We start from the raw sequence: 68,559 nt of genomic DNA on the forward strand, positions 1-68,559 counted from the left end.
CGAAAACTCACCTTAAGTCCTAATATTTTCATTTGGCATCTTGGTTTATGATACTCTAGATCTTACACACGTAATTTTATATAAGTAGACTCAAGCATACCGTTAAGTTTAACTATTAACGCTTATATCTTTTTAATCTATTGGCGATTCCTCAATCTGGGTATTCTTCCATTTTCAGGCTTTTTTTTCTCCTCGGTATGGTTTTCATCCACTAGTATAAGAAGTAGAAATCTCCACTCATCTACTCCAATAACGTCCACAACATCTAAATTGACATTCACTGTTAAACCGATCCACCCAGGTCCTTCATCTCAATCATGCAGCCCTCTTGGAGCCAGGTTTGATCAATGTTTGTGATGTATAGTGAACCATGCAGTCAGTAAACTACCTAACCAGTAAACCAAAGTCCTATCAATATTTATTAGCTTTACTGTACTATATTATACTAAAGACTAACCTCAAAATTACATTGTTATCACTCTCATTATTTGATTTCACTACTACACTATTGTTTTGAATAGTTTCATAATAACTAGGTGTATATTAGTTATTTCATTGAAATAGACCGTATAGATCTCCTTGTAAACTGGATAAATAGGCCTATTTCGAAAGTACTCACGCGAACTCTAGCCCCAAACAACAGAATATTAGATTTTACCCTTTATATAGACACTATATTCAGGAAGGACAACATAACTTGTTTTTAAAGTAATAAGTTTGATTATTAACTTTTCTTTTAATATAGATTCACTTGAATGTATCTCAGAACTAAAGCTTTTCTTTTATGTTAATTTTGATTTTTGAAAGATTTCCTAACTTTCTAAGTTAGACAAGGGACTTTTGGTGTGAGCCCATGAGTTTTAAGGTGCTTTCACACTAAAGCTGTAATTTAATAGCATATAATTTAATAGCCAAAGTAAAGGCTTAATAAATATTTTATTGTTAATTTATCTCTTTCAAGTACAGTATTAATTACACCATAACACTTTTATTTAATCTCCTTGTCTGTTCTTCCTTGTGAGATTTTCTTTCAGTTTTATAGGTATAGCCTATAAAACTGAAAGAAAATCGCCACTCTACCAAAGTGGTTAGTGCTAGTCGGCTTCCCTTTGAGAAGATCCCCTGAGCCGTCACCACTATAGTAAGTCTCCCTCCTCTCTCCCTCCTACCCTTGGTTCCCTTGTACCCATTTTGTAACCCTCACTTCAGTCACTTCCCATCATTTTACCCTCCTTTTCCCCCTTTTCCTTCCTGTTATTACCCGTCCGTCCATTAAAATTTCGCTTAATCCAAGCAAATAAGATAAATTATTATTAATTTATTATTTTTTTTATAAATATAACACTCTATCATCTGCTTTTATACATTAACTTTTATTTGCCTTAATAGTTAACATCGCATGTAAATTTTATACAGAGATTGTCTTATATTCCTAATACTAAACGTTATTTTATTGTTCAATAGTACTAGGAATCTATGCTGTACTGTACTGCACGGCTTTCATTACAAAGTTGCGGTTCAATAGTTCCTTTCAAATGATTCAAATCCAATTAAAAAGCAACTTCGATCATCAAAAAGTATTCGGTAGAGAAACCGAAGGATTTTTAATTCACCATAAGATACTGTCCAGTTGTTGGGGCACTATTAAAGATTTAAGTTCATATTTCTTTTAACTATTAACAATATTCGCACAACCTACCTCAGCTGTTCAATCATAATGCTCCAGTTGATCCTTATTTAAATGCAGATACAGCTCAAGGCTCTTTTACTTTTAAGCCCACTTACTTGGCTGAACAGAATAAAATAATGTTTTTAGTTCAAAAATAGTAATTCAGCAGATGCGGATGGTCTGCTAAAAAGCGTGATACTTTAAATTAGATTGAAGACTATTAAAAGCTTTTAATAGATCTAAAATAAATGAATTATAAAAACACACGGGCCAGGATCATTTTGGTCTACTATATTGTGGGTTTTAGCATTTAATAGCATCATGTGTATTTTTTCCATCTTAAAATATAATCTGCCCTGCTAAGATCTAAAATATTTTTTTTATAATTACTTGCTCTACCATTTACATAGATTAATAGTAAATAAATAGTTTTGACTTTATTTAGTTTTAAAATAATGTTATATAAGATATAATATTTAAATAAAAAGCTAGAAGCTTTGTTATTTTCTATACATTAATAGTATTGTAATTACCAGTAAGAAGCTTTATTAGAAAATTAGGCCTACTATTGAAAAAACTTAAGCTGCATTACTATTATTAATTTTTTTAAATAATTTATCACATAAAAATTAACTTAAGCCGTTATTTATAGGATTCTGGACTATTTATGTAGAAAAGTATTTGTTCTATAAATATCAGCTCTTGTAATAATTAATAAAATATATATGTTTATTTTTTTCGTTCCTATGTGTTCGTGTTTAACTCACAAAATTCTCACTATACTCTTTAAAGCCCCTTCTACCTTCATAATACATCCGTATTGTGTCATAAACACGACATTCAACGTCGTTATTATTACGTTAATAACTTCTTTGTTTTGAAACCTTATAGCGGTTCAACGTCGCACATTTCGCAAATTTTCACCAGCATGCAAATAAGCTATGATTGTTCGATAGTTTATAAGATTTCCTCAGACAATAGGGGGCGCAAACGGGAAAGTTGAGACCCTGTAATAGGGACAATGATGGAAACCTCTTCGAGTACAAACAAGTTGGCAACTTCTAAATTGTAGCATTTAGTCAAACAAAAGCGACTTTACAGAAGTTAGGTTCACGGTTTTATGATCGGGAACCGAAGGGAAGAGACGAAGTAGCGGGGATTTCGGGAAGGGCTGGGAAGGGACTAAAGCGCAAAGGGAGATAAAGGAAACTTATATGACAGGGTTAAGGGTGATGAAAACGATAGCGTTTAGCCGAGACTTAGTTTTGTGGCGGCTACGATAATAAAGTAATCGAGATATATTTAGTTGCGGATATGCTTTCGCAGATATATTTTTATTAATGTACTCAAGGTCGCATTTCAAATTCGTAAAACCGTATTGGTCCAGACTGATTTTAAAAACTGTGATGTAGAAATTATTGAAAATTAAATAACAAAATGGCGAATTTAATAAAAAGCTTCCTAATCAGAAGACTTTTTCCTGGAACAATAGCAAAAATTGCAAAAATTTGCATCTTGTAGAGCATATTCTGAATCACTAGAATTTTCTTTTTCTTTTGATCATCTAAAAATTTCAGAGCAATTTTACTTTTATCTTTCTTATGCAAGACTTGTGAAGCCTCTTATTTTATATTTTTTTAAATAAAATAATGTACTTTGTATTGCATTCAAATTGAACATGGGTAAAAATGATTAATGTTTTGTATATCTCAACATTATGGAGAAGTATACACTTTTTTATGACGATATTACTGCAAATTGAGATAACCTAAATCCAATAACTACACTTGAATTAAATAGAATATCTGAGGAACTTCAGGTTTATTCCAACTTTCTCTTATTTAATTATGAAAAACTGGGATTAAAATATTGAGGATGAGTCTTAGTAACCTGGCACCTTAGTAACTGAAAAAAGAATTAATTATTTAATTAATTAGGCATATTCTGGGACGCGAATGGAGATTTATTAAAATACTATGTTGACGCAAAATTTAATGAAAAATTAATTAATTAATTAAATAAAATTAATTTAACAAAAATCACGAAACATACATAGTTATCTCAGTCATATTACATATATTCGACCCGATTGGACTTATTGGTCTAGCTATAATTATCGCAAAATTACTGATGCAGAAGTTACAGCAGCTCCTTGGAATGAGAATTTACCGCTTAACTTAAAAGAATAATGGTTAAATTTTATTTTACAAATTGCTCTCTTAAATAAAATCCAGATAGATCGACACGTAATATCAAATTCCGAAAGTATTGAGTTATATGGATTTTCAGATAGGTCTGAAAAGGCATACGGTGCATGCGTATACTTGCCTTTTATAGGTAAAAACGGCTAAAGGAAAATACGTCTTTTAACCGCCGAATCTAAAGTAGTCCATCTAAAATGTAGCCATATTGGGTTTAGTAGCAGCGCATTTTCTCTCAAAATTAATTTATAAAGAAATATTTTAGATATTAATATTTTTAATGTTATTTACGTCACGAATTTGACCATAGTTTTGGCTTGGTTAAAAATTGAGCCATGTAATCTCAAAACTTTGGTAGCCAACAGCATGGCACAAATCTTGAAGATATCCAATGTAGAAAGCTGGAAACACGTAAAAACTAAAGAAAATACAGCAGACGTTATTTCGCGCGGACTGGATACAAAGGATTTAGTTGAAAACCAAATATGCATCTAGGGTATGGAATTTTTAAAGGAAAATCTAGAAATATATGTATATCCAAGAAAAACACCAAGGTGAAGAACATTATGACACGTTACCGGAAAAAAAGACAAATAATATTTCAGAATAATTTAAAGCTTTTGACAAATTTTCAACTATAAATGAATTGCGAAAAGTTATTGCATAAATTTGTAGATCTGAACATCGGACTGTTGAGGAGTTAAAGAAAGAGTTTTATTACAATCAACAGCATCCAATTATTTTACTCGATAAGCACAAGCTAACTTATATTAGTTATAATAGTTTTAGAATTATTATTTTTTATTATTATTAGTATTATTTCATAGTAATAATTTTAGAACAATACCTAAAGAACTTGCACGTGAGAATTTTAAATTTATTAGAAGTTCTTCGATTAAACTCTGTGTAAATAGAAAAAACGTTGTCAAAATAATACGCTCGCAGAAGCAAGTCAATCAAAACGATATCGGTGTATTTACATATTTCTTTCGGAACTTAAGCCGTTCACATAGAGTTGGTAATAGATTCAACAACTGTTTTCTAAGTGCCTTGAAACGATTTTGTTCTAGACGTGGTAAACCAAACCATCCTTAATAATGAAACACTTAATAATAATATTTTTTTGAACACGGGATAAGAGAAAGAAGCTTTCACACCGGGCGTTCGCCTTACGTTAGAGGCTTATGGGAGACTTCTGTAAAATCAGTTAAGTTTTATATAAAAAGCGTATTAGAACATGTAGATTGAGTCATGCTTGAACTTATGCCATCTTATACCAATATCTAATATCATTATTAACTACCTTCCTGTGACAATTTTCCAATTCATCATAGGCGATTCACTTTCCAGTTCTCCCGAATCAGAAGTACGAGATGTTCATAATTATCTCGATACAAGTGCTTACAGCAGTTACACCAGCAAGTTTGGAACCAATAGTCAAGAAGTTATTTGGCTAGTCTTCAAGCCCGAGCAAAGTGAAAGAAGGCGTTTGAGAATACCGCTAAAGTAGAAACTTTGGTTGTTCTATTTGAGGACAATAATATGCCTCAGTTAGGACATTGACGGTCCTTAGCACGTATTAAAGATTTGCATTGCGATGCAGATGGTTTGGTTAGAGTTGTCTCAGTTTGCCAAGGGCACTATTTTAAGACGTACCATGAGTATAATTTGCATAGCTTTCTTAGAGAACAATAAGCGGACGAAGAAACCTTGATTTTTAAGGCGGGCGGTATGTTTGGACATTAAAATTAATAACTTATGTACACGTGGCAATGTACGAGCGCTGGTAAGGCGAGTGGTGGAAGCGAGTCGTGGAAAAAGCACTCATTGGGACAAGAAATCGACATAGCATAGGTAAGTTGCGCTTTTATAAAGTTTTAAATTAAACGAATTACAAAACAATACCGTTCAATTTTATTTAAGTTGGTAGTTCTTGGACACAACAACCACAAAATAGCTTGATACCTAATTACGACACGCCCTTCCCTGACCGCCATTACATTCTCATAGTGAACGGTTTTTCTGACCTTATGTTAAGTAAATTTTTTAACTGGAAGAAAAAAGTATATTTTCTATAGACAATAAGCAATGGCCCTAGCCGATATACACTATAGCTCAAATCTATATAACGTAAAACTACTGTGGTCTTGAATTGAATAGTGTATATAATCGCATGTTTCAGTTTTTTTCTGTCTTTATCCTTATCTTTATTCTAATAACCTTAGTATAATATGTAGCTATGCCACAATGTCGGTTTTTAAAGCCTTAGAATTCTTCGGTAATTTTAGAATACTTGATGCTGACTTGATGATTTATATGAAGATTTAATTTAGATAATATTTTTTTTACAAAAAAAAATTTAATCTTTTTTTTCCATTATTAATTGTAATTATTTTAAAATTAATAAATATGTTGGTCTAAGTTCATTTTTAACAAAATAAATATTTAATTTGAACAACTGAGTCAAATATAGTATGTATTTATAATAAATAATAAATAAATATTTTATGTTATTAATTATAATCTACGACAAAATCTAAACTAATTAATCTAATACCGAAATATCCCAAACTAAATAGAATAATTAATATTCTAAATTTAAATATAATGACAATTTGTAGTGTGCTGACCATACTAGGACCAACCAGAATAGATGCATATAATTTAACTAACACCTCGGAGCTATCGTATCGTCATATTGTTTCGAATTTCGCTAATCCGCCAGCTCAAAATGTTTAATTAACATTCATTATGTTATTTTGCATAATGAGGCAAATATCAAATAATTCAGGGTATTAGTCACAGCGCGCGTATTGCAACATAGATCAAATTAATTGGCCTATTAATTATAGTTAATTTGAAACGCAAATACCAAATTACAACAAATCCAGTATAGGGTAACGAGCAAAACGCAAACATTAGAATGGACGGGGTTCGATTGTGTGCAAGCCTAATATGCATTGCAAAAATCTCATGAAATTAGCTAACCACATCGCATTTATAACATTACCGATCTATGATATTAGTTTAGTATATATACCTATATACTAAATATAAATTCTTAATAATTTGAATTGCAATATGTAGTATGCATAACTATTCTATATGCAATAGATTTTATCAGGGTGGTGTGCTTCCAACAGGCTCGTGTTTAATGTAAGAAAGACGTCTATTATGGGGTTTAAGTGCGATGTTCTGGGTCTGATGTTTGACGAAAATTCCCTCTTGCAGAATAAAGAGTGCTACACCATTGATGGTCGCCTTCGGTTTGAAGATCATATTTTACATTTAGCTGGGAAATTATCTTCTGGATGTTTTGCAGTAAGAATGGCAAAACGAGAGCTGGGAGGGGTGGTTGCACGTTCAGTGTACTTTTCACTTATTGAATCTCATATTCGGTATGGCTTGCCTTTTTGGGGTTTAACCAATAAGGGGCTACTTAACATTGTCTTTGTTATTCAAAAAAAAGCAGTTAGATACCTGTGTTCTGCTAAGTTAAGAGATTCTTGCAAACCCCTCTTCATTTCTGAAAAAATCCTAATTTTTTTTCACTCTTTATCTTAGAAACAGCTGCTCTTATTCACAAAATTCCCAAACTACCCTCTGACACTGGCCATTTGACTCGTCGTGTAAATGATGTTCCCCTACCTATTCCTACGTCTTCCCTTACCAAAAACTCATTAATTTATATAATTAAACAAATTTACAATCATGTTCCTCTATGTGTTAGACATATATCGGACGTTAAGAAATTTAAAAGAGAATTAAAGACGCTTTTATTGGCTAAGGCATATTATAACCTGGATGACTTTTTTAATGATAGGTTTTAAATTAAAAAACTTAGTTTATAGAGGTTTGTAACCACCATAAATCGATTTAGTTATTCATTGTTAATATCTGGACAAAAGATTTTTCCTTGGGAATTCCAGGAGATACGGGCATTACAATGATTAAAAAGACATTAAACAGACCATTAAAAAGCATCACCGGTAACCACTAATGATATGTATGACATTTGAAGTGTCATTTATCGTATATCCCTGCCGGCACCCTCCGCTATTTACGGACGATAGACATAGCCATAAATATAGCGAGGCGCATGCGCATTAATGTTGTTTACATTATTGTCAAATAATAATAATTAGTAATTCAAGTTTATTTCGATTCAACTTCTCATAAACAGTATAAGAATTTTCTTTTTTATTTTGTATAACAATGACCACGACCAACCAAAATCTAAATTCCAGTGTTTTGACAAAATTTACGAGAAGTAGGGTCCGATTTAATAATTAATATGACCAAATACTTCTAATGACCATCCTAGCAAATAATCCTTATGTTGTAACTTTAGTACTTACCAATTTAATAACGCTACTTACGTAATAAATAACGCTACTTAATCAAATAATAATTAAATATAATATTGAAGACCAAAATATTAAATGAAATATCTGCAAATTATTATTACCATAAAGTAGTAGTACTTTGTGACATTGCCACTTTTAACTAAAATTATTTTTTTTACCAGGTCGCTAAAAACGATAGAACGATTTAAATTTCATATAACAATAGTGTACCGGGTGCGCCATCTAGGTCAATATGACGAAAGCCGGTAGCAAAACATCGCTCCTCATACTAGAGCAGAGTTGAAAATTAGGCAAACAGGTGTTTTTCGATTTGTGTGTAAACTTTCTATTGAGCGCAAAAAACCGTGAAAGATTTTTTAACTAAGGTAAGTTTATATTAAAGTATAATATGTTTGCTTGCTTTACTGTAAAAATTGTATACTTTCGAGTTTTTTTTTAATTTGTTTTTTTCTATTTTTACGAAAAAAGTACAAAACGAGGAGCGACTTTGTCACAAAAAAAAGTCCCAAAGTAGCCCCTTACCTGTTAAACAAAGACCAAAAAAATTGTTTTCTTTTAGATACAATGCCAAGGGCGTACAAAAAAAAATTGGCTGCCGCAGCTACAAAAACTATACAGAAGAAACGTTAGCTGAAGCTCTTAATGATAAAAATAAACGAATATCATAACGCGGTGCTGCGGAAAAATATGGTATACATCGAAATACTTTATGGCTGAAAATTAAAGAACGGCACAAAAACAGGCCTGGACAACAAAAACTATTTATCGACCAAGAAGAAGATGCCTTTGCCGCCCATATTATCACTGTGTCAACTTTTGGTTTTCCCGTAAGCACATTTGATCTAAGATGTATAGTTAAATCGTATAATATAGAACGTCAAGGCAAAAAAGTTAAGCCTTTTAAAAACAATATGCCAGGACCTGATTGGGTCAAGTCCTTTTTGAAGCGACAACCGCAGATTTCAAAGAGAATCGCGCAAAATATTACACATGCTAGGGCTGCCACTGATGAAAATACTGTAAAAATTTTCTTTGATAATTTGGAGGCTGAGTTAGAAGGAATTCCTGCAGAAAATATATGGAATTATGACGAAACAAACCTTGTTGACGACCCAGGCAGACAAAAATAATAACCAAAGGGGCACAAAGTACCCTGAGCGAATCAGAAACTCTTCCAAAGCCTGTACTTCTCTAATGGTATGCGGAAATGCCGAGGGGTCAATTAGCTCCACTTTATATTAATTATAAATCTCAAAAATTATGGAATACATGGATTGAAAATGGACCCCCAAACGCGCGATATAATAGAACGGCTTCGAGATGGTTTGACTACCAAGTTTTTGAGGATTGGTTTTCAAATCTTGTGCTGCCAATATTAAAACGGCAAGAAGGGCGAAAGGCCCTTATAGGAGATAATCTTAGCTCGCATTTAAATGAGCAGGTCATTCAAGCATGTGAAGCTAATAATATTCGCTTTATACCTTTACCTCCTAATACAACGCATCTACTCCAACCACTTGACGTGGCCTTTTTCCGCCCATTGAAGGAAAAATAGCGCAAAATTTTAAACGAGTGGAAGGCAAGCAACTACGGCAGCAGAGTCTCTTCCATACCAAAGAATGAATTTCCAAGCCTTTTAAAAAAGCTGATGAGTCAGTTAGAAGAAAGATGACCTGATAGCCTAAAATCTGGTTTTATAAAGACAGGCATTTATCCTTTAGATCGAAACGAGGTTATGGACCGTTTATGCACTCGTATTGTAACAGTAGATACCGAAATAACTGAGGTTGTGGGTAATAGTTTTATTCAACACCTTACCAATGTAAGGACTGACGCAACCAAAGGGAGGCAGATCAAAAGAAGAAAGCGCCTAAACGTTCCACCAGGTAAAAGCATAAGTAGTAGTGATTTTAACATCCTATCTGCTCCCATTTCTGCTGAGAATACGCAAAACAACGATGACCCTCAACCTGGACCCTCCGGCATCCTACAAAAGAAACGCCTAAAAAGCGGTCGAGATAATGGATCAACATCAGATAGTTCCAGTGAAAATCAGGACAAAATTAAATACATGGAAAGTGATGACAGTCCATGGGATGAACATTTTTCCAGTGATGAAGATAAACGGGTACTTGAAGAAAGAACTGTAGCCCAAAAAGCAGAAAAGTCAGAGGGAAAGTACGTCGTTGTTAAATTTGAAGGAAAGTATGTTCCAGGTCAAGCTACGACCGTATAAAGCATAGGAGCGACAGTAAATGTGATGGAACGTGTTGGAAAGCAGTGGAAGTGGCCTCAAAAGAAAGACAAGATATTTTATACAAATGAGGAAATTATTATGGGCATAAATGCCCCAATTCAACGTGGAAGAAGAGCGTTATTTGACATTCCAGAGTTAAGTGATTTTGTTGTGTAATCACAGGTGTATCATATATTATTTACCACCAGTTTTATTACTTAGTTTTGTTTTGTTTAAAGTTACCTACACATATAAAACATTTTGTTAATATTTTGCATAGGAGCATTTAGACATGTAAAATAAAAGTTATTTTGTAATTATTTATGTGTTTTTATCTATCAAATATCCTTATTTAAAATTTTAATATTATACAGTGCTTTTCTTTGAAGTCTCCCTCCCCCATTTATTTTTTGAACGGGTCAAAAAAATTTTTTGAAACTTGGCATAAGTAAATTGGTCTATAGATACTATTTTTCACTATAAACTAGGTAGTTGTAAATTCCAAGATAACGGCTGGGCGACATCTCGAGAAAAAATTTTAAATTGAAAGGGGGGTCGTGTGGTACCTCATTTTAAAGGTCTCAATGAGTACTTTATAACCCTGAAATATTAGACCCATATCTTAACTCGTTTCAAAATGGCGGCCTAATAAAAAAGTATTTTTTTTTATTTTAACGTTTAACATTTTTATGATTTTTGAATAGGTAAAAATCAGTGTACGAAAATAAATGCGTCACTATTTTGTTTTGACATAAAAACGACAGTTCTAAATGTCAAAATAACACATAAGCGCCATCTTGAATAAATGCATTAAATAGAAATCTTGTGTTACCTCATTTAAAAGGTTTTATTGAGTACTTTTAATATTTATTACATGGACTCGGTGGACTGCGTTTTGACCTGACTAAAAGTAACAGCCAAAAAAATACACTGTTGCGATTTTATTAACGTTTTTAATAGAATACAATGAAATACTAATTTACAATTAGCAAATAAACAATTTATCAAAAGAAAAACAATATTTAATTTAAAAGATGCTGGAAATGATTTCCTTGTACCTCTTGACACATAAATAACCTATCTGAAAATTCACGTCGAACATTTTTAAATACATCTGCCTCAAAATTTTGACAAATATTAGTGATTCTTTGTCGTAGCTCAAAAATTGAGGCAGGTTCTGTTTCGTATACCTTTTGCTTTAGGTATCCCCACAAAAAAAAGTCTAGCGGCGTTAAATCTGGTGACCGAGCTGGCCATTCAATAGGACCCCGACGACCTATCCAATGACCAAAATAATTATCATTTAAATAATTTCTCACATTCCTGGCAAAATGCGGAGGAGCACCATCTTGTTGAAATGTAATTTCCATGTCAAATTCATGTACATTAGCATCAACAATTTCTGTTATGAGAGGATCGATAGCATTTTCCAACATATTTAAGTACAATTCACCTGTTAAATTTTCTTCTAAAAACAGCGGCCCTACGATATGATTCCCTAATATTCCTGCCCATACATTGATTTTTTGCGGATACTGAGATCGGATTTCACGAAAAATGTGTGGATTGGTATCACTCCAATATCGACAATTTTGTCTGTGGACATTACCATTTAAAAAAAAAGTACATTCGTCGCTAAAACAAATGTTGCGCACGTACGTAGGTTGCCTTTCTACTCTCTCTGCCATAATTTCACAGAATTGCACTCTTCGGTCAGGATCATCTTCAGTCAGTTGATGGACCATTTGGATCTTATATGGGTGAAACTTACTTTTTTTTTAAACTCTCCATGCCGCCGAAGTTGAAACTTCACAGATATCAGTAACAGTTGGAGTAGAATGTTGGGGATTTTCTATTATTTCGCCAATTATTTGGACTTGCTTTTCTTCTGAAATAGACATATGGCCTGGGCGTTTTTTATCCTGGACAGTACCAGTAGTTGTAAATTTATTTACAAGTTCCCTTAAATATTTACGGCAAATAGGACGATCAAGAAAACGTTGAAAACCCTTTCAGTCTCATGAAAATTACGCGTTGCTCCATAAATAAAAATAGCTTCTACTTTTTCCTCCAATGAACGAGAATTAACCATTTTGAAAAAAACAATAAATTCAAACTGCCAAACACACTAAACAATATCTAACAATGACCGATACAAGAGTAATTTACCGGTTAAGGAAAAATATCCTAAAATTTTTTTCCAGTTTTTTTAATAGCTATTTGGTTTTTGGAATGTCTAAATAATGTTCAATAACCTTTAACGTGAAATGTGACATACGAGGGCGGTTCAGTAAGTCTTTAGAAACCAAAAAGTTAATCTTTAAATCCAAAATTCAAAAATTATAAATTATTTGTATATTATTATTAAAAACGTTAATAAAATCGCAACAGTGTATTTTTTTGGCTGTTACTTTTAGACAGGTCAAAACGGAGTCCACCGAGTCCATGTAATAAATATTAAAAGTACTCAATAAAACCTTTTAAATGAGGTAACACAAGATTTCTATTTAATGCATTTATTCAAGATGGCGCTTATGTGTTATTTTGACATTTAGAACTGTCGTTTTTATGTCAAAATAAAATAGTGACGCATTTATTTTCGTACACTGATTTTTACCTATTCAAAAATCATAAAAATGTAAAACGTTAAAATAAAAAAAAATACTTTTTTATTAGGCCGCCATTTTGAAACGAGTTAAGATATGGGTCTAATATTTCAGGATTATAAAGTACTCATTGAGACCTTTAAAATAAGGTACCACACGACCCCCCTTTCTATTTAAAATTTTTTCTCAAGATGTCGCCCAGCCGCCATCTTGGAATTTACAACTACCTAGTTTACAGTGAAAAATAAAATAGTATCTATAGACCAATTTACTTATGCCAAGTTTCAAAAATTTTTTTTTAACCCGTTCAAAAAATAAATGGGGGGGGGGGACTTCAAAGAAAAGCACTGTATATTTTTTGTATATAAATAGAGCATGGGTGTTACTTTGTGCCAACATTGTATTTCACGTTAAATATCAAACAAAATGATCCCTGTCACAAAGTAACCCCGACCCATGGGATGACTTTGTGACACTTTATTTTGTTTTTTTCTCAAATTCTACTTCACATGTCGAGTTATCGATTTGAATCAAGAAAGAACAAATATGAAACGATAAGTTGGTATATCTAAAATAATATTATTTGCAAGTTTACATGATTTATCATCAAAAAACCTAAAAAATTGTCACAAAGTAGCCCCGCTTTACGGTAGTTATAGTATAATTATTAGTTTAGCTATAATTAGTTTAATATTAAATAAAAATGAGGTTAGAAAATTTAAAGAGTAATAATCACAAAGAAAACAATGAAAACGAATTTCTTCAAAATAAAGCTTTTTGCTATCGTTATTCAAAAACACTTTTGGGGGAGTTGTCAAACAGCAGCTAAGATAACGTTTATGTCTATGTTTAGCGTAAAGACATATGCATCTTCGAAAACTGTCTAACAACAATGGACGCGAACTATAAATAAGTTGCTGGCAAACGACATATGCTGCGTTCTCGATTTTTGTTGTTGAATATGGGCCGGACACTAGCTTCACACAAATTTTTCCGGCATTTACTCGTTCGAATAAGCGACATATAAGTCTGATTATAACAATATACTAAATTACAAATTTTTATTAATATTTTCCTAAAAAAATTAATCTAGTAGATCTCTTCTGCTTCTTTACTTATAGAACTAGAGATGTCCAAAAAATCTGGGATGTTTCAATTTCTCTTTATGTGTTCTCATTTTTTAAAACATTGAAAAAACTTTACCTTGTTTAGCTATCTGAATTCTTTTAAGTGCCTGTTTTATCAGAGTTATATCTAATGTCATTATTCTCAATGTTGATTCTGCACCAAATTACTACCCAGATCATTATCTAAAAATAAGAAAAGTAGATTTTCTTAAATAAGACTCAATTTAATAATCTGATCCAAAGGAAAAAGTAGAAAATTGACTGGCTTAAGGATTAAATTTGGTGGTGGTGAAATTCAGCTTCGAGCTATGATGTTCGGCTTTATGATGATATGACTTACTTACTATTCACCCTCACATTGACGGTCGCATATTTTTCTCGGTATTACCAAGCTCTCTCCAGGACAGTCGGTTTATTGTTATACGTGTGGCATGGTAGCACCCAGCCAGCTTATGCCTCATAAATCTGACTAGTAGTTTTCATGGCTCGTCGGATGATTAGCGTTTAAGGTGCTCCTTACTTTAATCGACTTAGCAGCGGAATGGTGTTTTAGGTTTACTAGCCAAAAATTACTTACATAGTTCTGAATTGTCTTATCCAGGTGTACCTTCTAATTTCTAGCTGACCGTTCAACACTATCCAGTATTACATCTTAGGCTGCCTCTGATGCAAGCATGAAAGAAACATTTGTTTCTCCATACATCCTGTTGTTCTCAGTTGATTAAACATTTTTCCAAATACTCATCTCTCAGGTATTCTTCGAATTGGATGCCGACGGCGGTATTCGACCACTGCTGCTTTACCACTTCCGTTACAATATCCGGATGTAAGCAGTATGTTTTCTTATTCTTCATTTATAAGAACAAACATAACAATAACTATTACTTGATTGTTTTACTGGTACAACTACTGTAATACAATAAACAACAAATAAAGAAAAAGAAGTATCTATGGCACTTGGTCTACTTGGTGGTGATAGAATGTTATTCTAATAATAATATTACTATAGCGTTGTAGTTTTCGGTGCAGTAATATTATTGAATTAAAAAAATCATATCTTGGGAAGGAAACATTTTCGAACCCATGTTTATAGGAGATTTTTGACCCGAATTTACTTGAAGTAAAATATTGTCCCTCTCCTTTAAGTTAATAAATATACATAAGAATTATCTAGTCTTAGATATTGGTTCTTATTATCTTTTTACTAAAGTTTTATATTTAATACGAATGTATTCAATTAAAGAGATGCTATAGTATATCTAGTTATAGCATCTTCAAATTGGCAGGGACCTTATAAAGATTTCCAATCTAACTGAAGGCTGCTAAAGAAAGAATAGTTAACTAGAAAACTAGAGTTTTTTGCAGTGGGCTTGCAAGTAACTCTTTAATTATTATATTCGAAATAATTGTAAAATTTAAAATTAATGTATACTTTTATTATATATAGACAATTAAATTAATTTATTGTTTCAAAAAGTTAGAAAAAAAATTAGCTAGTTTTATCTTAAAATTCATCATAAGTCGTCATTTTAAAGGGTTGAAAGCACAGCATTGCTTTTTAATTTACCTTACATTTTCCTGGGATGCGGAAGTAATATACGCAAAAAGCGCTAAAATAGCCAAATACCTGTTAAAATACATAATTTAAGAGAGTTATAAAATGCTGTCTTGATCTACGCAAGCAGTTTAAATATGGATAAAAAATCAAAAGATAACAATAATATTAAACCTAAGTATTTTAAATCTCAAAAATAAATATATTAATACAATACAGGCAAATACAAATATGAAATGGCATAAGATTTCTGATATGTAAATGCAACTGTTACTAACAGCATCAAATGAGAATACCGGCAAAACTAAAAAAGCACAATTGCTTCTGTCAGGAATTTAATTGATTTCTACATTTCATCGGTCATTTATGAAAGGTTTTTTAATGACTTTGTTTCCCCGGACTATTTGATGTGTTTATTAAATTGGACGTATATTTTTTTGACATTTTACCTTCATACTTTCCAAAATTTATTTTAAAAACCAACTCAAAACAATTATAATTTAATATTACTTAGTCTAAATATTTTAAAATAGACTTTAGTAATTTTAGTAGTTAAAAGAGACTTGATAAAGCAATTCTCACTTCATACTATCTTATGTTTTTGTTTATCAGTGACATGGTTTCTAGGATAAGAACATCAAGGAAATATTCATAATAATTATTATATAATAATAATATAATCGTTGGATAATATGCTTGTTTTGTGCCTCTTTCGTTTTATAGAAACTCTTTTGGGCGTTTTTTTATTCCAGTTTTTCGTTCCTAATATATGGCTATTTCCAGTTTTTAAATTGTCACCCTGTATGTGATACTTTATTATATTTTATTGAGAAAGGGAACTTGCTTTTTTGTTAAAATCACTATTTAATAGTTTGTGTCGATCTACTGTGTATCGCAATTAGGTGGTTCGCCCTTGTACATTTTTTATTTTTTGTTTCTTTTTTTGTGACAATGGTTCGAAAATTGCTTTAAATGATACCACTAACAATACTTTTCTACTTATTTTGGTAGAAATTAATATTTGAAGAACAACATTCTTGCGTGTTCTTGATATCTATATTCTTACAAAATTAATACCCACATCATGCTTTTTTAAAATATTTGACTTTTAATCTAGGTAAAAAAATAAAAACCAGAAGTTTATATAGGCATACAATGTTATCTTTGACTGTTCACAATTTTTTTTTTCATACTTACCTACCTACTTGCTTGACTCCATTGCTATACTTTCTTCTTATTTAAATATCCAATTCAGATAGATACTTTGAATAAGAGTTTTTATGGTAAATTTTTTCGATTTGGTATAATTGTAAAATGCGATGATAATAAAAATAAAGACTAATAACATATAAATCAAACAAAACAAGACATTTATTACAAAATATACATATAAAAAAAACTTCTAATATGCATATTTCTATTTTTACGAGGATCTACAAGCTCAGGTAAATAACATATCGAATAGAATATAGTTAATTTCTTTTTCATGTTTTCGCAGAATACATCGTTTTTTAAAATAATTTCCTTCTTAATGCTCATAGGCATCCAAACTGCAAAGCAGCAGTAGGATCTCCCAGTTGCCAACAATTGGCCTTGTATTTGGTAAAACCATTTGTGGTTTTTATTAATTTCTCCGTTTTTCTTCCAAAATGATATTTTTCTTTGCATTATCGCATCTTCAGGGGTGAGATTTTTAGCACTAAAGGGGCATTTGATTTCAGCAATCCCCTTCTTCCCAATAAGGCCATCGGGAGTCGCTGCCAAGAATGAAATATTTTCGCTTACAAATAAGCCACATGGTAATATCTTCTCATCAATTAATGTTTCTAAAACATTGATTCCCGTTTTTCATTTTGTTTGCCCCACTCAATGCTAGCAGAATGAATTGTTTTTGGGTACAGAAGTTGTTCCACGAGCTTTTTTGTATCGCCGTTGCTTATGGCACTAAATTTAGAGCAAATTGCGTAGTAATTTGATGCGGTAAGACGCTTTCTTCGCTCTAAGTGCCACAAATCAGATTGGCTCTGTTCCTTTGTGAGCTCTTCAATTAATTTGATTTCTTCTGCATTTTTTTTAATACTAGCTAGAAAATCTTTTCTTTTTGCAACTCCTCAGTCCAGACTTCTCTTTGGTTTGGAGTAATCTTTTCCGTTTAATATATTTTTTCTTTAATTCCCTGTTTTTAACTAAGCCAATCGGGCTTTTTTTATGATTAAGGAATTTTTTAATCGTGTATATAGGCTTTTTAGTATTATGAGAAATTACAGAAGCTAAACAGCGAGCCTGATATGATCCTCGTTGGCAATAATTAATGCGTTTTCCGCCAATAAATTTTGCAATGATTGAGTTAAATTGCTCCGATACATTATTGTCAACATTTTGTATTAAACTTACGCTATTTCTTGAAAGATAGCTGAAAAAGCTATATAATTTGTCGTATATGTCTGAAACAACAAAAAATTATAAATATTTATAAGGCAGTCATAAACCGTAATTCTTTACACTTTGGGCGTTTAGAACCTACCTGTCATTTTTAAGTCTGATAATATGCTACTACTGGGTTTATATTGCTCATGACAGAAATATCCCAATTCTGCACAAAGTTTGTGTTCTCCAAAAACGTGGCTAATAGAATTGTCTATGTCTTGTTTTAGCAACTTTATTTTTTCTAACATCGGAACACCCTCATTTTTTCTATGTTCTAGCTTTTGTAACTGCATATCGTAATCTTAGCTGTTCTTTCTACAAAAAAAACAACGTTATAAATCTACAAATATGTTTTTCTTTACCAGAAACATAAGTATTTTTCCTCAAATAATTTTTCTGCGAATAGTAAGTGCTTACGCTTATTTGTTTCCGAAGAACTAATGGCCCAGCATTCACGTCTTTACCTAAATCTCGAATTTTCCAGGAGTCATTTCGTCATTTCGTAGAAGGTTTCTGCACTTAATTTTTTTCACAATGATATTTTTATATGGATGAGCATCTAAAATTTTTTTCAGAGAATTGCTGCCGTCAGCTATTAATTTATGGTAGATTAATCCATGTTGCTCTAAACTATGGAGAAATCCTTCTTTTAAAATATCGCCTTCCATGCTCGTTGAAGAACCTTCAAAGGTTTTAAAGCATTTATGCCTTTTAGGCATCTGATTGTGTCCTTGATTTTTTGAGAGTTGACAAATTGTACAATATTTGTTATTTATGCCAATAAAAAGGACCTGAAAATTACATTTTTGATTTCGCGAAAAACTATAAACGCTCTATTAAAACACCCCGTATATTGTTTAATATTTTAATTAAATAAAATTCCGGAAATATATTTCCTGCTTTTTTTATTGGTTCTTTTCTAAATGAACAATGCGCACGTCATGATTCTGCCAACATAGTGCTTTGGTGCGGATCGTACTTTTTTTTATTTCTTACCAAAGAGCAATGGTAATTTAACGGACATTAAAAATTATAATTATGAAAACAAAAAACATTGTAATTACATATATACTTACAATCTGTCCTTTTTTCGGACCTGGACGTTTTCTATATAATAATAGCAGTATTAGGTAGTAATGCAGGTATATAATTATACTTGCATAACCTGCACCAAATTTATGTAGGCCAACCCCGAAATTACATCGGATCCCGGCGTAAGAGGGTGCTTGAAATTTTATAAACCATTCTAAAATAGACATTTATTACTACCGCGTCTCTCACCGCTGCCCCTCAGCTGTGTGGCTAGAAGATAGGTAGCGGAGCCTTAAAAGGATTTCTACTGACGTTGCCGGTCAGTTTCCCGTATATACATTTTATTTTTGCCAGTATTATTTGTTCTTAGTATTTTTCCATATAGGTTATTTTTTTAAAATAAATGTTCTATATAATATATCGTATAATGTCATCCAGGATGACGCAAGCTGAAGTAAAAAGATACATAAATCCGCTTGTATTACTTACAAAACGAAGTATTAAGACACATTGTCTTTTGGCCGTATTTTCTCAAACAGTGAGCCATAAAAGGGATTTGCGGAAACACAGACGGATCGTCCATTATATTTATGTTTATCGTGTGTTTTCGCAATTTGTTTTGCCGATCGACCGCACAAAACGGGATACACATGTATTTTAATAACAGCCAGCTAAGTTTTGATAAACTTTTCGTTATTTATTGATGTAACGAGTTTATGAAATTAATGCGCTTGTTTGATTTACTTTGGCCTTAACTGTAAATGTATGAATTATTATATGAAAAAGTCTCGTAAGATTAAGTATACAGAATGGGTACAAAGAATATATATATTACGGTTAAAATATTGCTTTTTTATTCTTTACACCCTACAAACCTACTGTATTTTTTTATATCTAGACTATAAATTAAAAATTCAAACTAAATTGGAATATTCCAAAAATAATAATTTATCAATCTCAAAGGCTTTTTCCTTTTACTATTGTTTTTACTATTATAAAAAATATGACAATTTTCTCGAGATGTGGCAGGTTTTTTAGTGGCTGCAATTTATTATTCGCTTTCTAAGTTTATCATAAATAGATTTAGTAATTTTAAAACCAGGATTTTTCGTTGAAAAGTAAAATAAATTAAGCAATTAGAAGTATAGTAAAGTGGTACTTAAACTGATCTTGCATTCGATCTTTTGAAGTTGCAAGTTCTATTAAATTTTATTTTGAAGTAATCGTTTTACCTATTTTGATTTGTTCAATTATATTTAAATATAAATAGGTATCATTGAAAATAAGAGGATTAAAGTATATTTTTATAATACACGTATCGGAACTTGCAGAGCATATGATTCTTCACTACCTCTTATGCAATGTGAAAAATTTTACCCAGATAATTTTAAATCATCATAAGGAATCCAAATATTTTGTTTATTAGGACAGAAAAATAAATCGTCTTTTATGTTTTTAGTTTAAAACTACGAAAATATGTAAAATAAAAACATATGAAAGATTTCAAGTTATATGTATAATTTTGACGACCTGTATATTTAAATATGCTTATTAATTAATTATTTATCTTATGCTTTATATTCAATTTATTATGCTTTGTAATCACTTTAAGCTTATATATTCTCATGTAACCTATTGTTAAAGAACTCTTTGCTCGTATGTCTTGTAAGTCGGTCACACCCTGTCATAATAAAAGTTTTTTAAAACACCCTCGTGTTGGAAACTTATTTAACTGGCGCAGTCGGTAGGATCGGGGCAGTTTTGGCAATAAAAATTCACGTCATCGAGACGATTATTGCTTCAGAACGTGAGTTTCAACTCTTCAGCACCGAGACGAACTCCTGGCAGCTGTGGTTGGCAAGCAAGCAGCAGAGTGTTCACCCGATAGGAAGAAGACCGAAAAGTACCAAACGGTAAGTGCCCAATTCCTATCAACCCTTTTCATTTTCTCCGTTTGAGCAGGTGAAAAGTTCTGTTAATTTCTCCGATTGAGCAATTAATAGTCTAGTATTAAGTTTTATTTTATTTTTATTGATTTTATAAATTGGAAACGATATATTCCAAATCGATATTGAATTGCACATTTTATTTAGCATATTTAAATTTTGACGATTTTAATTTGAATTTTAGATTTAAGATATAATAGTTAAAGAAAACATTTCTAGTCAAAATAATATTTTATGAATACTAATTTTGAAGATATTGACAGTCTAATCAATACATTTTCACAAACATTAAGATTAAATCAAGAAACTATAAGTGAAAGTATTGAAACATCAAATCAATTCACAATGCCTGAAACAAATGCTTCAAGTAATGTTAATTATACTTTATTAAAAATGTATGTAGACACTATTCTACCATACAACGGAAATCCAAATACCTTAAATAGCTTTATTTCCGCCGCTGATTTCTTATTTGCAACTTATGGAAATGAAAATGACGTAGTATTAAAAAATTATTTGATACGTACGATTCGCATGAAGTTAATTGAAAGAGCTCAAATTCTAGTAGGTTGTAGATTAGAACTAGTAACATGGCTTCAAATTAAAAACGCTTTATTTGACTGTTTTGGCGACAAAAGAAACTTAGAGTGTTTAGAACAGGATCTTTTTATGGCAACCCCTTATAAAAATGAACCTTCTTTACAATTTGGAAAACGTTTACAAGTTTTAAGAAGTTTATTAGCACAAAAAATCAATGGTTACCCATCTACTCAAATGGATGAAGGTACCAAATTAATTCATTTAAGACAATATGATAACGTATGCTTAAGAACCTTTATACGCGGATTACCAAATCCTTTACAAAGTATAATTCGACTCAAAAGTCCAGACTGTATTGAAAATGCTATGACAATGATTGTAGAAGAAGAAAATTTCCAATATACCCAAAATTTAATTAGACCGACACCTATTCATAACAAACAACAACCCCAACAAAAACCAAATCATAATCATACTAGACAACAGTACCAACCCAATAATATTAATTATCATAGATCAAATAATCAAAACTATAATCCAAATTATAACCCTAATTATAACAATTACAATCCAAACCCAAATAATTATAGTAACCAACAATATCTAAACCAAATACACAATAATCAAAGATTTAATACTAATTCTGAATTTCCTAGAGGCCCAGTAGATATTAGACCTCGACAATTACCTCAAAGACCATTACCAACAAATAGACAAGTTTTTGGCCCTCCTTAAAATGTATTTAAACCTACAGGAGCAATTCCTAAAAATCAACCAGAACCTATGTCCACAAGGACAAGTTATACTATGCCTTCTCAAAAGAGTTTTCAAAATAAAAATAATAACAATAACAATCAAAATCATTTTAGACAAACAGGTCCAAAAAACTTTATATCTGAAGAACTATACCAATTTGAAAATAAACGAGAAATTAATCCTAACGAAGAAGAATATTATGCCGATAATATTCAAAATGACTATTATTCTGATAATATGTCTAATCAAGATCAATATTATTCTGGTAATAATGATCAAGAACATAATAACCACTATGAATCATATAATTGTAACGATAATCCCGAATATGACCCCAATTATGATTATTCATCATTTAATGATTTAACATTAAATGAAAATCATAATGAGAATGAAAATTTTCAGATAACCAGCCCTTCAGAAATTCACAAATGATTTTCGATATGAATGTAGAAACAATTAATAGCCTACCATATTTACAAATAAAACAACCCCCTATTAAACTTTTAATTGATACAGGATGTTCTCATTCTTTACTAAGACCATCAATCGCAGAAAAACACTATCCAGACAAAATATATCAATTTTCCTCTACCTTAAAAACTGGCGTAGGAGAGAAAGAAATTTTATTTAAAGCCGATATTCCAGCTTTTCCCGAATTTAAAACAAATAAAAATATTTCATTTATCTTATACGACTTTCATAATTATTTCGATGGCATATTAGGATTAAATGACTTAAAGAACTTTGGGTTTAATATAGATTTAATTAACGAAAGACTAATCAGCAAAAATAATTCATTAACCTTATTTTATCGACAACCCGAGCGTGAGAAATATAAAATTACTGTTAATGCATACGAAGTATTAAGTGCCAAGATTCCAGTAGCACATGATGACATGGATATAATTTTACCAGAGACAACAATAGGTAACTTATACTTTCCTGAGACACTAACAACAGCACGACATGGATTCGCACGCGTTGACATTTTTAATTATACTGATAAGAATATTCAAATTGAGTTAAATGAACCACTTAGAGGTCATATTTTACCTAATTTCCATAAAGAAAATTTTGAATTTTTCCATATAGAAGATTTGAAAAATAAACCTTATAATGTAAATAAATCGATACCTAATTTTGATATAAATAATTTAATCCGACATGAACATCTTAACCCTGAAGAAAAAAGTAAACTTTTTAAAATAATAAAAGAATTTTCAGATATTTTTCACAAAGAAAATGACAAATTAACCTTTACTAATAAAATAAAGCACGAGATTAAAACCACCGACGAAATCCCCATACATACAAAGTCTTATAGATACCCCTTTATACATAAACAAGAAGTACAAAGACAAATAAATAAAATGTTAGACGACGGTATTATTAGACCAAGCTCAAGCCCGTGGAGTAGCCCAATTTGGATTGTTAGTAAAAAATTAGACTCCAGCGGAAAACAAAAATGAAGAATAGTAAACGACTACCGAAATGTAAATTCCAAAACTATAGACGATCGTTACCCTTTACCCAATATTAACGATATCTTAGATAAATTAGGACGGTGTACTTATTTCTCAACAATTGATCTATCATCTGGCTTTCATCAAATAGAAATGTCTCCTAATTCAATTGAAAAAACCGCTTTTACAGTAGAAAATGGACACTACGAATATGTTCGAATGCCATTTGGTTTAAAAAACGCGCCGGCAACCTTCCAAAGAATAATGGATAATATTCTAAGAGATATACAAGGAAAGTTTTGCTTAGTTTATATGGACGACATTATCGTGTTCTCTACAAGCCTTGAAGAACACATAAAACACCTAAAATACGTTTTCGAAAAACTTAGAGACGCAAAATTAAAAATTCAATTAGACAAATCCGAATTCCTTAGAATCGAAGTAGAATTTTTAGGACACGTAATAACTAGAAATGGCATAAAACCAAACCCCAAGAAAATTGACGCAATACAAAAATTTCCAATTCCAAAAACAGCAAAAGAAATAAAATCTTTTCTAGGATTGCTAGGTTATTACCGAAGATTTATAAAAGGATTCGCTAAATTAACTAAACCATTTACAAAATGTCTAAAAAAGGGAGCTACAATAAATTTGACACCAGAATACATTGAAGCTTTTAATATATGTAAAAACATACTATGCAACGACCCAATACTTCAATATCCCAACTTTGAGAAACCATTCTTACTTACGACAGATGCTTCCAATGTTGCTATAGGAGCTGTACTTAGCCAAGGAACAATAGGCTCAGATCTACCTATTGCTTACGCATCTAGGACACTAAACCCCGCAGAACTTAATTATTCAACAATAGAAAAGGAACTCCTTGCTATTGTTTGGGCAACTAAATACTTTCGACCATATCTTTTTGGAAGAAAATTCACTATCATCACTGACCACAAACCTTTACAATATTTATTTAATATGAAAGAACCAAATTCACGTCTCGTAAGATGGAGACTTAAATTAGAGGAATTTGACTATGATGTAAAATATAAAAAGGGAACCCAAAATACTAACGCAGACGCACTATCCCGCATAGAGATTAATGTAATAGAAAATCAATCACTTTCAGGAAACCCTGGCGATATCTCAGATGATATAAATCAATACCTATCTAATGAATCAGAAGATGTAACAATTGAAGAACTAGATCAATTAGAAAATATATTTGACCCAACCAAAAAGAAAATCCACATAATATCAGACATTCAAATTAGACCCCCATTTAACCTTCAAAATATTCAAAATACTCAAAATATTCAAAATCAACAATCTGATGGAAATACAGTCCATTCAGCAAATGAAGATCCAATACTAAATATACCCACAACAGAGAACTGTTTGAACACTTACACAAATCAAATTATTATTACACAAAAATCCAATGAAAAATTTAACGTTTTAAAAACTATTCATTTTAATAATAAAAATAGGTATCACTTAACATTAACAAATAATTATGAACGAGAAATTATAAAATTCTTTAAAGAATATGTAAATCCAAAAGTAGTACATTGTATCTACATTATGAAATCGGAAATTAATGATTTAGATTATAAAATAAGTGTAATACTACCCAATACGTTTAGACATAATTCTTATAAACTTATCATGACAAAATTATTTTTAAATGATATAATAGATAAAGATATGCAATTAAAACTAATAACTAACCACCATGAGAAAACTTGTCATAGAGGAATAAACGAATGCTTGATGTCCCTAAAAACATTATATTACTGGCCAAATATGAAGAATGATTTGACAGAATATATTAATAATTGCGAAATTTGTCAGCAAGCTAAATACGATCGACATCCACCTAAAATTAAATTTGCTTTGACACCTACACCCTCTGAACCTTTAGAATCTATTCACATAGACACCTTTCAAATTTGTAATACTAAATTTCTTACAATAATAGATGTATTTTCTAGATATACTCAAGCATACCCATTAGAACCAAGTTGCACAGCAACTATTGTGCTAGACAATTTATGTACTTTTATTAGTCATCACGGTTTACCACAACAAATTACTTGCGATAATGGTACCGAATTCAAAACATCACTAATGATTGATTTTTGCAAATTACATAATATAAAAATACACTTTACCACCCCCGGTAATTCAAACAGTAATAGCCCTGTTGAAAGAGTCCATTCAACCCTTATAGATTTATTTAGAGTTTTAAAACTAAAAGAACCCAATGCCTCTACCAAGCAACTTATGTTATACGCAGTAATAGGCTATAATCTTGCATATCATAGTGTTACAAAACAGAGACCATTTGACATCATCAATGGCCGTGTAAAATCTTTAGACCCCTTCGATTTAACTGATGAAATAATTCTCAATAAATACATTACTGATCGAAGAGAACGCCTAAAAATAATATATGACAATATATTTAAAACATCCCTAAATACTAAAATAAAACAAAACCAAAAACAAAATGAAAAACGTGAAAACCCCGTTGACATTCCTTCTGGTAGTAAAATTTATGTAAATGACAAACAAGCTCATAGATCAAAAGATAAACCCAGAAAGAAAATAGAAATTGTAAAGAAAGATATCGGAACTAAAGTAATTTCAAATAAAAAGAAAGTCATACATAAATCACAGATTCAAAAACCTAAAAGACTTTCTTTTCCGCAGGAAAATGAACCCCCTGATGATGACATATATCGCACTACTGATAACTGCACCGACACAACAGATGACGGATCAGACTAAGAACGACTTATCAGTCACCCCTATAAATACGCCCTTACTCCCATTCCACCTTGGTAATGCACGAGTAATAGAAAATAAGCATACATTTATAAATTTTATAGACTTAGAACCCTTATTGTTAGAACTTAGTAATTTAGAAAACGCTTATAATATTTTAGATGCTTCTTGCAATAATACCAATATAATCAATTTAATGTTAATGCATCATATAAATACTTTTAATTTGCTTACGCACGCAAAATATTTAATTAATGAAATAAAAATTAAATTAAATAATATCAAACCGCATAGAACGAAACGTGGACTATTAAACGTTGTAGGAAAAACCTCAAAATGGTTATTTGGTACTCTGGACTCAGATGATGGAGAGCGCTACGAAAAAGCTATTCAAGAATTACGCAATAATCAAAATACTTATAAAAAGGAATTAAATTTACAAATGTCTTTAACTAAAGAATTAATCAATAATTACAACAATACTATAAGCATATTAAATAAAAATCAAAAATCTCTACAGGCACATGTTAATCAATTTGAAAATCAAATGAATAAAACAATAACAGATATTTCAATACTCCTAAAATTACAAAATACTATAAACCATATAGTCATTAACTGTCAAAGTTTTATAACAATTTTAGATAACATTGAAGATGCAATCTCATTTGCAAAATTAAATACCCTGCACAGCACAATACTGTCAGCTTCTCAACTAGAACTAATAGTTTCAAATTTATCTACCCTTTATGGTACCGATAAGATATTAATGTTAGAGGACCTTAATTACTATTATCAATTAGCAGGACTACAAGTCAGCTTTTCAAAAAATAAAATAATTTTTGCAATTCATTTTCCAATATTCGTAAAAGAATCATTTGAATTGTTTCACCTGTTCTCAGTTCCTATAAACCAATCCTTAATTGTACCCAAATCACCCTACCTTTTGATGGGCACTTATTCACAACAATACCAAGATGAAGCTTGTCCCAAGATTGAAAACCTCTACATATGCCGAGATGCTTTAAATCCAGAACTCAATGATTGTGTTACTACCCTCATCAAGAAAGCTGAGATGACGAAATGCCAACTACTCAATGTAAATGTAACCACACCAATTATACGCCCTATTACCAATCAACATATTTTGGTAATACCTACTTCTACCAAGATTAAAATCCAGAAGCTGTGCCAGAATAAAGAAATCCTCTTCGTGACAGAACCAAGCCTAATTTCTATACCTTATAATTGTGGTATTAGTCTACTTGGATCCAAATTAATGAACAAGGAAGACACTGTAGAAAGCAGCCCTTTCTATCTACCAAAAATTAATTTCGACAATATTGAATTTAAACTTCACTCCGATGCTATTCAACTAGATTCCATTGATTTCAACCATGTCCAAAGACTACAGGAACAAGCTAAACTACTGAAGACCATTCCGGAAGATGACGACCCAGTCCACCCTATTACTTGGAGTTTCGCTACTACCCTTGGTTTATTGCTAATTGTTTTTACTATTGCCTTTGCAGTATACGAACTCCTAATTAAGAAGAAAGAAGAAAAGGAAGAAGAAGCTAACAACCCTACCAATGGTAAATCCGAAAACAGCCCTTCATCCCTGTTGTTTTCGTCTTAGGCGGGAGGAGTTATATGTATAATTTTGACGACCTGTATATTTAAATATGCTTATTAATTAATTATTTATCTTATGCTTTATATTCAATTTATTATGCTTTGTAATCACTTTAAGCTTATATATTCTCATGTAACCTATTGTTAAAGAACTCTTTGCTCGTATGTCTTGTAAGTCGGTCACACCCTGTCATAATAAAAGTTTTTTAAAACACCCTCGTGTTGGAAACTTATTTAACTTTCATGTTGATTAGCTTTTTGTACCGCTAAAATTGTACCGCTTTTTGACGCAAATAGTTATTTTCTTCTACCTGACTTTTTATCTTAAAAAGCTTCTGAGAGTTGCCTATTTCAAGAAAAAAATTATGCGGGACATATATATATTTTTATTTGTAATTTATTCAAAATTGTCAAACCAACGAGAACTAACCCTGCCACTAAATACATCATAAAATTAACTGCTGTAATTAAAAATGAGGACTATTTAATATGCAATCAAATATAATATATTAACTTATTCAATTGCTTATATGCAATCTTCTGATAAACAAAACAAGATTGTCTCTGGCTATTACTGGCTAAATTGTTTACTTTTTAGAAATTATTTTTATAAAATCAAGGTCAGAGCCATCGTTTTTAAATATGTAAGATCCGTAAATAACCGTATCAAAAATATAATTTCTTTAAGTAGGTAATTAAGTTGAAAATAATGGATATAACAAAATGTTAAAAGCTTGAAGAGTCTTAAAATAGTAAATACATTTTTTCGTAACATGTACATACGTTTTAAAAAAATAAGTAAAACAGAAGCACTTTTGGTAAAATATATGTATTTCGAAATGTTGTGCACATCTTTTTTTTTTATTTCCATGCGGAAATTTCACCCAAGATGAATCATCCTTATACATATAACGTATCCTGAAGGGATTATATTATGCTTACAATCTTAAATAAGAAAATAAAGTTCTAACTTAATACGTTTTAAATTCTGAAAGGTTATTTCTTATTCGTTCTATAAACATTCTGAAATTTGCGAGAAATTTAAGCATAGATATTTAACTTCGGAACCGAGTAGATCTCACGAAATTATCAGAGTAATATCAAGAGATGATTTTTATTTCAACGTACCTATATAAAAGCAAATGTTGTACAGGTAAAAAAAATTAACAAACGCTACTTTGATACTCTTATATTTATTTTAGCACCTATGCTCAAAAAGGAAAGATATTTCAAATAAGTCTTTTTACTTAACATTAAGGGAAAATTTTACCTCCGGTTGTTATAACGGCGATTTTCTAGTTAAAAGACGAAAACAATTTATAAAAATTTGGTACTTTCTTAAAAATAAAAAATTTTTTTGACAAAAAATTTTAATTTTTTATTAAATTTTAAATATAGCTTTATTATGTACTTAGTAAAGTCTCCATGTGCATTAATAACAGGTTACCAACGTCTCTGTAAGCTGTCAATCAGGTTGTTAAGCATTTTTGACTAGACCACTTTTGACCAGATTAACACAGACCCACGACAGTAGGTCTGTGTTAATCTGGCCTTCGCTGAAACATGTCCCAACCGTGTTTGATGCAATTAAGATCTAGAGATAATGGAGGAAATGAAAGATCCGGAATTCCATTCATTTCTATCGCATCAATACCAGGTCTAGTTCTGTGAGGTTTGGCATTATCATCTAAAAAATTAATGTCTGGACCGATAGCAGCATGAAATTGTAGTACAATATCATTAAATATATGCCGCCTGTATTGTTCTCATGTTTCCCTCGCAAATATAAAAGTCAGTGAGACTGTTAAAACAAATGCCACCCCATACCATTATTCTACCTCTAAAAGGGTAGAGACGTTGAACAAGTCGTCGATTTCAAGGTGTTCTAGTTAGTACCTCTACATATATACTCTTCGACTATCCGAAAATTTGGTATATCTGAATTCATCTGTGAAAATCAGACCTCTATTCGCCAACTCGATCATCCAATTTGGGTAATCTCTTGCCCACTGTAACCTTTGCCGCATATGGTCTTGGGTTAATGGAACTAGCCTTAGACGTCGGGATCTTAAATGTACATACCCGCCTTATTGTTTCGATTGAGTTTTCCTGGAACCACTGAAAAAATCGTTTTTTTAATCTACTTATGACACTTTGCGAAACATTAAACAAATTAGCAGCATCTAGTTGAACATGACCACTTTGGAGCAATAGCCCGATTTGCTTTTTTAAGTCTTATTTTACCTCACACCATTATATTGAATGGACATGGACACTGCAATATTACCAAAGACATAATAAACCATAAATTATTCAACTTATATGATAATCTAAAAAAAAATTGATTAGCAAAACAGAAAATAAAAATATTTTAATTTTTTATTAAAAAACAAGAGTTTTAGTTCTGAATCAAGGTAAATAAAGTTAAATAAAATACCATAGTTAAGGAAATAACTTATATAAGCTACAACTATAGAAAAAATCCTAATGAGTAAGTGAATGAAAAAAAAATCAGAATAACATAAAAGATCACGAGTCATGTCTTTTTGACCGCAATATGAATTTAAATACAATTTCATATATTTTATTAAAACAATTAAAATAAAGCTGGCAAGAATGCTGTCGGACTGTAATATGTGCATTAAAACAAGTATTGATTTAACAAGGTGATCCAGTCTCCACAGAGTCTACATTTTAATATATTTGATAATAAATCAGTTGTAATGTGATCTGTGTAGGTCTAGGCCTGATGATGCTCCGACAGGAGCGAAACACGTGTAGCTTTTAAGCTTTTTTAAGAAATTATATAGATTGGATGAGACCGTGACTTTGTGTCCTTACCTTTGTTTTTGTTTTCGTTTCGTTTCTTAGAGAAAAATGGATGATACGTTTCTATAATTGAGAATAGATCAAAATGATAATCAACTAAAGAAAAATACAAAAATTTAGTACAGTTATTACCCACTGCTTCTAATAAATTGTAAAAAATGAATGATTTTTAAAAATAATTTTACATTTTCTTGCAATTTAGAAAGTAAAATGTTTCAACAAACAATATTATATTTAATAACTTTTTCTATTAGTGAAAGCTTAGCCCTAATTATCATTTTCAGTAAAATAATTTATTGCAATCACTTAATAACATAAATAAAAATATGTAAAAATGTAACGATAAAATTAAAACATCTCATTACGATTGATACAATAACGGTGATTAGCAGCTTATCGGTTCATTTTATATCCCCAGTTAGTTAAACGCATCGATAATGTCAACAGTTATTTTATTAGAAGTAATTTTGTATTATATTATTTTAGCTGTAGTTAGCTTGTTTCTAATTTTGTATTTATACTTTCAATATTCTTATACTTACTGGAGCAGACAAAAAGTGCCATATTTGACTCCAAAATTCCCATTAGGTAGGTAAAAAGAATAATTTGTAAATAAAGTTATAATATAACTTATAAGTACATTGATAAACGCATAGATATTTATCATAGGCAAAATAAAATAGGAACTACTTTAAAGATATAAATTTTTGAAATATTTGTAGATATTCCTAGTGACCAAATTAACTGGGTTATTGATTATAAGTATAGTTATAAGAAAATGAGAAAAACACTCGACCAATTATTTGAATTTCAATAAATTTATCATAGCTTAAATGAAGCTCAAAAAAATTGTCGAAGAAATAAAGGATTTTCTTTAGATGATAACAAATATACCGACCACAACTTACCCTATAAATATTGAAAATATCTCGTAGACACTAAAATTTCTGGGCTAAATTAATATCTCCAAGACATGACAATCATGACGTTATTATATAATTTATATCAAACATCAACATAAAAGTAGGTTAAGAAACTTTTTTGTAAATGAAGTAACATGATGGGTTTAAGTTTTTTTTTAAATCAGGTTGATAAATATTTTAATTTCCTTTAAAAACAACTCTTTGGAGATGTGTTAGTTATGTCTTATAATCTATAATCTTCTGGTGAGGTAAGCTTTTGAGCGATACTAATTTTATTAATAAACAACCTGTTATTATTGTTATTTCGATTATAATTGTTATATTTATTACTTTCTTCACATTAAATACCTATCAGACAAAAAGCTATAAAATAATGATTGTATAAACATATTATTTGAAGATATTAGTTAAAAGCTATGACTTAAATTAATTAAATTAATTTGAATCTCTTAAATAAAAGGTGTAGTATTGTTAATAATTATTTAAACTTAATGTTATCAAAAGGATTTTTGAGTAAAATTAATGTTGGTACTAGGGAACAGGGTGATAGTCTGACTTGTCTTGATCACATTTTTGTCAGGTCAAAATTCACCTCCCAAGCTGTTGTTTTGAGAGGAGGGTACTCAGACCATTAACCTACTTTGTTAAATATTCCTCTGTTTGAGAAACTCTCTGAGAGAAAAGGCCTCTTTTCCTCTCACTCAGGGGATCCTAGGTTGACCTGGCAGACTATCAAAAGATGTACAAATCAAGACTTTTCTGGTGGCAACAATAGCAATAAGCATATTAAAAGTAAAGCAGGCCATTCTCTTACTACTGATCCATTAATTGCTGAGGAGTTTAACAAATTCTTTAGTTCTGTGGGGTCTAACTTGGCTAGCAAAATAAATAATTCTAATGACTACAACTTTCCTAGTATAAAGGCCAACAGTAACTTCTTCTTAAATCTTATTCTGCCTAGTGATCTTATAAAAATTATTATCATTATCATTTGTTATCTAATGAGCAGTATGGCTTTAGGGAATATTGCAGTACAGAGGATGCACTTATAAAGGTAACCAACCACATTGTCTCTGGTTTAAACTCGGGTATGAAATGCATGGCCATTTTTATTAATTTAGCCAAAGCCTTTGACACTGTGTCCCACCATATTTTGCTGAAACGTCTAGGTGATCTGGGTATAATTGGATTACCATATCAATTATTAAAATCGTTTTTAGAAAATAGGCAACAGCAGGTAAAAATTAATGAAACAGTGAGTTCTGGACGTGCGGTAGAGTATGGTGTGTCTCAGGGTACTCTGCTTGGGCCTCTTTTATTTACACTGTACATCAATGCTCTTTCTTCAGTTGTCCCAAAAGATAGTGTGGTGTGTTTTGCTGATGACACTTGCTTAATAACTAAAGATAGCAGTTGGGAGGGAGTCAAAAATAAATCATCAAAAATAAGAGTCATTAATATCAAGGGTAAAAAACTGGTTTGATTTCAGTCTGCTAACTTTAAATACCGATAAAACAAAGTGTATGTGTTATGCCAAAAATAATTCAGGTCTGCCAGGTTACTTTACATTAAGAATTCATAACTTTGATTGCCAAAATTACAATTTTTGCCAGTGTATCACTAAAATTGATTATGTCAATAGTGTAAAATATTTGGGAGTATTTTTTGACAACTTACTAAAATGGAATGTACCTATTGATTACATAATTAGTAAAATACGTAAGTTGTTGTATATGTTTTACATATAAAGGCATTCTTTGTTAAAAAAGACAATCTTTTCATTGTATAAAACTCTAACGGAGTCTGTACTTGGTTATGGTATAAGTGTATGGGGTGCTTCTTATAGGTCTGTTCTTGACCCTCTTGCTGTTGCTCAAAAAGCATTGCTGAAAGTTTGTTTATTTAAAAATAAAATCAACTGATTTGTTTAGTGAGACAGGAGTTTTTCAGCTGCATCACATTTATTCATCACAGAAATTCAGTTACAAGACTTCTTTGTAATAATAAAATTGCTAAAAGTAGACCAGTATTGCCTTTGGCAACCAGGTTTCAAAGTAACAATCCTCTATCCTTTCCTAAAATAAATTTTACTTTTACTAAAAGATCGTTAATTCATACAGCTCCAAAAATTTACAATATAATGCTTCTTGATTTGAAAGATAAACCCTATGCCAGGATCAAGTATAGAATAAAAACTTGGATCATTCTTATTAATATTGAGCAATTGTTTGGTTAATGTTAATTATTGCTAGCTTGTAATCACTATACTGTTCAAATAATATTAGATTTTATTTTGTCTGAACTTGTGTTTCCAATAAAATTACTTTGTATTATTATTTTTTCGAAATAAACATTATTATTATTATTATTATTATATATAGGTTTACTGGTAATTTAATACATTTCTTTGAAGATGTCGTAGGGGAAGGGGTAAGAAGTAACTTGAACCCTACTGTGCATTATGCAAAAATTAATAGTTTGATAGGGATATTCAAATTTTTGTATTTTTCTCCAAAGGGTAGACCTTCATGGTTTAAAAGTGAATTTCCAAAAAATATGCTATACATGTTTTTAAACTTTTAAACATAATACATGAGCAACACTATAATGATACGTTTGGAACGATAAAAATTCGGAAATTGTTATAACCATAGGTAAATTGTAAATGCAGAATATAAGTTTTTTAATTTTAAAATAAAATATTAGACTTTCTAGTCATTATTTTTAAAAAAATATTTGGACTACATTTGTCAAAATTTTCTTAAAACTTCGTTGTTACCTAACTTAGCTCATATTCTACATATGCTTCCAAAACTGCTCGATACCGTTTTGTAAATTTATTATAAATAGTAAAAAAGTTACTTTTCATTTCGCTAATCTTCTTCACAATAAGAGCCTCTATTGCGAATATAAGCTCGGCAGCGAGTTCTCATTTCCGTTTTTGTTGTTCTGGTTGTTATTTTATTTCAGATCTACTGGGCAGCATTGGTTATTCTTTGGATAAGATCTTACCGGGTATTTACTAGGGTTGCATAAACCAGTGCTTTTATTTCATCCTATATGATATAATCAAGAGGTCGGGGGTTTGTGCTGGCCAAAGTATTGGACCTGGCGTACCAACGATTTGGGAAACGTTTATCCAGGAACTGCCGATCTTACAGCTGACATGGAGCGGGACAGTCATGTTGAAATATCATTCGTCCTCGAATGGCAAGAGGAATATCGTCAAGAAGCTCTTCTAAGTCATGCCATAAATATATTTTATAAATAACCTCGTGTAAATGGTCTGTGAAAAAATGTGGTCCTATTACATCTCGGCCAATAAGTCCCATCCAGACATTTACAGAAAACTTTCTTCGCTTCAATAATGCAGGTTATAAAAATTTGTAATGCCCTCTTAATTTTAAACTTCCATCCAAAAAATGCCAGTTAAAAAAGCTCTATTGTCAGCATGAGCATTTATCATAAATCTGCAGAATTCCATCCTTCCTGCTGGGCCCTGAACAGGAGTATACTGATAAGGACGGCTTCCCATTTTGTGCAATTTGGATCAAACTTTCCATTGTAATGCACCTGGTTGCCGCGCTACAGGCCGCTGTTGGATCGTCTTTTAAATGTCTTAGGATTCCTTCCTCACCTACTGCTTGATATAGACGAGGAGCGCCAGTGTCCAACTCTTCCAGGTTTAAAGGATTTCGTTTCAAAGATATTTTGATAGGCCGCGGCGAAAACGCGGACATTTGGAATGCGGAGATTTGAAAAGCGGTGTTGATATTCTCAGTGAGATAGATAAAGATAATAGCTAGAGTTCAGAATTACTTCGCATGCGCATTGTTAAAAAGAGCGTTCGCGGTGACCAGTCCTGAACTTCTAGTTTGAAATCCTGCTGTTCACAGATGTTTTATTGCTTGTTTAGGGTCAATCGGTAACTAGTTCAATCGATCCTTGGACTCTCATTATTAGCTTTGTTCGGGGGTCCAATTCTGAACCGGTTCAGGGACTATGTGCATGCGCAATATAAACACGAGCATTCGCAGTAACACAATTCTGAATTTTTGGTAACAGTTCAGCGTTCGCGTTTCGCATTGGTTCGTTACCGATTCAGAATCAGTTCTTGTAGTCCCCGGATATTTGATGGTATTTAAAGGTCAGTTCTACTGTTCATGCGCAATATACATTCTTATCAGCTGTTTGTATGAATCGATCCATACCAACCTGATACTAAACTGTTTTTCTTGATTCTTGCTTCCTAGTTTAATTCATTTTGATTTTAAAGTATAAAGAAGAAATATGAGTGATTATAAATCGATAGAATTATAATCACTCATATTCATCCATTATATCCGACCACTTATCATCTAGCGATGAGAATATGACTGAGTTATTAGAAATCATATATATATTTCTAAAAGCAATGCATATTTTGAGGAAGTTGTATCATAGTTTAGTGATGTCCAATATATAGAGCATTTTCGTCTAACAATTGAAATTTTAGAAGAATTAGGAAATCGATTTGCTAATAAGAGTACTACAAATGGCAAGAAGGAGATTCAGAAAAAGTAACCCCACTTAAATATGTCATTGTTTTTTTGTGGTTTGTTGTTAGTAAGGCAACATCATTTCGAGACATTCCAGACAGATTTAACATCACTAAGAGCACCCTATTCAAAATTGTTAAAAGAGTTATATATATTTCTTAAGCAATTTGTCTCCACAAGTAATAAAATGGACAACTGATTTGGAAAAAAAAGAGATTGAGGCCCATTTTCAGGACAATAATTTCCCTGATGCCATTGGTATAAGCCTGCAGAAAATCCTGACTCTTATCTAAACAGAAAATATTTTTGTAACATACAATCCTTATGCTTCAGGCTCAAGTTGGGTGTGATCACAGGAGAAAAATTCGTGACATCTTAGTTGAGTATCCTGGATCTGTCTACGACAGTCGAGTTTTGAGTGAAGTTTCCCTCTATTTATAACCCTGCCAGAAAAAATATGGAGAATCATATCTTCTTGGTGACAGAATTGTCTAAGAAATTTGTTGACCCCGTTCAGAGGCAATGGACATTTAAGGAGATGCCAGAGAAATTACAATTATGTACTTTTAACCAATAAGATACATAATTAAACATTGCTTCGGCATTATGAAGCAAAAGGTTCGTTTTATCATATTATACTCTATCATATCAAGTTAAAAGACATTGAGTTGATTGTTCATTTTATCAGAGCATGTGCTGTTCTGCATAATATATCACTGGATGTTAATTTTCATGTAGGTGAAAAAGCAGTAAATCCGCTACCTCAAAATAAAGATGGTCAACTATATGGGAATTACAGAAATGGTATAGCCAATCGAAACGAGGTTATGAATAACTTAATAAATAAATCAAAATTTTTAGTGAAATAAACTTAACAGTTATGCTTATCTATCTAAATATTTAATACAACATAAACACACAAATTTAGTAGCTCTTCCAATATGGCACGTATTCAGATATATACAAAACAAAATAGGTACTCTAACAGAAATAAAATAAAATTCTAAATGAAAAATACTTCAAATAAATATATAATTCTAATGAGATGGAATGTTCACAGTATCATAAAGCAGTTGAAGAAATATAACAATTGTTCTCTAAAAACTTTTCTAGTAAAACATTGATCTTCTCAAATAAATTGTTTCTCCTTATTTTTACTAAAAGTTTTTGTTCTTCAATTTTTAACTGTTTTTTATAGTATTCCTTTCGCTTAGTTCTGATTTCCCTTAAAATTTTAGTCTTTTGTTTTCGTTAAGATTTTTTGATGATTTCACAGCCTTTCGTTTTAGCCCTGAAGAAACAGTGGAGGTAAGAGTTTTGACCATTTGTATTTCACTAGAGTCTATAGGAATTTCAATTTCTACCACTTGTCTGGATATTCCTGGAGCAATGTCTGACACTTCTACCTCTATATTTTATCTAGATGTTTCCAGAGGAGCTACCGTATCAGACGATGACAATAAGATGAGGTTAATATATTTCTTTAGACCTAGTATACTATGCATTACATCTGCATATTCAAATACCTTTCTTCCCCGTCCTGTTAGTTTTGCATTATCTGTAATATTTTTTGTAATTTCTTTTCAAAGCCTTCCATCTATTTTCGGTAAAGAAATTTTTTTTTTTTCGAACGGGCACTGACTGATGAACTGACACATCGATTTGAGGCATCCCCATTTTATAAAGAATAGGACGGATACTCGAAAACTAGAAAAAATAACTTTATTAAAATTTATTACAGTATTTTTAGCCATTTTTCTGCTTTAAATCTTTACTATTTAACACATTGACGCGCGCTTCGAGAATTTTGGGATTCGTTAGGGGTCACCTTTAATTTTTTAATTTTCAATTTAAATTATCTTTATTAAGGCTTTTTGTTTGCATTTTTGTTCATTTTTGTTGTTTTTTTGCAAAAAAAACACATGTCTGTTGATATTAATTTTGTTTTAAAAGGGATATGACTGCATTTGCAAACCAATTGCTTTGGAAAGATTTATTTTTAAACTTTAATACCTGTTAGTTACATATTTATAAAAATAAAGCAGTATAACACTAAAAACAAAAACGAAAACATTAAAATAAAAAAACCAAAACAGTTCAACAAAAATTAAGACCCTAAAATAAAAATTTACAAAACTTTTATCAAAAAATAAAACACTTTAGGCGTGGTAGTTTTCAACGCATTTTCCTTGACAAAGAGGAGGAAAACCCGGACAAGCACGACAGCGCCATGATGTTTGACCTCTTTTTCCGGATTTAGCACATTCTCTACACCTCAAGAAGTAACTTTTTCTAGAATAGTTTTCGGGAACTGGAAGTTTTTCCAGTACATGTGATATCTGCACGGCTCTTTCTTAAGGCGCTACATCCAATTTTCTTGAACCTGATGCGCAGTTTAAAGCTCTTTTTTTACAAGTGCTTGTCCATTTTTAATGTGAGATACACCTAAAAGGCTTTTTATAATATTTGCACGAAATTCTAGCGATGTGATTTTATTTCTGTTTTCCTTGGTAATTTCCCGGAAAATTAAAAAGCTGTTTACAATTGTTATATCCAGCAAATGAAATAGAACTTTTTTGTACCAACGCACAGATTTTTTTGGACAACTATAATATGATGTCAACTGGTCAGCTCTATCGATACCAGACATATACTTATTATACTCTGCTATTTCTTTTGGTTTGTTCTGAATTTTCTTAAAACTGTTTTGTACTTCTAATAGTGTAGGGTGAAATTTTGTGTTTATGCAAAGGACCTCACGCTTATCTTTCCACTTTGAGACGTAAATCTTCCCCTTTCTTTGCCAAACATGCTCTCCTTTTTTAATTTTTTTTGTGGTTATGTCCTTTGGATTCCCTTTTCTGTTTGACCTAAGTGTTCCCATTGTATGTGTCTTACGCAGAAGAAGTTTATTGAACAGGGAAACGCTATTGTAGAAGTTATCCATAACAAGATGATGACCTTTATCTAAAAAGGGTTTCATAAGCCTAAGTACTAATGAATGCAATTTAGGTGTGGCTGAATCTGCCTCCTGTTTGCCCTTATAAATTTCTACATAATGTGTATATCCACTAGGTGAAAATAATTCATAAAATTTTATGCCATACTTGGTTTTTTACCCTTTATATATTGTCTAAAGATAAGTCTTCCTCTATGTAAAAGCAAAGACTCATCTAAAGACAAGGCCTCATCCGGTGCATAGGCATTTTGATAGTGTTTTATAAGAGTTTGTAAGAGTTCGGTTATTTTATTTAGTCTATCTGTACTATCATTTATACTATTACAATTAAGACTACGAAGAAGTTGTTCAAAACGTCTTCCAGACATCGTGCTTAAAAAAATGGTTGTGGGTGATAGTACAAAGGGTCATACGAAAATAATTTTCGTAAAACTGGAAACTTTATTTGCGCTTGCAACAAGCATATGCCTATAAAGCACTTTAACTCTTCCTTATTTGTTTCTGAAAATGAAGTAAATCGACTGTTTTTGGCGTAAGGTCTATTAGTTTTTTCCATTTGTTTTCCATACAAATTAGTGCGTGTCACAAGCAAATCCATAACTTCTTCAGTCCACAAATAGTAAAAAGCTTAAATTGGTTCAGGTATATGATCAAATGTAAGCTTTATTCCCGCACTTGTATCAAAATTATAATTTGGTATGTCACTTATAACATCGATCCATTCTTCATCACTATTGTCCTGTGTGGCATTCGCATTTCGAAGAACTTGTGGCTCAGAATAAATTGAGTCACTATCTGAGCTGGGCTCATTTTCTGTGGGCAAAAATTCAGGATCGCGATCATCAGAACCAGCAAAAGGGTCTTCCTCACTGGTAGAAGTTTCCCACCCAGCAGAACGCTCACTCACATCTGCCTGATCACCCTCATCTGACTTAACCTCGTCGTAAAATTGCAGCAATCTCTTAGTTTCCTGGGAGTCCATAAAACTCTAAAATAAATAAAAATATTTTAAGTTGCAGGTATTTTGCGGCTTGAAACGATAATCTGTGATTTTTCTAAATTATTTATGTAAAAGCTGTAATTTACTAATTTACCAATAGGCACCAGTAAATAAATCATTACTTGCCAATAAATATAGATGATACAACAACAAAATTTAAACACTTTCTCACAGACACAAAAAAACGATGTTTACAGGGACACTTGTAAAAACCTAATGGGACCGGCCAGCAGAAAACGTCTGCATATGCAGCCCGAAATATCTAAACAGACAGGCTTAAATAAGTAAATTTATTTAAAAATATATCACTTGTGGGACATTTCTTAGAAAATAAATGCTATGTATAGGGACATAAAACTCAAAAGTACATATACAACCTAACAAATCGCGTCTGCAATTGCAGACACGACTATTTTTACGAGGCAAAATATTGTCTGCTATTGCAGACATGTCCCTGCATGTATGTCTGCAATTGCAGACACGCGCGTGAATGTGTTAAAAAAAAAACTCTTTCCTAAACAAAACAATTGAAAAACATAACCTATACTAACCAGTTATGTACACAATTATGCCATCCTATATATAATATTTGCTTATGTATATGCTTACTCAGTTATATTGTATTTCATGCTTTATTTGCATTATTTAGTCTATATAATCACTTGTAATATTAAGTTAAGGTAATCTTCGTTCTTGCTTAGAGTACACTGTATCGCGGCTTGTCAAAATAAAAGTTTTTTAAAACGTTATTAACGTGACAGAAAACATAACTGGCGCAGTCGGTAGGATCAGGGCAGTTTTCGATTGAGATTTGCACGTCATCGAGACGATCAATCGTAAAAACGTGAGTTTTAACTCTTCGGTCCTGATACGAACGTGGAAGCTGAGATCAAACCTTATCAGAATCGCTCTGAGACGAGAGATCAGTGGACACACCATTTGGCAGCACGACCACAGCACCTTAGCAACGCGGGGATTCATCTGATTGGAAAAAGGTAAGTGCCAATTTCCTTTCAAACCCTTTCCCTTACTTTGGATTGAGCGAGTGGAAAGTTAGTTTTAAGATTATTGTTATTTTTAAAATTTTTATTGAAACACATATTTGAAAAACTTATTTTGAATTTATCTTTATCAATTGAATATTATTGAAATTACCATTGAACTTTCTTTTGAGCAAATCCCATTGGAATATACTCTCTCTTTATCGTAAAGGAAGAAAGATTCAAATAATTTAGTAGTAAAATTAATTTTAGAATTAAGTTTATGTTATTTATTAATAACATTATTTTTATTTTTACTCTATGAGTGAACCAAACGTTGACGCATTAGCTGAAGAATTTTTCAGAACTCTCAAATTACAACAACAAAATTCGCATTTAGAAATAATCACTGAACAATCCGAGTTATCTAACACAATGACTACTACAAGATCAAATTCTATAAATTACACTCTTTTAAAAATGTATGTTGATACAATTCACCCTTACAATGGTGATTCTAATACCCTTAACAATTTCATTTCTGCCGCAGATTTTCTATTTGAAACATATGATAACCAAGAAGATCCTATTTTAAAAAATTACCTTATTAGAACTATTAGAATGAAATTAATTGACCGTGCACTAATATTAGTAGGTTGCCGCATGGAATTATTATCCTGGGCACATATTAGAACTGCTTTATTAGATTGTTTTGGCGATAAGCGTAGTATAGAATGCCTTGAACAAGATTTGTTTGTAGCTATCCCAAATAAGAATGAACAACCATTAGATTTTGCAAAAAGACTACAAGTATTGCGTAGTGCTTTAGCTCAAAAAATTAATAGTTTTGATGATAATATTATGACAGCTGAAACAAAACTTATTCATCTTAGACAATACGATACTATATGTTTAAGAACATTTATAAGAGGATTAAACAACCCCTTACAAAGTATTATCCGATTAAAAAACCCAGATTGCATAGAAACCGCAATGACAATGATATCAGAGGAAGAAAACTTCCATTATACACAAAATTTATACAAACCATTTATACCAATAAACCATAACAAACAACCAACATTAATGCACAAACCACCAGCATATTCACAGAATAACTCGCAACACAAAAATCATAATAATAATATACAATATTCAAATCAAAATAAATTTAGAACCCCAAATAATAATTTTTATCAACAACATAACTATAGACAGAATTTTATTCCACCTAGTTATCAGAATTTCAATCAAAATTTAAATTTCCCACGAGGTCCAGTCCCAATACAACCTAGGCCAATGCCTCAGAGACCTCTTCCAACCAATCGACAAGTTTTCGGTACCCCAAAGAATGTTTTCAAACCCACAGGTCGAACACCCCTTGATAAACCTGAGCCAATGTCAACCAGAACATCTTACACAATGCCAACAAATTCTAACATTCACCCCAATAATCATTTTAAGCCCTCTGGCCCAAGAAATTTCATTTCGCAAGAACTTTTCCAAATGGAAAATAAAAATCTAGAAGAAAATGTCACAACCAATTACCACCCCAGTGAAGATAATGATGATTATTATGGAAATAATACTGAAAATCCTTATCAGTTAAATTCTTACCAAACAAATAGAAATGACCCCTGTACATCAACAGATTACAACGATTTTGAATATGAACCAGAATATTCTTATGATGAGAATACATTCCCTATTCCAGACCAACAAATAGAAAATGAAAATTTTCCTATTACCAACCCTTCGAAAACCCTAACATAACATACGAAGTAAATACACAAGTCACTAATAGCCTCCCTTATATCGAAATTCAAAACCCACCAATTAAACTGTTAATAGATACTGGCTGTTATCCATCAATATTACGACCCTCCATAGCTGAAAAATATTTTCCTGACAAAATCTATCAATTTTCATCGATATTAAAAACCGGAGTTGGAGAAAAAGAAGTTCTCTACAAAGCCAATATTCCAGCTTTTGCAGAATTGCAAACAAACGATTCGATTGATTTTATACTCTATGATTTTCATAACTATTATGACGGTATTTTAGGCCTTCGAGAATTAACTAAATTTATGTTTAACATTGACCTATATCATAAAAGGCTGATAAAGTCAGACGGTATTACAACCTTGTCATTCAGATATCGCGAGCCTGACTCCACATTTAAAATCAAGGCCAACGCCCACGAAATTCTAAGCACAAAGGTACCCGTGACAACACATGATACTATTGACATAATTATACCTGAAGGAACAATAAATGACTCTTTATATATACCAGAAACGCTCTGCACAGCAGAAAATGGTTTTGCACGTGTTGATATTCAGAATAACACAGATGAAAATATTACTGTTGAATTAATGAGTCCAATTAACTGTAAAATTTTACCAGATTATCATAAAGATAATTTCGAATTTTTTCACTTAGACAATTTAATTAATTCAAACCCAGAAATATCCCATAATAATTACACTACATTTAATAAGAATCTCGATATTACCCAATTTATAAGACATGACCATCTTAATAAAGAGGAAAAATCAAAAGTTTTTAAATTAATCAGAGAATTCTCAGACATTTTTCATAAAGAAACTGAAAAACTATAATTTACAAACAAAATCAAACACGAAATTAAAACACATGATGAAATCCCAATACACTCAAAATCATACAGATACCCTTTCATACACAAGGAAGAAGTCCAAAAGCAAATCAACAAAATGCTGAAAGATGGAATTATAAGACCCAGCCAAAGTCCATGGAGTAGTCCAATATGGATAGTAAGTAAAAAACCTGACGCAAGTGGAAAACAAAAATGGCGAATTGTCAATGACTACAGAGGAGTCAACTCTAAAACAATTGATGACAGATACCCTCTGCCAAACATCAATGATATACTAGACAAACTAGGAAGGTGTACATACTTTTCCACAATTGATTTATCATCAGGATTCCACCAAATAGAAATGGCACCAAACTCTATTGAGAAAACAGCGTTTACAGTGGAAAATGGCCATTATGAATACGTAAGAATGCCATTCGGATTAAAAAACGCACCAGCCACCTTTAAGAGAATCATGGACAATGTACTGAAAGATATTCAAGGAAAAACCTGTTTAGTCTACATGGATGACATTATTGTCTTTTCAGCAAGCCTAGAAGAGCACATAAAAAACTTGCACCATGTTTTCCAAAGATTACGAACAGCAAGATTGAAAATTCAACTTGATAAATCTGAATTCCTAAGAACAGAAGTTGAATTCCTGGGACATGTGATAACAAAAGACGGAGTTAAGCCGAACCCTAGAAAAATAGAAGCGATCCAGAAATTCCCGATCCCGAGAACACCAAAGGAAATAAAATCATTCCTAGGACTCTTAGGTTACTACAGACGCTTTATAAACGGATTTGCGAAATTAACAAAACCATTCACAAAATGCCTAAAGAAAGGAGCAGTGATAAAACACACCCCTGAATACATACAAGCCTTTGAAACATGTAAAAATCTGCTATGTAACGATCCTATACTACAATACCCAAACTTTAGAAAACCCTTCGTTTTAACCACAGATGCCTCAAATATAGCAATAGGAGCCATATTAAGTCAAGGAAAAATAGGACAGGATCTTCCAATTGCATACGCATCCAGAACGTTAAACCAAGCTGAATGTAATTATTCGACTATAGAAAAGGAACTTTTAGCCATAGTATGGGCTACAAAACATTTCAGACCTTATTTATTTGGCAGAAAATTTATACTCGTCACAGACCATAAACCCCTGCAATACCTCTTCAACCTAAAAGAGCCAAACTCTAGATTGGTACGATGGAGACTAAAATTGGAAGAATTCGACTATAAAGTCCAATACAAAAAAGGAACACAGAATACAAATGCTGATGCTCTATCCAGAATAGAGATTAACATGATAGAAAATGATTCTATACTTGGAAGCCCTGGAGACATCACTGAAGAAATTGATCAATACATTGCAAATGAAAACGCTACTTTAGATGATTTAGACCAATTACCAGATCTATTTAACCCTGCTTTAGATCTAGAACCAAAATCGAATAAAATCAAAATTCTTTCTGATATACAAATATTACCCCCTCGTGACCAACGTCCACAAAATGGAGATACAATTCACTCAGCAATAGATGACCCAATATTAAATATACCTATAACAGAAAATTGTTTAAATACTTACAATCATCAAGTTCTAATTACCCACAATACAAATAAACAATATTGTGCCTTTAAAACAAAACATTTTGAGAACAAAATTAGATATCACTTAACTTTGACTAGCAACTATGGAAACGAAATCGTATACTATTTCCGAGAATATATCGATCCTAAAGTTGTACACTGCATGTATATACAACAATCTGAAATTGACAATTTAGGAAATAAAATAGGAGTAATCTTATCCAAAACATTTAAACATAACTCTTACAAATTAGTAATCTCCAATACATTCTTAAACGATATAGTAAATGTAGAAATGCAAACGAATTTAATAAAGAACCATCACGAGAAAACTTGCCACCGAGGTATTAATGAATGTATGATGTCACTGAAAAAATTATATTACTGGCCCAATATGAAATTAGACCTCACACAGTATATAAACAATTGTGACATATGTCAACAAGCCAAGTATGACCGCCATCCTCCAAAAATAGAATTTTCATTAACACCTACACCTCGAGAACCTCTAGAATCCATCCACATGGACACTTTCCAAATTTCTAACGTAAAATTCCTAACTATAATAGAGATGTTTTTTCACGTTACGCCCAAGCTTATCCATTAGAACCCAGTTGCAACGCAATTACAGTTCTAGATAATTTAGCAAGTTTTATAAGTCATCATGGATTACCTCATCAGATTACCTGTGATAATGGCACAGAATTTAAAACTTCCCTATTAATTGATTTTTGTAAACTTCACAAAATAAAAATTCATTTCACTACTACCGGAAATTCAAATAGCAATAGTCCTATTGAAAGAGTCCATTCAACCTTAATTGATCACATTAGAGTTTTAAAACTTAAATTCCCAAATGCGACAATGAAACAACTAATGATTTACGCGATTACAGGTTACAACCTCTCTGTACATAGTGTTACTAAACAAAAACCCTTTGATGTCTTAAATGGACGTCCAAACGCTTTAGACCCTTTTGACCTTACAGATGAGATCATATTAAATAAATATGTTAATGATCGTAAAGACCGATTGAAAATTATCTATGACGAAATCTATAATCAATCTCTTAATACTAAATTACGTTTAAATGAAAAACAGAATAAAAATAGAGAAGTCCCTATAGATATTCCATCAGGATCAAAAATCTATGTAACAGATAAATCCGCTTCGAGAACTAAAGATAAAGCGCGTAAGAAAATAGAATACGTTCAAAAAGATATCCGTAATAAAATCATTACTAAAAACAAGAAAGTTGTACATAAATCTATGATACAAAAACCTAAAAAACACTTTCTTTTCCCTAGAAATAATGAACCTCCTGACACTTCAGAAGAGCTTTGCAGTTCTCCTACAAGTATTATCAACAACAGTGATAGCGACTAATCCTATCATAACCCCAATCAAATCCCCTTTATTCCCATTTCATTTAGGAAATGCGAGAATTATTGAAAGTAAACATACTTTCCTCCATTATGTAGAAATTAAACCATTAGTTATAGAGCTTACTAAACTAGAAGATAACTTTAGAATTTTAATTGCGGCTTGTAATGAAACAAATATTATTAACGCTTTGCTTTTATATCATATTAACACATTAGATATGCTTAAACATGCTAGCTACTTTATTAATGAAATCAAAACTAAACTTAATAACATTAAACCACATAGCCGTGAAAAACGAGGCTTAGTAAATATATTAGGTAAAACGTCAAAATGGCTTTTTGGTACATTAGACTCCGATGATGGAGAAAGATATGACAAAGCAATTGAAGAATTACGCTATAGTCAAAATACATATAAAAAAGAAATAAATATGCAAATGTCATTAACAAAAGATTTAATTAACAGTTACAATAACACCATACATACTTTAAGTAAAAATCAAAACTCTTTAAAAAATCATGTTGACCTTTTCAAAAAGCAAATGAATAAAACAATTAATGATCTTTCCATATATTTAAAACTTCAAAATACTATAAGTCAATTAATTATAAATTGCCAGAGTTTTATTACTTTTCTAGATAATTTAGAAGATGCGATAATGTTTGCTAAACTCAATACCTTACATAGTACCGTAGTTTCAGCTATCCAATTAGAACAAATAATTTTGAATCTAACCACCCTTTATGGTGAGGAAAGACTAATATCATTTAGCGACTTAAATTATTATTATCAATTAACAGGACTTCAAGTAAGTTTTTCAAATGATAAAATAATTTTTGCTATTCATTTTCCTATATTTATAAAAGAAACCTTCGAACTTTTCCACTTGTTTGCTATTCCAACAAACCAAACCATTATAATTCCCAAACTTCCTTACCTTATAATTGGCACTGATCTACACCAATATCAAGAAGAGGCCTGCCCATTGATTGAAGACCTATACGTCTGTCAAAATGCCCTAGGACCCCAAGTGGATGACTGTACTACGTCTCTCATAAAAAGCAGAAAATCTAAACTGCAAGCTGCTTAAAGTTAACGTCACTACCCCTATTATCCATCCCATAAATCAGCAATATGTTCTAGCTATTCCTGCTAGCACCAAAATAAAAGCACAACAAACGTGCCAAAACAAGCAAATATTCTTTATTGATACACCTAGTTTAATAGAAATACCATATAAATGCGGTATAAGCTTACTAGGATCACAATTCTGGAATCAAGAGGATATCCTGAGATCCAACCCTTTTCATCTACCGGATGTAACATTTACTGACTTGGAAATGCAGCTGCCAGAGGAAACAATCCAACTAGATTCAATCGACTTCAACCACATCAGATCGTTAGCAGAACGCTCCAATATCTTGAAACCCCTTCCAGAGGAAGAAGAAAGAATTCACCCTGCAGCCTGGAGCTTTAGTATAACTCTTGGAACCATACTAGCCATATGCTGTATAGTCTTCGCTATCTACACACTTATCCAAAAGAAAAGGTCTACCGAAGAGGAACTAGAACTTCAAGACAAAGAAGAAGCTGAAGAAAAAGATGCTACCCCTGGTACCTCGAAAAACAACACACCATCCCTGTTGTTTTCGACTTAGGCGGGAGGAGTTATGTACACAATTATGCCACCCTATATATAATATTTGCTTATGTATATGCTTACTCAGTTATATTGTATTTCATGCTTTATTTGCATTATTTAGTCTATATAATCACTTGTAATATTAAGTTAAGGTAATCTTCGTTCTTGCTTAGAGTACACTGTATCGCGGCTTGTCAAAATAAAAGTTTTTTAAAACGTTATTAACGTGACAGAAAACATAACTAACCTAAACAAATTTAGATATTGGCAGTTCGTAGATCGTTCGCGGCTGAATAATTCTGAAATAAATTCCGAACTGGTTATGAATCAGGCATGCGCCACGAACTTATAATAAATAAGAAATTACTTTTTATAACTTATACCTGGACTGTGAATGAAAAGTAAATGACCACTATTAGGGGGCCGCCATTTTGCGTGATTGTGTCCTTTCGATTTTGGTTACTCTGACAAATTTTAGTTGTACCAACTGTAGGGAAACAAAACAATTAAAGTTTTTGAGAGGTTATGTTTACAAAAATACAAAATAGAAAGTTACATATAGGTAAGAATTTAAGATAGTTGCGTTAGATCTATGATTTTTCTGCTATTTCTTTAAGAATTTCGTTAAAATTTATGAAAGAAAGTAATCCTCACCTAAAACGAGACAAAGTTTAAATCAACTTGGAATAGATGCATGCACTTTAAAATATTTGTTTTATCATTCTGATAATCTTGAATCTTATAAATCCTAATACCATGTAAATCATGATATTTATTAAAATTTTTGCTTGTATTTACTTAACAAATTCAGTTAAAAACACTTATTTTCTTCCATGTACAGTGTTTCCACATTAATAGGTACAACCATCTATAAGAATCAAAATATAGATGGTTTTAAGAGGGTTTGTAATTATAAAGGGTTTATATAGTAAAAATAAATTATCCTGTCAACAACTCAATATATTATTCTATTATAAACAACACAGACGGACAACTCACAATAATTCGGTTTTGAGAAACTGAACCAAATACCTTTAAATAAAGATAGTGATACATTATTTACGTATTAAATAAGGAGAAAGATACATCGCCTATTCCAGACGATATACCCAAGCGTCGTTTATAAATCGCCAAAGACTAGGCAATCCGTTATATTCATACGTCAAACGTCAGCGTCGTCAACTTCATTACTGTTATTTAATATATTTTTTGTTGGCACTAAAACTACTTTTTGTAAACACTAAAAATTTTCAGAGTGACCAACATCAAAGGACACAACCACTATAAAAATGGCGGCCACCATGCAGTGGTCATTGTTGGGTATCGTGGCCATATGCATTAGCAGTCCAGGTATATTTATAAGTTCGTGGCATGCACATATTCTTAAAGGATGAAGAGTTCCTGACTGATGCGCGATGCGTTAAGAACTGTCACCTCGAACACCGCTAATATTTGCGTATTCTGTGTTAGTAAACGTGGCCATAGTCCAGAAACCTATAAATGCAACGAAGAAAAATAAACTTGAAATTCGTAATCTACTTTCTACCGCTATTGCTATTGAATCTCTGCACAAATTTTTAACAATAAAAATTTAAAAAAAAATGTCGCCTTATCGCCAAAAATGAGTAAAGTAAATACGGATTGAAATTTTTAAAGTGCTTTTTTATAAAGAGAAATAATATAAAGAGAAATAATAATAAAAGATAATTTTAAGAAAAATATTATATATTTATATTTTCTAATAAAGATAAAATATGTTTTTAACTTAGTAATTGTTGTTTAATTAACTCCAATATAAAATTTTACTTTTACTGTAGGTAATAATGACTGTATCGGTTTTGAACAATTCTCCTTTGGACTAGAAACTGTTGCTTGGTACAATGAATTTAAGAAGCGGGGCTACAAAATTGGAGGAATTTGGAGTTGGGCTACTCCAGCCCTAATCTTAATAGATACTGATATTATAAAAGATGTATTACTTAAGGTATTTATTAAATGAAATATGTTGAAATATTACAATCTATTTAGAAAAAAAAATACTTATTTTATAGGATTTCAACTTTTTTGTTGACAGGGATTTTTTTCATAATCCTAAATATGATCCAAAAAATGAAAGTATTTTTGTAGCCGAGAAGGAAGAATGGAAAAACTTAAGACAAAAGCTGACTCCAGTTTTCACTTCAGCCAAAATGAAAATGATGTTTAAAACTGTCGTTAAATGTTCGGACCAAATGCTAGAAGTAATGAATAATGCTTTTATAAAAGGAGATGATATAGAAGTAAAAGAAGTGAGTACTAAATAATTAGGAATATGCTATAAGTCTTAAACAATATATATTCAAATTACAGATAGCTGCCCTCTTTACCACAGATGTCATTGGATGTATAGCTTTTGGACTAGAGTTTGAAAGTTTTAAAGATCCGGATACCAAATTTAGAAAAATTGGTAAAGAAATATTCCGTCCAACTATTATGAGCCGTATAACTTTACTTCTATCAAGAATATGTCCAAAGTTTGCTCAATCCATTGGCCTTTCAAATATTCCACGGGTAGTTACTGAATTTTTTACACAAGTAGTCACAGACAATGTGAAGTATCGTAAAGATAATAATGTGAGTAAACCTGATATCACTCAATTATTAATGGACCTTCATGAAGCTACTAAGGATCAGAAAGATGGGTTTACATTCGATGATCTCATTGGAAATATTATAGTATTTTTTATTGCTGGTAAGCTATATTTATAATTTTAATGACAATATCTCTTACAATTATAAATAATTTCTTCATGAAACATTTAAATATTTTTAGGATTTGATACATCTTCAACTACTATTCATTTTGCTTTATATGAACTAGCACAAAATAAGGAAATTCAAGACAGAGCAAGAAAAGAAATTCAGACAGTTCTAGCAAAATATAATGGTGAACTTAATTATGAAAGTTTTCAGGAAATGATTTTTTTAAGACAAGTCATTGATGGTAAGAGTTATTTTATGTAAAATGTATGCATCGTGAACATTATTAACAATTTCTAAGGAAGCCGCTATGACAGCTGAATAGCTTCTTATTACTATCCATTTAGGACTTCTTAATTTACTTTATTTTATCAGTTTATATATGAAAATGATTGCATTTAGATAAAATAAAGATAAATTAAAAGTTCTATATTATGTCTAAAATAGGCTACCCAAATTTAAGCCAGAATAGGCAATGTGCTAATTACTTATATAAAATTTTTGACGGCTGTTCTCACGGTATTCCTTCTAATCATACCTTGGCTTGTAATGAGTATCACTCTTCCTATCTTTAAATCGAAATATACATTTATAATTTAATAAAAAACGTAGATTTCATCTAATATACAGGGTGACAAATTAAAACTTTTACCGGCCATATATTAGGAACGAAATATTGATTAAAAAAAGCGCTGAAAATAGTTTATATAAAACAAAGAGGGAACAAAAACTTACTCTTATCTGCAACTAACATAAACTGTATATTTGTTATTACCCCAAAAAAACCTAAATATTGTAGCGAAATTCAAGAACACCCTTTTATTGGCAACATCAAAACCTAACTTGCGTTGACTGTCTGTTGTTGACTTAATCAATGAGGACTAAACAAAATGTCACGAAACGCGTCCTTTTTAAAGACGGATGAAACAATTTCGAAATATTTAAAATTTTCTTCATTGTTTTTGCCGATAGAGACCTATAATTTTAAGGCAATACTGAGAGCCGAAGCCAGCAAGTATGCAAATTCTAGAAGATTTAAAATACCCGGATTTGAAGTCATATAATCTAAATAACCTAAATTGTGGCCAAAAAGGAACTCTCAGATCAGATGAACTACTGAAAAACTAGACACTATAGATGAAAATGTTAAGCCAGTCGAAGTAGAACCCTAAATAAACCGTACGAATCAACATTAACTACCGAATACGAATAAAATATTACAAAAACTAGTGGTACATTATTTTGAAGCTCTCAAAAAATGCTTTTCAATGATACCATAGAAAGCCACATTTTAGAAAATTCTTTTCTGTTTATCAAGAAAAACAAGCAATTACAATACTATTTCAAACTTTTATTATTATTTGATTAAATGTTAAAAATGATATTTTTAAAATGCTATTTTCCGGATAATATTAAAGCCTTAAATTAAATTAAAAATTTGAATGTATTTTTAATGTACTTTTACAAATGTTTTTTTGGATATAGCATGGATGTCTGACCTATTCTATGCTGGACTCGCTCTAGTAACTCAGCCTTGCCTTTTAAATCACTTGTAATACTTATATGTAAAAACCCCACAAAAAGAAGTCAAGTGGTCTTAGATCGGGAATTTAGCTATTAGGCATCTGGGCCATTCAATAGGACCTCGTTTTCCAATTTACTGGATAAGGTAATCATCATCCAACCACTTCTTTGTAGCTTTTCAGCATACATGTTGCTATCTAAATTTCCTAGTATAAATAAAAGGGCGATAATACTAACACTAATTTCTGATTATTTCCCATTAATTTTCTGTACTGTATATGCTAGTCTCTAAATTCGTGTGAGTTCTTGTCATTCCAATAACAACAATCTTACTTGAACTTGGACTTGCTAGTTTTAATGGCTTCTGCTACGAGGCAATCTGCCAGCACGATTTGGAGATTCGGAAAAACTGTCGGGTATATACCCTGTTTCCCAAATCGATATTTTCACAATTTTTAATACTGAAATGCACGGTGACGCCTCCACTACGATGCATCTGGCATCATTCGGCCTGGGTACCTGCATAATAACTGAATAGGTTCAGTTACCACTGGCAAAGGGTAGGGCAGGAAAGGGTCTAGGAAGGGTTCCAAAGGATAGGAAAGGAAAGAACGACCACGTGTTGACTGGGTGCAGGATGACGCGGAAGTGGGCTTGACACGTTCACTAAATTTACTTCTTAAAGGCACGTTATATCCAACGGCAAGGAGTAGGAAAGGGTTTAGGAAAGGAATCCGAAAGATAGGAAAGGTAAAGAACGACCACGTGTTGACTGGGTGAAGGATGACGCGGAAGTGAACAATTTTACTTATTAACATGTCTATTTAAATAAAAGGTACTACACTCATCATTGAAGCAAATATTTTCAACTAAGTACTGCTATATTATTCTTTCATTATTTCACAAAATGGGATTCTTCTGTCCGGGTCATTGTCCAAGTTCTCTCAATATTTGCAGTTTATAAGGATAAAATTCATAAAATTTCAGTACCGTTCTTACTGATTTACGATAATCAATTTGCAGAGCTGCTTGACAAGTTAATAAAATTTAAATTTGTGCTATTTTGTCGACTAATCTCGATTGATTTATCTTTTTATTTACAATAGAGCCAGTTTCATCAAATTTGACTATTATTTGGCGAACATATTTCAGGATTATATTTTGACCCGGATGCCTTTTTTTAAAACGATGAGCTGTCGTTACGAAACATTTATTCTGGGAACCATAAATGAAAATAATATCTACCTATAAGCTGTACATCATTGTTAAATATAAGAAGTGCTGCTTTTTATTTAAACTGAGCCGAAACTCAAATGTTCTTAAAATATTAATACTAGTACAAGTAATTCTTAAAATCAATTCTATAATAATAAAATGTGAATATTTTTTTAAAGAAGTTGTTTTGGCAAAGAACCCATATTAAATAAACCAATGTAAAATAATTATGGGCTTGACATGTTCAGAATTCTTGAAAAAAATGCTTGTATATAGATAGCCTGTAGCTGCGTAGATGGTATATAGATCATTTTGAACATTTAGTTAAAAAATAATAAAAATTTCAAAAATGTGTTTCTATTAATTGTTTTCGTTGATAAACAGAAAATATTGTTTTGAAAATAGCAAGCATCGTATCATTGAAAAGCATCCTTCAAGAGCTTCAACGTAATGCTCGACCTCCCTTTCTATTTAAGATTTTAAGTGTGTATCTCATCCTGTCCAAGGGATTGTAAATAAGGGTGAGATAATATCCCTGTTTTTGTACCTCATTCGTTCTACCCAAACCGTTTTTAGCATTTTTTAATTCAGTTTTTCGTTTCTAATATATCACCATTTCTACTTTTTAGATTGTCACCTGGTTTATAACTAGCGTGGTATCTCTTGTTTTTAAATTATATCATAAGGTATTGAGAAAATAGCTTTTGACAATGTCTTCATTCGTTGGATTGTTTTGGGTTGGCCTACATATATAATTATTAGTTTCAGGTAGGACGCACCTTAATTCCTTGAAATCAAGCACGACCCTAGTTTTATCCTATTTAAATTTAAAAAACGTTAAATCTCCGCCTTGCTTAGAATATATATACAGAGCGTGGACTCTAACTAGATCAAATTCGCTAGGACTATTGAAAATATCGTTTCAGAAAATCACAAAAAAAAACGAGTGTACAAAAACTTTTTGAGGTCTTTAAAATTGTATTAAAAAAATTTGTTTTTCAACCCCTCCGAAAAGATAAAAGCTAACCCTATTTAATTTTCTTAAATATGATGATGCCATGTGTAGCACCTTGTTGAAACGCTCCTTTAAAAAGGAACTTAATAGTGTACTTTTTTTTTCCGTTGACTTTAAATTTAAAAAACCCCTTTAAAGTATGAAAATTAAAAACAAAATATCCTGAGATTAAATGCGTGTTTTGTTTATCATTTATAAAAAGTGATTACTCCACAGGGATCAAGTCAGGTCAGCACGTACACTACATATTTTTTTAGACAGATAAATACCTGTATAAATGTATAAATTTCGCTTTATACCCTATACAAATTTTAGTAAATATATTTTACTGTCTTATTATTCCTTTTCTATTTTAGAAACCTTAAGAAAATATCCAGTTGTACAAACTTTCGCGAGGATAGCCACCGATAACTACACCTTTAAAAACACAAATTATACTATTGCGAAGGGTATGACTGTTCTTATTCCAGTTTTCGCATTAGCAAGAGATCCAGATCATTTCCCGGAGCCTCAAAAGTTTGATCCAGACAGATTTAGTCCCGAAAATAAAGCGTCCATTATTACGTTTGCATATTTGCCGTTTGGGGAGGGCCCCAGAAATTGCATAGGTAGATGTAAATAGTCTTTTAAATCAGGTATAAATATAATATAATTTTTAGGGAAACGGTTTGGCATAATGCAATCTGCAATAGGTGTTATCCAAATTTTGAAAAACTACAAAGTATCGATCAGCCCAAAGACAAAAATGCCTTTGACACTTAAACACGGAATCTTCTTAATGCAGACTAATGAAACATTATATCTAAAATTACAAAAATGCTAAATATATAACCAAAATAAATATTTTATTATCTATAAAATATATAAGAAAATAAATCTAGATTTAAATAATTTAATTCTTTCACTAGCTTATAAACAACAGTTTTATCATTTTAAATTTTAACCCAGTAAAGATAAGTATAAAAGTAATATAATCCTTTTCGAGTTGGGATCACTCTTTCCGGAACAATTATCTCGAAGGGTATAATTCCTGAAAGGATAATAAAGTGCGAGATTTAAAAATATTAATTGGTAAAGTTGGTAAAACGTCAGGCGCTCAAGGGAGTGCTCGAGTTCAAGAAAGCAAGGAAGAAAAGTGTCGTCGCTCCGCTCTCTAATACGAGGTCCTAAGAGGGGATGGAACAAACTGCATGGAATCAGTGTCTACATTCTGTATTACCTATACATTATAAGTAATGTAGAATTGTTAAAAGAAACAAATTAATTTAAAATTATTTGGTCTTTATGATTTACAAAAAAAAATAATATTGTCAACAGTTTTCTTTTTTAGTGTAATCTGGTAGCACTGTAGTACTTCCGTTTTTAAATAAAATGTACAATGTAAGAAAGTGCGTATTAGAATATTTAATATAAATATTTTTTAAGACAGGATGTGTATGTAACCAGAAATGTGTTGTCTGCTTAATGTAAAAATTCTTTGCACTTTCGGAAAATTGACGTTTCGAGTTACGGGCACGATTTCTCCTTGCTTTCCAGTTTAATCAGAACCTATAGCTTTTTAGAGACCGAAAAATTAATTATTTGAGGTTAAAGAAGCTAACTAAATCATTAACTAGAAAACTGTTTATTACAAATCATGTTAGTCGTGTATTAGGTAAGATGGTAGATCCACATACACAAAATCATTCCCAATACCAAAAATCTGACAGAAAGGCTTCTTATGCGAAGAATTTGCAGACTCCTTCGTTGATATTAGAAATGTTCTTAAATAAAAACCAATGAATACATCTGAATATATTACTAGAGACGCACAATAATTTATATTTATTAGTGGCAAATTATTTATCGGATCTTTATTACGTACAAAAATACCACACAACCTAAAACAATAAAGAAATACTAATAGATTAATTTAAACAGCTAATAGAATCTTGACCTACCTTTTTGAATCTTAGTTTTAGGTATGTAGTATATAAAAAGAGTTTAAAATTAAATCCTAAAATTTTAAATTACCTTAATAGACAGCATATTGTAAAAAAATACCAATGTTTCTTTGATCTTACTTGAGACACAGACTTGCCCGGGATATTTTTACAGCTTAAAAAGCAAAATTTTTAAAATTAATTTATTAATTTAAAAATAATTTTTTCTATTATTGTTTATTTTAGAACTGTATTAAGGAGAATCCCTCTAAATAAAGTTTACTAAATATTAGTTATAAGTTATTAGAATTATTTATCTTTAATTTAAAGGCTTAGAACATTGAAAGCCTAGAATTAGCATTGCCGTGGAACTCTGGGTAGTTTGTTTGCTTACAACATCTCTGATGTTAAATGCTTATGTAGAAATAGCCAAAAAAAACTTTATATTAATTTAAAAAATTATCACTTATATTGACAGACACAAGACGATACTACCTCTTTAATAAAATATGAAGCGTTTTTTTTAAAATAAAATATGATAAGATACTGTATAAAGAAGCCAATAATAAAAATTAAATGAATGTAAAAACGCAACAGCATCGCAAGGCCGCTCTATCGCATTGTTGATTTCACCAAATACAAGGAATCATTAGGTGATGTCAAAAAATATTAACATAATACATTATGCTTTAAATTATAAATAGTATTACCGATTATGAACTCTTTATGCTTTTTTTAACGTATTTTATTAGAGTTAAGGTACCTATTTAATAAAAATAATTTTTATGGAAATTATATATTTTATAAATATTATAGATTTCTTACTAAGTTTTCATTTAGGTTTATTTCTACGTTTATGATGACGGTTCTTCCTTGATATGATATTATCACAAAATCACAAAATCGCCCTTTTCCCTGGTGTATAGCAGTATATAACAGTTAATATAGCAATATTGTAATAGTTCACAAAAACACAAGAATAAGATATTTTTCCTTTTTCTACAAAAAAACAAGAGAACTTCACAAATGCCGAACGTAAACGGATGACGTTAGCTTTTGCTTGCAGTATTACCATTCCAAATTTTTAGAAGCGGTTTTAGGAATAAGAGTTTAATTTTTTGTTTTGCTTTAAATATGATTTTTTGCCCTTAGAATAAGATACATATATATATATATATATATATATCACATCAAGGAAGAACCGTCATCATAAACGTAAAAATAAACCTAAATGAAAACTTAGTAAGAAATCTATAATATTTATAAAATATATAATTTCCATAAAAATTATTTTTATTAAATAGGTACCTTAACTCTAATAAAATACGTTAAAAAAAGCATAAAGAGTTCATAATCGGTAATACTATTTATAATTTAAAGCATAATGTATTATGTTAATATTTTTTGACATCACCTAATGATTCCTTGTATTCGGTGAAATCAACAATGCGATAGAGCGGCCTTGCGATGCTGTTGCGTTTTTACATTCATTTAATTTTTATTATTGGCTTCTTTATACAGTATCTTATCATATTTTATTTAAAAAAAAAACGCCTCATATTTTATTAAAGAGGTAGTATCGTCTTGTGTCTGTCAATATAAGTGATAATTTTTTAAATTAATATAAAGTTTTTTTTGGCTATTTCGACATAAGCATTTAACATCAGAGATGTTGTAAGCAAACAAACTACCCAGAGTTCCACGGCAATGCTAATTCTAGGCTTTCAATGTTCTAAGCCTTCAAATTAAAGATAAATAATTCTAATAACTTATAACTAATATTTAGTAAACTTTATTTAGAGGGATTCTCCTTAATACAGTTCTAAAATAAACAATAATAGAAAAATATCAAGGAAGAACCGTCATCATAAACGTAGAAATAAACCTAAATGAAAACTTAGTAAGAAATCTATAATATTTATAAAATATATAATTTCCATAAAAATTATTTTTATTAAATAGGTACCTTAACTCTAATAAAATACGTTAAAAAAAGCATAAAGAGTTCATAATCGGTAATATAATAATATATTTTTAGATATAATATATATATTTTTACTTTTTATGTTTAATCCAAAATCTAACACTAATAAATTAAAATAAAATAATTAGGTATATGTATTAATATACATAATATGTATATCTGAAAATTTTTTCTTTTAAAAATGTGTGTAAACTTGGCAACAGAGAATCTGGGAATATGTTTGTGAACAAAACTCCTCCTTTGCCTCTAAGTACATGTTGAACTCAAGCATACTTTGTTATTTACTAATTCTAGTCTTTTAATGTTCTAAGTTTGAAGGCCTTGTGATAAATATTTTGTTGAATTTTATGTGTTTTGTGTTTATGTGGGTTCTATACAGGGTGTTATTTAAGTACGTCACCAAACTCCAGGAGGTGATTCTATGTGTAACTTTAAGATGAAAAGCTCACATAAACATAGGTTCAAAAAGCTTCATTTTTAAGATACAGGGTGTCAAACTTTTTTTAAAAATCGGGTTTTTTCTAAATATCTTAATAGGCTGTAAGTCGATTTTGTTCAGATTTAACAGTGATATTAAGGGCAGCAAAATGCTAATTTAGCTACAATTAGATTAAGATTATTATGTCCAGTGACGTCCCGAAAGACACCCTAACCAATATTTGTGACAAAAAAATTATGCGCCACAGGCTTTTTTTCAATATTTTTATTTGTTTCTAATCAAGCAGCAAAAAATACAACTTTTTCAACCTGAGTTTCTTACATATCTCTGTTCGTTTGCGAGATAAAATATTAAAACCACGTTATTGCATGTCCCCGGGAAAATGACATGATTAAATATATGAGCCACCAAACTAATTAAGCAATGAAAATTAGAAAAAAGTCGTCGCTTGATTGTTTTCGCACAGATTAAAACTAATTTCGATAAGACAATGTAACATAAAATAATCGCATAACGTAATACTTTATAAGAGCAATGTTTTAAAAGTACCAAGAAATAAGAATGCCATGGAAGAAAATACAATTAGTATTCAAACAAATCTGACTTTGACATAACTTACTTAAAACAGTGCATACTTAACGATTGCAATTATTTGAAGTGTGTTGAAGAAGAGTATTAAGCTAATAAAATTACTAATATTGTAAAACGGTTCAATTTACAAATACAGAAATGGTCGACATGCATTTTGTTTGTGGAATCTAGAGCTGCTAGCGCATTTATCAAGAAAGATATTCCCTCATCGCATTATACCAAACAGACAAACATTTATGAGAATACATCAAAACTGTGGAGATTGAGGAAGCGGTTTTACATGAAGCTGAGCGTAGGTTCGATACAAGTACACGCAAAATTGCAGAACAATTAAATATTTTACACTTTACTCTATGGCAGTTTTTTAGAGAACATCAACTATATTCTTACCACATACAGCGTGTTATGCAAGCATTATTACCTGCCGATTTTGCCGAGCGTTTCCAAGTCATTAAATGGTCAAGAAGATCGTAATTTTTTGAAATATTTTACCTGGACTATTAGAAAATGTCCCGCTGGAAGTAAGAGGAGCAATGTGGCTCATGCATGATGGGGATCCACCTCACTTCAGTATAGTATCTCGTCAATTTTTGGATGCAACTTTTGGAGAAAACTGGATCGGGCATCCAGGTCACCGGATTTAAATCCGTTGAATTTGTTTTCTTTGGGGGCATTTAAAATCCCTCATTTACAAAACTACAGTCAACATTAAAGAAGAATTAACTTAACGAATATGGCATTCATGTGACCTATACACCGGGAATATTTCAACGAGTTCGGCAATCAATGTTAAGGCGAGCTAATATTTGCATTGAGGTTGAAGGAGGGCATTTTTAGCAACTATACTAAGTCTGGTATTATTAATTGTTAATTTTTTTTCTTGATGTAAAAGTTTCAGGGTAAATCTAAAAATAGATTTTTTAAAATTTTAACCAAATCGCAGTGGCGAAGCCTACGAGTAGACAAGGTAGACACTGTCTACCCAAAATTATCCAGTTATTTGTCATTAATTTATCACGTAATTATTTCATGTAATTGTTGAATTAAAAAAAAAAAATTACACACAACGTAGTCGCTATCCTTACTATTATTATATAGTATCTAAACATGATTAATCTGAAGGCGCCGCCCCGCCTGCCGCATGAAAGTAAAAATGCAGGGCTGACACCCAATTAATGTATACGAGCCCCAGGAAGACACATTGATATTTGTTTTCCGAAATTCGGAGCATCTCATCGAACCAAAAACGCATCATGCAGGCGACAGAGGTCCGGCCGCATCAGAATTCAGCCTATTACGTCTGCGAAATTTACTCGTGGGAAAGACATTCGAGCTTTTGTCTATCGAAGTCGACCAGCTATTTTATTATGCTATTTAAGGTTATTGTTTACGGACACGCTTGATCTGGTCGGCTACAATAGATCTTCAGTTTTATTTAGATGAATCTGAAATGAAAAATTTTGATGAAACTAAATTTTGATGAATTGCATTTGGCATTTGGTGCGGGCACGTACTATTATAATTTAATAATTAGTAGTATTTTTATTCTTGGGTGTATAGAAATTTAGAAAAGTTTTTTTAGTGGTTATTTATGAACGACTGTTCGATATTAGCAATTGTATTTTAGTTGTGTATTTTGTAAGTAGTATTTATTTTTATGCTATCTATTATTATTTTTTTCTTTTTTATATCCCTGCATAATTTTTCTCTCTGAGTTAATATTTCATGCGCCTTCATTCCCTATTTCATTAAAGTGAATAATATTGAATACAATTTTTTTTTCTAATTAACGATTTTTATTGTTTGTCTACCCGAAAACAAAGTTCACGCTTCGCCACTGCCAAATCGACTGAAAGCTCGTTAAGATATTTAGAACAAACCGATTTTTAACTAAGTTTGACACCCAAGATACAGAAAATGAAGCATCTCTAGACCTATGTTAATGTGAACTTTTTATCTTAAAATAACTCACAGAATGATCTTCTGGAGTTTGGCCACGTACTTAAATAACTCCCTGTATATACATCTGTTAAATTTTTTTTTGGGTGCTGAACTTCTCGTCCAATCTTGTCCATTATCTTTACGTCCAATTTTGGATTGGACCGTAATTGCTAGAGGAGAGTAAAGTTATTTTTTCCTTGTATGTCAGAAATCAGTTAGCTGAGTTATGTTTGCACTGTTAAAAGTCAAAAAATTGTGACAGTTTCTCTCAAAAACAGTAATATTTTAATGAAATTTAAATTTAATGAAATTTATGTATCATATTATTTATTAGTATAGAAATAATAACTTTTGTAAAAAAAACTTTGTGTTTGATTATAAACTAATTTAATTTCTTAGAAATACATGCAATACTTCCGATCCCCTATTTTGATCCAAAAAACTAAGTCGCGCTCTTAAAGGGGTTCATCCCAAGTACAATTTGTTCATTGTTCCGCTACGAAGGCATTATCTTTATTAAGTTCTCTCGAATCGCATTGTCGGCCAACGTTCCGAAACAACACTCCACTCAACTGCTGCTGTCTCTCTAGCACAAGAAGACGCGGAATCACGGCCCTCGAGATATTTAATATTGATAATGAAACCCTTCATAGTTACAGACCGTTATCCCTGGCGTGAGGCAGCTAATTTATTTTCGGATATTCGACGAATAAATTGTTGCGGTTATAATTAAAAGTGTCGGAACAACTCCAATCTGTAATTGAAGATCATAATTAAATTTTACGCTAAGAAGACGATGGCGTGGGCGGGGATGAGAGATTCTCTTTTCTTCTTTTGACTGATATTTATTTTAACCAGGAAATATTGCTTTAATGCTATCAAAGTCACCTTAGGTTTTAGGTAGTGTAATCTTCTGTTAAATAAAATTTTCAATGATTTTATATTTATTAGGTTAATAGATCTATATTTATTTGATTAAAAGAGGCATCAGACGACATTCTTATGTTTATTAAATCTCCTAGTTTTTACAAGACTTTTGTTTCTTTAATAATAATACTTTTTTTACAATATCTGGTAAATTTAATGTAGTAATACTTCTATTAGTTAATATAGGTATTTTCAAGTTTGTTTTTTAATTTAACCTTATTTTAAATAAAATTGATATAGTGTAAAAGTGTGACTAGATAACAGCTTATAACTTTACTCAGTATCATATTTAATGTTTTCCGAGGAGGATGGAGGAGAGGATGGATTCCGAGGAGGAAGATTTAAACTGAATATTTTTTCAAAAATATTCAGTTTAAATCAAATATGAACTTTAGTAGCGAATATAGGAAAATTTTACTTTGTATTGAAAAATTCCTCTGAATGCATACTAAACTGCTAATAATCAGAAAAAGATTTACAGGTATATCAAGTTTATCGAAAAGCCACTTTTCCACCATAAAGCACCATAGTTCCTATAATGAAAAACATGAAAGTCCAATTTTCTTCCAGTATTTTTTCGTATTTACTCTGTAAATATAGATTAATAGGAGTTCATTCTATGAAGAGTTTAGCTTTGTCGCATGCATCCGGCAGCGTGACTCTGGCAATCAACATTCATATTGTAACAAAATTCAGGAACACACTGCTATACTTACTCTAGGAATATTCTTTTATGTCAGGAACACGCTTTTAAATTCGCGTTGATTCTTGTATTTTTATTATTTCTAAGGTAGACAACAAAACTAATTGAACTGATTCAAATATCACGAAATGCGATCCCGTATAAAAACATAAAATAATTGTTTGGAATAAATGTTTGAAATTTTTTTCATTGTTTTGACCGATGAAGACTAATTATTTCAAGAGAATACTGACAATCAAAGTAGGCAACTATACAAGTTCTAAAAAAACTTTTAAAACTTCTAAATGGGGACCAAATAAGATCCTCAAACAAGATGAGCTACTTAAAAACGAGACATAATAGGTGAAAAATAGTAAACTAAACCTAAGTAAAACCTTAAATAAACTTAATTAATAAGCTTAAACTACAAAATATAACAAAACTATGACTATTATATATAACTATTTACCTGTTAAGGCGGAAAAAGGACATAATACAATTACAAGGTATCTTTCAATTTGCTTGAGTATTAAAGCAATGGAAAATATGATTCTCACCATTAAAATCTGAATAAAAATTCTAGAAGATTCGCTTGAATATTGAAGCAGCGGAAAATACAGGGTGTTTCAGAACTATGGGATCAAACTTCTAGGGGTTGTTCAGTGCAATAGTAGAATCCATTTGAGTATAGGAATCCATGTCCGGAAATGTGTCACTACGCCACTACGGCCCTAAGACGCGTTTAAATTTAGAAAAAATATTAATTACCTAAATAGGATCTGATGCATTTATTTTTACCTTTTGTATATGATACCATCACAACAATTGTTCAAAATGTCTTCCTCCAACCTCAATACACCGATTTAAATGCCGCACATGATTTCGGATGACTACACTAAAAATTTGATCCTCGTTTTGAATGATTTCAAATGCTGCTGTTATTCGTCCAATTAGGCTAGCTCTGATTCTACTGGAGTTTTGTAGACTAAAGACTTTACATATGCCCACAAGAAAAAATCGAGCGACGTTAAATCGGGTGACCTAGGAGGCCAAGAAAATGCTCCACCTCTAACAATCCAACGGTGCCCAAACCGCTGAGCCAAATACTCGCGTACTTTTACAGCAAAGTGAACCGGCGCTCCATCATGCTGAAACCACATTTGCTGTCTAACGTTTAGTGGAACATTTTCAAGGAGTTCTGGGAGAACTTCCTCCAAGAAACGCAGATAAATAGGTCCTGTTAACCGTTCCGGTAGAAGGTATGGCCCAATTAAATAATCATCAACAATGCCTGCCCATACGTTAACAGACCAACAGTTAACAGAAAGAGGCTTTATCGGTCCACAAAACATATCGTAAAAAATTTGGTTGTGTAATGATGTGATCCAAAAGCCATCCACAAAATTGAACTCTAGGATGATAATCGGCTGCAGTCATACCTTGAACTTTCTGGAAGTGGTAAGGATGGAGTTGTTGCTCGTATAGTACCCGCCAGACAGAAGCGTTACTCGTATTCATATTCTTAGCGACGTCACGTGTGCTATTTGATGGTTCATCGGCAACTCGCTGAAGCACTTCTTCTTCAAATTCGACCGTTCTTACGGTTCGAGCAACACCTGTATCATGCTTGGTCTTAAACATGCCTGTCTCAGCGAGCCGTCGATGAACCGTAATAAACTTTTTGTATCCAGGATGCTGTCGTTCATGATAACGTTCATGATACAACCGCAATGCTGCTCGTGCATTGCAGTTTGTTGCTCCTTTTGCCAAATGCATATCCGCCAATTCTTGATTGGCAAAGTTTTCCATTAGCAATAAATGTTTAAAAATTGTAAGCTATAAAATTTTTAAACATGACATCGAGAATTGACATTGATGAGCGTTGATTTTAAATAATTGTTGTTATGGTATCATGTACAAAAGGTAAAAATTAATGCAGCAGATCCTATTTAGCTAATTAATGTTTTTTATAAATTGTAACGCGTCTTAGGGCCGTAGTGGCGTAGTGACGCATTTCCGGACATGGGTTCCTATACTCAAATGGATTCTTCTGTTGCACTGAACAACCCCCAGAAGTTTGATCCCATAGTTCTAAAACACCCTATATAATTCTCACCATAAAAATCTGAATTTCCTTGCTGAATATTTGTTATTACCATGAAAATTGTAAATAGTTGGTGGTTGATCTTTTCGGATGTAAACATTACTGACGCTTGCCCAAAACATTCTCATAAATTATGTAAATCATGGTTAAAATGCATTTTACTTGAACATGCAGAAGCTTTAATTAAAGTACATTGTTGAACGATATCTACAAAATTTTCAGGTTAATGGCCCGTAGATGGTATTTGATCTTTAAATGGCTTTCGAGTAGTTTTATCAGATTCATCGCTCTTATTACGTTTCCGTTTTTAGATGCTAAAAATAATTAAATTAGTTTACATATTCATTTCAATTGTATTAAATAATCTTAAATAATCATCAACAATGCCTGCCCATACGTTAACAGACCAACAGTTAACAGAAAGAGGCTTTATCGGTCCACAAAACATATCGTAAAAAATTTGGTAGTGCAATGATGTGATCCAAAAGCCATCCACAAAATTGAACTCTAGGATGATAATCGGCTGCAGTCATACCTTGAACTTTCTGGAAGTGGTAAGGATGGAGCTGTTGCTCGTATAGTACCCGCCAGACAGAAGCGTTACTCGTATTCATATTCTTAGCGACGTCACGTGTGCTATTTGATGGTTCATCGGCAACTCGCTGAAGCACCTTTTCTTCAAATTCGACCGTTCTTACGGTTCGAGCAATACCTGTATCATGCTTGGTCTTAAACATGCCTGTCTCAGCGAGCCGTCGATGAACCGCAATAAACCTTTTGTATCCAGGATGCTGTCGTTCATGATAACGTTCATGATTCAACCGCAATGCTGCTCGTGCATTGCAGTTTGTTGCTCCTTATGCCAAATTCATATCCGCCAATTCTTGATTGGTAAAGTTTTCCATTAGCAATAAATGTTTAAAAATTGTAAGCTATAAAATTTTTAAACATGACATTGAGAATTGACATTGATAAGCGTTGATTTTAAATAATTGTTGTTATGGTATCATGTACAAAAGGTAAAAATAAATGCAGCAGATCCTATTTAGCTAATTAATGTTTTTTATAAATTGTAACGCGTCTTAGGGTCGTAGTGGCGTAGTGACGCATTTCCGGACATGGGTTGCTATACTCAAATAGATTCTTCTGTTGCACTGAACAACCCCCAGAAGTTTGATCCCATAGTTCTAAAACACCCTATATAATTCTCACCATAGAAATCTGAATTTCCTTGCTGAATATTTGTTATCACCTTGAAAATTGTAAATAGTTGGTGGTTGATTTTTTCGAATGTAAACATTACTGACGCTTGCCCAAAACATTCTCATAAATTATGTAAATCATGGTTAAAATGCATTTTACTTGAACATGCAGAAGCTTTAATTAAAGTACATTGTTGAACGCTATCTACAAAATTTTCAGGTTAATGGCCCGTAGATGGTATTTGATCTTTAAATGGCTTTCGAGTAGTCTTATCAGATTCATCGCTCTCATTACGTTTCCGTTTTTTAGATGCTAAAAATAATTAAATTAGTTTACGTATTCATTATAATTCAATGTATATTTAAATTGATTTATTTAATATTGGCTATTTCACAAGATATCTATATTTTTTTTTGTTTACTTCTAAGACAATTCTAATTTTACTTAATTCATTTTAATATGATATTAAAAAATCTGTAAAAATACATTCTGAATATGTTTAGGCACCGAACACTAATTAATAGTATATGTGTGTTTACTTCTAAATGTTACAATACGGTAGAAAAAAGACCAATAAATTGTTTAACATTTTGAAATAATTAAATTCAAACCATTAGTCTGCAGATATTTTCATCCCGAATTGTAAGGTACCCGTTCAATAACCAACGTGTCAATATGGTACCTTAGAAATTCTGGTAATTTCTGTTTAAAAATACTTGTAATACTTATCATCAATAAATACAGGGTATTTTGATTAAATTGAGTTATTTATTTTAACTGCTTTTAGGATTCGTCAAAAAGAGTTCATATACTAAAAATCATCTAAATAAAACTTGCATAATTAAAGAGACTGAAAAGCATGAAATATTTGAAAAAATTTTAATAAATACATTTTTTTAATTTTCTTGGCAAATGTTGTAAAGATTCTTACCGTTTTTTGTTTACTGCTCTTTTATCAAAATTGTATTGTATGATTTTCACTTCAAATATTTGGTTCGATCAATTGTATGAATTTTTTTAAAATTGCATATTTTATTTGTCTGATTATTTTGTATGGAAAATTGATCTCTGTTTAAAACAATGAACTAGTGGACATAATACTTTTCTACCGAAAGATAAATCCTTCCTTTAAGAAATCATCTGGCCTCAAATATATTTATAGATTTTGTCATTAAACTTCGTGACACAGGATCAGAAAGAATATGTGATTCCTACATGATAGGACAGTTTAGGCGAGAAGTGCATGAACATAATGGCCTCCCCCTACTCAAGATTTATAATAAATCCTTCCAGATGGCGAGATCTAGCTCATGAGTACTCTATATAACCGCAAAAACAAATTTATTAAATAATAATATGATGTATTCTAATACTACTATATTATTCTCTAATATACAATATAAATTAGATAAACTTAAAGAATATATTAAAT

The 68,559-nt window shown here is 31.3% G+C and overlaps 1 protein-coding gene and 1 long non-coding RNA gene across 3 annotated transcripts; one reads left to right on the top strand and one right to left on the bottom strand.

Annotated features, from left to right (window-relative positions):
* Positions 1-17,260: 17,260 nt before the first annotated feature.
* LOC126738635 (uncharacterized) lies at positions 17,261-19,306 on the bottom strand. The gene is made up of 3 exons (XR_007661402.1): positions 18,606-19,306; positions 18,286-18,503; positions 17,261-18,205 (listed from the first exon to the last, which is right to left on the bottom strand). It is a non-coding gene; the product is annotated as an uncharacterized LOC126738635 (long non-coding RNA).
* Positions 19,307-31,582: 12,276 nt separating this feature from the next.
* On the top strand, positions 31,583-56,225 carry LOC126738319 (probable cytochrome P450 6a21). Of its 2 annotated transcripts, XM_050443588.1 has the most exons (8): positions 31,628-31,776; positions 50,096-50,191; positions 50,659-50,825; positions 50,893-51,129; positions 51,191-51,572; positions 51,654-51,824; positions 55,691-55,942; positions 55,994-56,225. In XM_050443588.1, the coding sequence occupies exons 2-8, from the start codon at positions 50,131-50,133 to the stop codon at positions 56,155-56,157; spliced, it is 1,434 nt and encodes a 477-aa protein (XP_050299545.1). In that variant the 5' UTR covers positions 31,628-31,776; positions 50,096-50,130; the 3' UTR covers positions 56,158-56,225. The 2 variants fall into 2 exon arrangements, with proteins under 2 accessions (XP_050299543.1, XP_050299545.1); XM_050443586.1 differs by lacking the exon at positions 50,096-50,191 and having other exon boundaries at positions 31,583-31,776.
* The last annotated feature ends 12,334 nt before the right edge of the window (positions 56,226-68,559 follow it).

The sequence above is a fragment of the Anthonomus grandis genome, chromosome 7 (genome assembly GCF_022605725.1).
Source record: "Anthonomus grandis grandis chromosome 7, icAntGran1.3, whole genome shotgun sequence".
In the NCBI taxonomy this organism is placed as follows: domain Eukaryota; kingdom Metazoa; phylum Arthropoda; class Insecta; order Coleoptera; family Curculionidae; genus Anthonomus; species Anthonomus grandis.

Bases quoted from the DNA above. Each gene is read 5' to 3' on its own strand.
- LOC126738319 (XM_050443586.1), top strand. From the start codon at position 31,626: ATGTCAACAGTTATTTTATTAGAAGTAATTTTGTATTATATTATTTTA. The intron at 51,130-51,190 runs GTGAGTACTAAA...TTCAAATTACAG, and splicing joins ATGATATAGAAGTAAAAGAA to ATAGCTGCCCTCTTTACCAC. The intron at 55,943-55,993 runs GTAGATGTAAAT...TATAATTTTTAG, and splicing joins GGGCCCCAGAAATTGCATAG to GGAAACGGTTTGGCATAATG.